Source organism: Girardinichthys multiradiatus, chromosome 3 (genome assembly GCF_021462225.1).
Source record: "Girardinichthys multiradiatus isolate DD_20200921_A chromosome 3, DD_fGirMul_XY1, whole genome shotgun sequence".
NCBI lineage: Eukaryota > Metazoa > Chordata > Actinopteri > Cyprinodontiformes > Goodeidae > Girardinichthys > Girardinichthys multiradiatus.
The window spans coordinates 47223138-47294396 of record NC_061796.1 but is presented as its reverse complement, the minus strand read 5'-3'; the positions used below and the strand labels follow the sequence as shown (position 1 = coordinate 47294396).

The 71259-nt window shown below is 42.3% G+C and overlaps 3 protein-coding genes and 1 long non-coding RNA gene across 6 annotated transcripts in view; 3 read left to right on the top strand and 1 right to left on the bottom strand.

The window, feature by feature from the left end:
• Nucleotides 1-3011: 3011 nt before the first annotated feature.
• mtx1a (metaxin 1a) lies at nucleotides 3012-16263 on the top strand. Of its 2 annotated transcripts, none has more exons than XM_047356577.1 (8): nucleotides 3012-3136; nucleotides 9121-9190; nucleotides 9276-9355; nucleotides 11322-11414; nucleotides 11494-11676; nucleotides 14490-14566; nucleotides 14902-15059; nucleotides 15840-16263. In XM_047356577.1, exons 1-8 carry the CDS (start codon nucleotides 3056-3058, stop codon nucleotides 16070-16072), a joined length of 975 nt encoding a protein of 324 aa, XP_047212533.1. In that variant the 5' UTR covers nucleotides 3012-3055; the 3' UTR covers nucleotides 16073-16263. The 2 variants fall into 2 exon arrangements, with proteins under 2 accessions (XP_047212533.1, XP_047212525.1); XM_047356569.1 differs by having other exon boundaries at nucleotides 15837-16263.
• A 6948-nt stretch (nucleotides 16264-23211) lies between these two features.
• On the top strand, nucleotides 23212-60422 carry thbs3a (thrombospondin 3a). The gene is made up of 23 exons (XM_047361416.1): nucleotides 23212-23591; nucleotides 27088-27294; nucleotides 32174-32427; nucleotides 33107-33209; nucleotides 33291-33317; nucleotides 33414-33496; nucleotides 33758-33809; nucleotides 33971-34119; nucleotides 34200-34337; nucleotides 36303-36377; nucleotides 38634-38786; nucleotides 39123-39233; nucleotides 39310-39417; nucleotides 39493-39652; nucleotides 41563-41681; nucleotides 41963-42015; nucleotides 42314-42495; nucleotides 42791-42969; nucleotides 49847-49895; nucleotides 49987-50183; nucleotides 53319-53491; nucleotides 59611-59750; nucleotides 59845-60422. Exons 1-23 carry the CDS (start codon nucleotides 23510-23512, stop codon nucleotides 59904-59906), a joined length of 2856 nt encoding a protein of 951 aa, XP_047217372.1. The 5' UTR covers nucleotides 23212-23509; the 3' UTR covers nucleotides 59907-60422.
• LOC124865907 lies at nucleotides 39913-40899 on the bottom strand. The gene is made up of 2 exons (XR_007037687.1): nucleotides 40582-40899; nucleotides 39913-40509 (listed from the first exon to the last, which is right to left on the bottom strand). It is a non-coding gene; the product is annotated as an uncharacterized LOC124865907 (long non-coding RNA).
• A 9004-nt stretch (nucleotides 60423-69426) lies between the features above and the next one.
• hjv (hemojuvelin BMP co-receptor) overlaps nucleotides 69427-71259 on the top strand; it is a 16145-nt gene continuing 14312 nt past the window's right edge. Inside the window, exon 1 of one of the 2 annotated variants that reach the window (XM_047361730.1) lies at nucleotides 69427-69579. Coding sequence is in view for 1 of the 2 variants with exons in the window: in XM_047361729.1 (XP_047217685.1) it covers nucleotides 69596-69605 (10 nt within the window). In the remaining variant the exon portion in view is untranslated. Of the gene's footprint in view, nucleotides 69606-71259 lie in introns of both variants that reach the window. The other variant, XM_047361729.1, reaches the window with a different exon arrangement.

The following is a 71259-nucleotide window of genomic DNA, read 5'->3' as shown; positions in this document are numbered from 1 at the left end:
AGCCGGTTTTATGTTTATGAGATCATTTTTTTCTTATGTTCTGCTTTAAAACATCAGTGTTTCTCATTTTTGACCACTTCTGCAGATTGCTTGAGGTTAACGTTTGGTTTCAAAACACATTTCTGAAACATGAGTGTTTCTGTTGAAACATTTAAACCACATCTTGCTAAATCACATCCAAGCAATGAATTGGGGAAAATGTGACCCTGACTGCAGACGAATGAGCCTGCTATCGCTGGGAGCGGAAGCCCCGGATGTTTTCTGAACAGCCCCGGACCTCTTGATAGACGAAATTTAGAAGTACTAAAAAGATGCACATTTTTTATTTAAAAACAATCAGATTTTTTCAATTGTGTTCCATATAATCACGTCCTGCTCCACCTAACCTGACAATGAGTTAAAAGGAGAAGACAACAAATATTTATGTGCGCCACAGCCAGAACAGCAGTTTACTCCAGGTCGACCTGCCTCCTTCATTACCTGAAAAGTTACACTGAGGGCCTCAAACAGGGCTCATTTCAGAGGAACTGCGGAGCCAACCGGAGAGTGGGAGCTTGGTGTGTGTGTTCAGGAACAGGTGGACACAGAGCGGTATAACCCAGGAGAAGATAGCGGTAAAACCTGAAAGCTGACTCGGAATGGGCTAATTGTAAGTTACAGATAATCTCTGATTCACCCAGCAAGACATGAGGTGGAGGTTCACTCTAATGAGCATCTTCAGGGTCATGATGAGGAACTTTCACCCGAGCTACCTGAGCAACCTTCTCTGTGAGCTTCTAGCCGGATTTGCTTCATAATGTGAAAATATCTGGTCCTTTACTTCAGTCAAAATAAAAGCATTTAATCCTAACGTAGCTGAACACATTTAAAGGTCCTTTACATCAACTCATTGATCTCATGGCTGCAGCCGGTCTTACAGTCCAGTTCTACATGTAGACAGATCCAGGTGTTGCTCAATAAACCAGGAAAATATCTCCTGGTTCCAGTAAGACGTGGTAGAAAGTAAACCTCCATCTTCTCTTTCATATCTTCTGTGCTGATTCTAAACTCTAAGCTCTGGGTTTAAAGATGCAGCAATAATGAAGAAATAAATCAAAGCAATTAATCACAGGTTGATTAGTTAACTATTTTATTTTTCTGAATTACACATGTAATATTATATTAAAAAAACTCATTAAACAAGGATACAGTTTTACTGAAGGTGATACATACATTCCATATGTATACAGTTATTAATAACTGTAATATTAGTACTGATAAGGTCCAGGATGAGGCTCTATGCTATATTTTAAACATCACAACTTAACATCCTTTCCTCTCAAAGTATTTAATAGTAAGAACTGCACTAATGTCTCAGTGCAGAACAACAGACTGTGTAGAAAAATGTTTCATTTATTGTTTTTGGCAGCCAAATTTCTTCAGAAGTGGAATGAAAGGCTGAAAAGATGTCGGTAAAAGAGAACAGGTTCAGAAAACAAGTAACAATTTTAATAAAAATGTTTCGAAAGCTCTTGGCATAATAAAATAAATGTCTGACTAAGATTTAGGAAAATCAACTTTATATCACTTTCCTTTTTTGAAATATAAGAATAAATACAATGGAGCCTCCGGAGTGGAACACTTTGATGAGAATGTAACGTTTAAAAAAGTAATTTATGTAGATGAGAAAAGAAGCACATTTATCTGGCCCATAGTAAACATCTCGGAGTTTAAGAAAACCTTTTGTCAGCAAAAATTCAGATTACGTTTTTTTCTAAATACCTCAAAAGGTGTCATTATTTGGTTCAGCAAAATGGTTTTTCATCAGGTCTAAACTCTGTTTCTCCTTGACCTTCATTCAGCTTCTAACAAAAATTAAAAGTAAATTTATTGCAAACCTTTTTTTTTGATTCACGATAATTTACATTCAGTCTAAAACCAGCGGAGACAGAGAACTGGTACAATATGTCCTATATTATTTTAATTTTAAATTACCTGTAAATTGTCTTATTGAAATCTAAGTATTTTGGATTTGGGTTAAAGCCCCTAATGTTTTGAGACCCTAAAAACGCGCTTGGCTGGGAGATATGTGCAGACGTCGGCGTACTTCTTGTTGTTTTCATATGCCATACCACTCAAAATGAGCTTTTGAAATTCAAATTTTTCAGGTTTAATTTGGGTTATTTTAAAATGTTTTAAAGATGGGCGAATTCAAGTTACATAAATGTTAAAAAAGCTCAACAAGCTGATAAAGAAGGCTGGTTCTGGAGACTCCTCTGGAGATCATTGTACAAAGAAGGTCAGTCTTCCATAGTGGGTCGTGGGGGAGCTGGTGCCTATCACCAGGAGTTTATGGTCAAGAGGCGTGGTCCACCCTGGACAGGTTGCCAGTCCATCGCAGGGCAACACACAAACAAAGCACACACTCATTCATACACCTAAGGGCAATTTAGAGAGACCAGTTAACCTAACAGGCATGTCTTTGGACTGTGGGAGGAAGCTAGAGTACCCAGTGAGAACTCACGCATGCACAGGGAGAACATGCAAACTCCATGCAGAAAGACCCCTGGACTGGAATCAAACCCAGAACCTTCTTGCTGCAAGGCAACAGTGCTACCAACTGCACCACCGTGCAGCCCAAAGAAGGATTCTTCATAAAATGAAGAACATTATGGAGAACCCTGAGCATCCTCTTCATCAGACTGTCCTACAACAACAGAGTGTCTTCAGTCAGAGGCTTCTTCAGATCTTCTGTAAGACGGAGGAGACAGGAGATCCTTCCTGCCCACAACCATCAGCATCTACAACGGCTCTTTGAGGAAACCTTCATAATATGAGCTACAACAACATTTAATTTACCTTTGGGATTAATAAAGTATTTTTGAATTGAACTGAATTCATTCACTTTATACATTATATATTTTTTATAACTGAATTGAATGATTTTTGATCTAGCACAGGTTTAATTTTTATTTTATTTTATTATTTTATTTTAATATTAACATTTATTGTGGTAGTCAGCGATGGTTAAGACCACTCCTTTTCCGGTGTTAAAGGTCATCTTCCGGTGAAAAAGATGGCGGCCCCCGATGAGCTGTTTTGCTGGGAAGGAGATTGGGGTTTACCGTCCGTCAGTACCGACTGTCTGGTGGTTCTGGTAAGTGTTCGGTCGTTGTTAGATGGCGTCGCTTCGTCGGCTGTCTGTTGGCGGTCTCTGTGTTTAAGAAAGGCGGGTTTTATTATCCCGAGGTACCGCTGAATGAGGGTCTGACGGTTAAACTGGTTAATCTAAACTGGTCCATCTAAACTAGTTTATCTAAACTAGTTAATCTAAACTGGTCCATCTAAACTAGTTTATCTAAACTAGTTTAGATTAACTAGTTTATCTAAACTAGTTAATCTAAACTGGTTAATCTGCTAAAACTGAAACAACTGAAACACAAAATACAGGTCCTTCTCTAAATATTAGCATATTGTGATAAAGTTCATTATTTTCCATAATGTCATGATGAAAATGTAACATTCATATATTTTAGATTCATTGCACACTAACTGAAATATTTCAGGTCTTTTATTGTCTTAATACGGATGATTTTGGCATACAGCTCATGAAAACCCAAAATTCATATCTCACAAAATTAGCATATTTCATCCGACCAATAAAAGAAAAGTGTTTTTAATACAAAAAACATCAACCTTCAAATAATCATGTACAGTTATGCACTCAATACTTGGTCGGGAATCCTTTTGCAGAAATGACTGCTTCAATGCAGCGTGGCATGGAGGCAATCAGCCTGTGGCACTGCTGAGGTCTTATGGAGGCCCAGGATGCTTCGATAGCGGCCTTTAGCTCATCCAGAGTGTTGGGTCTTGAGTCTCTCAACGTTCTCTTCACAATATCCCACAGATTCTCTATGGGGTTCAGGTCAGGAGAGTTGGCAGGCCAATTGAGCACAGTGATACCATGGTCAGTAAACCATTTACCAGTGGTTTTGGCACTGTGAGCAGGTGCCAGGTCGTGCTGAAAAATGAAATCTTCATCTCCATAAAGCTTTTCAGCAGATGGAAGCATGAAGTGCTCCAAAATCTCCTGATAGCTAGCTGCATTGACCCTGCTCTTGATAAAATACAGTGGACCAACACCAGCAGCTGACACGGCACCCCAGACCATCACTGACTGTGGGTACTTGACACTGGACTTCTGGCATTTTGGCATTTCCTTCTCCCCAGTCTTCCTCCAGACTCTGGCACCTTGATTTCTGAATGACATGCAGAATTTGCTTTCATCCAAAAAAAGTACTTTGGACCACTGAGCAACAGTCCAGTGCTGCTTCTCTGTAGCCCAGGTCAGGCGCTTCTGCCGCTGTTTCTGGTTCAAAAGTGGCTTGACCTGGGGAATGCGGCACCTGTAGCCCATTTCCTGCACACGCCTGTGCACGGTGGCTCTGGATGTTTCTACTCCAGACTCAGTCCACTGTTTCCGCAGGTCCCCCAAGGTCTGGAATCGGCCCTTCTCCACAATCTTCCTCAGGGTCCGGTCACCTCTTCTCGTTGTGCAGCGTTTTCTGCCACACTTTTTCCTTCCCACAGACTTCCCACTGAGGTGCCTTGATACAGCACTCTGGGAACAGCCTATTTGTTCAGAAATGTCTTTCTGTGTCTTACCCTCTTGCTTGAGGGTGTCAATAGTGGCCTTCTGGACAGCAGTCAGGTCGGCAGTCTTACCCATGATTGGGGTTTTGAGTGATGAACCAGGCTGGGAGTTTTAAAGGCCTCAGGAATCTTTTGCAGGTGTTTAGAGTTAACTCGTTGATTCAGATGATTAGGTTCATAGCTCGTTTAGAGACCCTTTTAATGATATGCTAATTTTGTGAGATAGGAATTTTGGGTTTTCATGAGCTGTATGCCAAAATCATCCGTATTAAGACAATAAAACACCTGAAATATTTCAGTTAGTGTGCAATGAATCTAAAATATATGAATGTTAAATTTTCATCATGACATTATGGAAAATAATGAACTTCATCACAATATGCTAATATTTTGAGAAGTACCTGTAATTTTCTGCTGCCCATCAATAACTTAAACATGCATAACTTTAATGAAACGAAAAAGAACTAGTCATTATAGGTTTAAAAAAGATTCTCAGATGATTGCCTTAATAAAAGAAAGGTGGAAAGTTTTCTGGCTTTTTGGGTCGAATGTTCTTTATTTTGTTGGCCTAGAAAAGTTTTTAGTTTATTTTCAGCAACATTAGAAAACATTCTTTGTTATTTATCAAAGTTTAATGGATCAGTGAGTCTGTTTTAGAATAAAAAGACCCTGAATGTTTGAGGCCCGCTTTACTATGATATTAAAATGGAAGCAATAAAGCATGGTTAATAAGCAACAATACTTTGTGTTATACATCAAATTTTCCATGTTTGAAGTTCTAAATTTGTCTTTGACAATCTCGTACTAAAAATGTTCAAGATATGTAAATCTTCATCAGCTCCTTTTGCTGGAGGGCCATATTTGTACCATTCTTGAGCTGCACTCAGGGGCCACTCAAAATTATTCCAAGTGCAGCAGATGGCCCCCAGGTTTATTCAACCAATCAATCACACAGTGACCCTTAACCCTTAAGCTGCTTCGATTTTCTGGTAGAAATAAAACTGCTGCAGCTCTTTATTGTTCATTTATGGTTGTCATTGCAACCAAAAATCTGACTTGGCAGATCAGATGCTTTAATTAGGCCGGGTTTGCTTGTAGCTCTGAAAACGATGGAAAAGATCAGCAAACATGTTAGATATTTATTTGCCATCATATCTTGTGGTACATCCATCAAACAAAACTAACCATAAAGATTTCATAAAAGCTGCTTCTCTTTATTCATAAAAGGAAAAGCTTCAAACTGAATCATGTATTCAAAAAAAATCATTTATGTAATAATCATAATTATGTTGCCTAGTATTTTAGGAACTAAAAGCTGCTAAAATATACCAGAGATGTTTCCAGATGTGGCCTGCACAGGGGTGGCACTGTTGCCTTGCAACAAGAAGGTCCTGGGTTCGAATCCCAGCCTGGGGGCTTTCTGCTTAGAGTTTACATGTTCTGCCTGTGTGTGAGTTCTCTCTGGGTACTCCGGCTCCACAGCCCAAAAATAGGACGGGTCAATTGTTTTCTCTAAAATTGCTCTTATGTATGACTGTGCATGGCTGTCTGTCCTGCATGTCTCTGTGTTTCCCTGCGATGGACTGGAGACCTGTCCAGGGTGGACCGCTCCTGTCTCCTGATGACCGCTGGAGAGAGGAACCAGGCCCCTCTCGACCTTTCAAGGACAAGCAGATGTAGACAATGGGTGGATGTTTCCAAATGTTGTGTAATTCTCCTGATTACCAGGAGATGGCAGCAAAGTCTCCTGAAAGCTGTTGGAGTTTTCTGTAGCTTAGATTTTTGTTTTCCTTTTTTGGTTCCAAATCCAGATAAACTTTTAGTTTCTAAATATTTTACACTCCAGTTCAGCATTAATCATACACATCTGCTTCTTTTATAAAAGCTGCTCTGCAGCGGTTGTGTCCAGTGTTTCTGAACCCTTAAACTGGTTTCTTTATCACTGCCATTAGCTACCAGTTGGAACAGGATCAGTCTGAAGTTATTGTGGGTCAGGGAACTGTTCCTGCTCCAGTTTAAACTCATCTTGTCCTCACCTGATTGTAATCCAGTAATAGGGGTGTGACTCTGGCTGTGTAGATGACTCTGCAGGTCTGTAAATGGATGCAGAAAAAACACCCAAAAAAATATTAACAGGCCTCTGATTATCCAGATTTTTCAAATTAACATCATCTTGTGGAGCTCGTATAATTGTAGGATCACAACGGTATGTTTGAGGCAGAACTTTCCTCCAGCTCCACAGTGTTTCAGAGCAGAGGTTCGTTCATGTCCTTCAACAAACTGCAGCACTTTCAAAGTATCTTCTTGCATCAGACTGAAAGATCAGATCTGTGGTGGTGTTGATGACTACCCAGAATACTTTGCTGAATGAGTTTCCATGACTGATGCTGCTCCTGTCAGGCTGTGGCTGCCTGCGGGCCACACTGAGGGCTGCAGCGCTCCTCTGAAGGATTAAACCTGATTCAAACATGTTTGTGTTGGACTGACATCGGTCAGCCGATTAGTGGTGCATGCTGGGTAATGATGGTGGTTGGAATACCGTAACACAGAGTCACAGGGTTGTTCCTGCACTGGTTTTACGTGTGTTTGACTTCAGCTCAAGGGTTCTGTAATGGTGCAGTCAAACAGAACAGGATTGGACAGGACAGGAGGCGGGGCTTCAGCCCGGCTGACAGGTGATATGATGAGGTGTGAGTTTCCTGTAAGCTTTTACTGGCAGTTTTACAGAGACGCCCACAGCTGGGCTGACGCTGTGATGACCGACACAGTCTGAGCAGTTAAACGTTACGTAACGAACACATTTCTGCCATAAAGGCGAGTTTTACGGCAGGTTTGCGTCAGGAGGAGATTTTCAGGAGGAGAAATAAGTTTCTCATGCAGAAACCTTTTTCTCCTAATGGATAACCTGCTTTTATTTTCCTGCAGCACCACACAGTGAAGTTTGCAACAAGACGTTAAATCAGTTTAATTAAACAAATTACTAACTTATTGTTCCGTACATCATTATCTTTTTACCACAAACTAAACAGAAGTTGGTAATTATGAGTCAACAGCTGAGATCAGATGCAGGAACTCTCTGTTGTCTGATCATTTACATCTCTGAAGATGTTACAGATTTCTGCAGATCCTGTCCTCCTAAAGGTGAGGGAAAGACAGACCATGTGATCAGTTTGTTCCTGTCCCTGTTCGTTTCTTTGACCCCCTCAGATCCAGCTGTGATGTCGGGAAAACAGCCGTGTGGAACAAATTCTTCACTTTCTCACACTCTGACTTCACTGCTGCACGTTTATGGGGAAATTCCTCCTCATATTTCCTGGTTGTAAAAGCTGAACAAGGCTCTTGACTCGGATCATTTTTATGATATTTTCTTCTTTTATTTCCAGAAGATCTGAGTCATCTTTAACTGTCTGAATCCTCCGCTGCTTTCTAACGACAAGCAGACATTTTCATCCTCTCGTACCGACCTCCAGAGGAACCAAACAGCCACACTGTGATGAATACAAACCGCTGAAGTAATGTGCAGCTAGCCTTAGTTTACCGTCTTCATGTGAGCAGGAACAATGAATCTGATTTAATCAACTGCAGATTCTGCAGCACTAGGAAGCTTTTCCAGATGTTGACATCAGTTCTTCAGTCAGTACAACCGAAACCCACAGGATCCTTTCTTCTCCTCTAGATCACTGATATTTACATAATGAAGGATTTTCTTTTGTCCTCACAGGCTCGTCTGTTTGTGAAGTGGAAGATCAAATCTGAAAATATAACTTCACATGAGCTTTCTGATGCTGCCTGAGCTTCTCTGTTGGACCAGGATGGATGTTTTTAATTGAACTGAAATGAAAACAAGTTTCCATCTTTTTTCAGCCCATAAATCTGAAAACAGGGCAGTCATTAACCCTCTGGGGGCTCTTTTAAAGATTTCCTTAGAAATATTATGTTTCAGCATATTTTTTTACAGTTTTTCACATGGTTTTCACAAAAATCCATGAGTTTACTCACCTTTTTAACTCCTTTAATTCCAGTTTCAGTGATGAAGAAAATCAGCTGAGCTAATTATCTGGGCTTAGGAGTTTCAGATTGACAGCAACATCAATCCTGATCAATTTTTGTTTTCTGTGCAAAATCATAAAATGTTCCATCCAATAAATGCAAACTGGTGGATTTACTGTGCAAGAAAAAAATCTTCACCTTTAGTGAAAATCTTGATGAAAACTTGAAGGACACCAACATCTGGGAATGAAATAAGTTGAGTTAGAAGTCAGATTGCAATGTTAGGTTGTTAACGATGATTTTTAATGGGAGTCAGCGGCCCAGAAAATGGTGAAAGGACACAAATCGCTTTGAGAAAATGTCCTCCAAAGTCCACAGCTGGGTCTAAGTTAATGTAATTTGCATGAAAACAATCTAAACTGGAGAAGCTTAAAAAATGTCCAGGGACCCAGGAGACTTGGAATAAAGATGGTTCACATTTGTGTTCATGTTCTTCAGGCATATGCTCAGTTTGCTGGAGCTCCACTGAAGCTTCGAAAGATCTGCAGCCCCTGGAGGAGTCCGAGCGGTGAGACGGATCATTATAACACCGTTTCACTCTGGATAGAACAATCCTAAACTTCACATTTTATTCCTTCTCATGGTTTCATCAGGTTCTCTTCCTGCTCTGAGGACCAATCAGACAAAAACTCTGTCCCGACCTTCTGACATCATCATCCACCTCAGAAAACAGGTAAGACTCTCCCCCCAACCAGAAAATAAATACATTTATCAGTAAACTGGAGGAGGCTGGCAACTTGTTTCCACATCCATGAACTTCTATTCTGTTCAGGCACATTTTCAGATTTTCAGTTTTCCTGAAGAGAATTCTAGAGAAACGGATTAATTCACAACAAACTTCCTCTGTCCTCTTGGTTTTGCTCACAGTCACTTATTTGCTTCTTTAATCTTGAGTCATAGTTTGCAGAGAGGTTGGAAATGAGCTAACAGTCTGTACAGCACTTTGGTCACCATTGCTTGTTTGACAAAGGTCAGAGGTCGTTTTTAAATGTTGTCCATGAATAAACTTGAACTTTATGAAGCCAAAGAAATAAAGGCTCTGCACATCAGCAATTAATCTACAATGAGGCATGGTAGTGGCAGCATCATGCTCTGGGGTTCCTTTTCTTCTGACGAACCTGTAACTTTGTTCCGTTTGTATGAAATCATGATGAGTTAACGACACCCAGTCAGTCCTGACCCAAAGCCTTCAGGTGTCTGAAGGAACGCTGAAGAAGAAGACGGATTGAATTTTTTAGCTGAAGAGGAAGAGTGACGTGGACAAGACGTGTCCAAGGCGTGAGATGCTGTGAAGAATTCCTGCAAAAGACGAGTTTCAGTTTAGGAGTGTGAATATTTATGCAGTCAGGTCCATTTTTCTAATTGTTGTTTTTCAGATGAATTATAAAGGATTAAAGTCATTAAAAGTGGTTCTGAGCCATCATTTTAATGGGGGTATGAAAAGTTCAATCTAAAGGCTGCGTCATGTTTCTGAGATGGGTTCTGATATTCATGTGTACACAGCCAGTTTTTGGTTTGGTGGACCATGGTTCAGACATAAATATACACTCGGTACCAAAGAACCATAATCAGTCCCCTCCAGAGCTCAGGAAACTCTGATCAGCTCCAGCAGAGGGACATCAGACTGGGCTCCAAGGGGAAAAAAACACCCAGAACTTCATCATCCGTGCTGTGACCCAGTACGCTGTGATACTGTGGGGGAGGTTCTGCAGGCGGCTGGAAAAACTCATCAAACAGCAGGAAGCTGCAGACAGAGACACATTCCAACAGAGTCGATCCTTCTCTCTAGCCTGGACCCAAACCATCACCCTAATGTGGACCCACATCTTCATCAGTTACAGCTTCTTCTGAGCTCCAACATCTCTGTCCTCCAACAGACCCAATATCACAGCGCTGGATGAGAAATAGTTCTGCTCCACTTCCTGACTCGGACCTCTAGACAGAACCTTTCATCTTAAGCTGTCTGAGCACCACTAACGCATGGAACTGCATCACCCAGGGCTATCTGCTTGAACCTCTGGCGTCCGCTGGGATCAGTAGCTAACCAGCAGCTGGAAGACATCACCCAGCATGCTCTGGGGCGAGCTTGCTGCGGTAGGTTGTTCAGAAACCACAGAAGCTGCAGCAGGAGCTCAGGAGCAAATTGTTGTCTTCACGCTCGGCTGCAGGGTTTAATTCACTGTAATTCCCATCTGTCACGTTTCTGCAGGTTATTTATCTTCATCTTAATGTTCTCCAGCCGTGGTTCTTGGGTTCTTCTGTGCTAATCTTTCTCTCCTGTTTGACTTTTTTGAGGCATTTTGCTCTTCAATTATCGAGTTGATAAATCTATGGTTTAGTTCCTCGTTTTTGCATTTTTATCGTGCTCCTGTGTCAGGTTCTTCTCATCCTTGGTGTCCAGCCATTAATCAGAGGTTCATGTAGGAATATTCCAGTTTCTCTGTTGGATCTCAGCTCATGGTGATGCAGAAACATGGAAACGGTTCCAGGGTCCAGAGTCGGCAGTCCTATCAACACTCCAGTAAAACATACACATGAAAGCTTCACATTGGAGCTGATCCTGAAACAGAAGAACCACAAACAGAACAGTTTTTCTTTAGTTTAAATGGTTCTGATCATCCCGGTTTGTGTTTTCTCAGAAATATAATGCTGACTATGATCTGTCAGCCAAAGAGGGAGCTGACAGCCTGGCCTTCATCTCTCTTTTGGAGGAGAAGCTCATACCGGCTCTGGTAAGATGGATCTTTCCCATCAAACTCCCAAGTTCTTTCCTGAACCTGCTCATCAACCTCTGGGTTGGACTTCCTGCAGATCTACACCTTTTGGATTGAGCCGAAGAACTACGTAGACGTGACTCGCCGCTGGTACGCCGAGCACATGATGTTCCCTCTGAACTTCTTCCTGCCCGGCCGAATGCAGAGCCGCCAGCTGGAAAAACTGCGCCTTCTAAGAGGAGATAAGAACCTGGAGGCAGGAGAAGAGCTGGAGAAGGAGGTGAGATGTTGCTTTGGAGCTCCTGTGGAGTTTTAGACAAATGGTGTTTCATTAATGCCGAGAAACCTCTGAGTTCCTCATCTGACAAATGGTTTAGAAACCAATAAAGTTTTAATGGTTTGTATTTCACTCAGTAAGTGTCACGTATCGTTGGGGATGGGTACCGATTTTGGTACTTTTATAGGTACCGCCAAATACCGTGGGTACTACTGAGTATCAATTCACGTGAAATCAAACGGTACCATGTTTCTGTACCTAAACGCATCATTGTGACACTGAGGGACGGAAGAGTGGGCGATTTTCAGTACTGAACATGAACACAGCATTGCACGCACAAGAGCGTGATGACGTCAGCAGCCGCTGGTACCGTCAACAAAGCATAGCTGATGGAAAGCGCTTGAAAGTACGACTCCACTTTTCAAAATGCGGTCCAGATTACGCTCGCTGCAATATTTGTTAGACCAGCGGCGGGAATACTTCTAATCTGAGGATTTATTCAGTAAAGTTTATATATTGAGATTTTATTATTAACAAATTCACATTTATTACCACATAAACGCACACAAAAGGACCGAAAACTGGTACTTCTATTTACCGGTAACGATTTCCAGGTACCGGTTATCGGTACCGTATTGGTTCAAATGTGAAAGGTACCCATCCCTACGTACTGTACAGTTTTCAGCTTGTATTGCTTATAGCAGCCAGCACTGGGAAACCACTGGGGTTTCATCACTGGTTTCCCATCCTGCACCTGGAACCCAGGTGGGTTCTGGGTGAAATCCCTCCAAGATCCATATGACACAGCGCCAGTCATGGTAAAAAGCAGGTAGAACCCTCTTTGAGTTCACTGAGGTTAGCAAGCAGATGTTTCTTCGTGTACTCTGAAGGTCTCACCACAACATTTTAGTCAAGTTTATGTCTGAACTTTGACTAGGCCAATGTAGCACCCTGGTTTATTTCTTTTTCAGCCGTTCTGTTGTAGGCCAGCTGCTATGTTTGGATCATTGTTCTGTTGGTGATCTGAGGTTCAGCTGTGGGACAGATGGACACATTTGACTCCACAGGAGATCATGGTCCACTCAATGACTGCCAGGTGCCCAGGTTCTGTAGCCGTGTCATCAATCCTCCACCACCGTGCTTGTTAGTTAGTCTGAGGTATTTGTTCTGATCTGCTGTGTTTGGTTCTGTCCATCATGGTCAAACATCTCTACGTTGGTCCTGTCGGTCCAGAGGACATTGTCCCAGACGTCCTGTCCTTTATTCAGATGCAGCTTTTTATATCCCAAGTCCTTTTGAAGGACCCTACCAAGCAGCCATACTGTTTCAGTGACCTGTCACCTTTAACCTACTGACTGAGGTCTATAGAGTCTGAGATGTTTTCCTCCTGGGAATAGTTTCCTTCTCTGCAGAAGGATGGACTTCAAATAGTTTGGAGATGACCTTCTGACCCTTCCCAGGTTGGTGCATTTGATCAGCAGCACCTGGCTGCTGCTTTCCTTATATTATTATTATTATTATTTATTATTATTGGTATTATTTATTATTATTATTATTATTATTATTATTATTATTTATTATCTATTATTATTGGTATTATTTATTATTATTATTATTATTTATTATTATTGTTATTATTATTTATTATTATTTATTATTATTGTTATTATTATTCATTATTATTTATTATTATTGGTATTATTTATTATTATTATTATTATTATTATTATTATTTATTATTATCTATTATTATTGGTATTATTTATTATTATTATTATTATTATTTATTATTATTGTTGGTATTATTATTTATTATTATTATTATTTATTATTATTATTATTATTATTGGTATTATTTATTATTATTATTATTATTTATTGTTATTATTATTATTATTATTTATTATTATTATTATTTATTATTATTTATTATTATCTATTATTATTGGTATTATTTATTATTATTATTATTATTATTATTATTATTTATTACATGTTTTCGTTGATCCTGCTGATTGATTCAGATTTTTAAAACTAGTCTCTAGTTGGTTCTTGTGTTTTAAATTATATTACTTTTCTGCCTAATTGATCATCATGTGTTCGTTGTGGCTCTCCAATGTTTAGCTGAGATCAGATCAAACAGGTCCTTCCTGGAGATGTTCTGGACCTCCTGTCCCTCAAACATGGAGCCAGATCTTGTTATATCTGCTTGCCTGTCAACATTTCCTGATTGCTTTTCCAGGTGAACTGGTTTCATCTTCTGGAAGTTCCTGGTTTTGGTGATTAATCAACATAATTTCGGAATAAGTTTCCTTGGATGGGTCCGTTCTTCTAGAAGTTCTGCAGTGGAAGGGTTATTGACTCTAACAGGCTGTTTGAACTCTCAGAAATGAATACATCTGAAAGATCTACTTCAGTCTTGGTTCTGTTTGACCTCCTGCAGTTTATCACCTGGTTCTGTAAATCTGAGTTCTGTGTTCATGATGAGAGGATGAATAAGGAGCAGGAGACGTTTCTCTGCAGGTGGATGGAGGTTCTGATGCTGAAAAATGTTTGTTGGAGGAAGGATTCAGTTTCATATTGGAACCGGTTCAGAACCGGCTGGTTGGGTTTGAGTGAAGCAACAGTTCCTGTCAATGTCTTGGTCCCTGCTCCCACAGTTTATCTTCATGTGTTTTGGGTCCTGGGTTTTATCAGAACTAATGTTTTGGAGGAAAAGGATGATGTTTGTTCTGGGTTCCTCAGAGATGCTCTTCAACTTTAACATCCTCGGCTTCTCCTCTGGATGAACTGGTGTTTGGATCTTTGTTTTCCAGCTGTACCAAGACGCTGCAGAGTGCATGAACCTCCTGTCTCAACGACTCGGCTCCCAGAAGTTCTTCTTTGGAGACTCGTAAGTTCTGACCTGTTAATCTCTCCTGGCAATGTTCTAAAGTTCTGGTCCAGGCCTCCAGATTTTCTTTTCAAGGACTGAGACCTTCTGGTGGGTTTGACCTTTAACCGAAGAGAGATTTAAAATGATAGTAAAGAATTTGCCAGTTCATCTGCTGGATGTTTGTTGTCCTTTTAAATGAAATGTGTTGAATTATTTAAGGGTAGCAGAAGCTGTCAGAGGAGCCAGACGTCCGGCTCAGAGGACAAGGAGACATCTTGTTGATGTTAACGTGAAAACTGCAGCCATGAAACAGTCAAATCTCTGTTTAAAGCTGCAGGACTTTTCCCCTGCAGGCCTTCTTCTCTGGACGCCTACGTGTTCGGACACTTGGCTCCCCTCCTGAAATGCAAACTTCCCAACGGGAAGCTTCAGCAGCACCTGAAGTCCCTGGACAACCTGACCGACTTCTGCTCCAACATCCTGCTGCTCTACTTCCCCAGAGACGGTCGAGGTGAGGACCATCTGGGTTTCACCGGCGTAAAGCTCACCAGAAATCAGCTTTGGACCTTAAAATCATTCATGTTGGTTATGACTTCCTCTGAACGGTGACTGTAAACAGAGGAGCTTCCTGTTTGTTTCTGTGTCTCAGTGAGGGAAGGAAACCAGGAAACATTCAGAAGAAACCAGGAAATAACCGAATCACTTTTAAAGTCAAATGTAACAATATTTCATCAGTTTCAGGGTTACAGATTTTACCTTCAGTCTGAGAAATATTCTGCTTTTAAAAATGAATAAAGTAATATAACAAAATAAATAATAATATTTAGTATAAATATAATCATATTAAGTACATGTATAATAGTTTAAAAAGTTATATCATTAAAAAGATACAAAATATATAATTATACAATTTAAAAGAAATCTTTAGAAAAATAAATTATAAAAATTAAATAAATCATTTAATATTACGTTTGTCTTTTTAAAAATAATTTATTGTTTTTGTAGATGAAATGTAGGCCTTTTTTTATTTGTGGTGTAAAAATTACACATTTATTTCTTTTAATGAAAATTATTAAGAACACCTTTTAATTATGGAAGGGAAACCAGAAGATTGTAGCAAAAATAATACTTAGAAATTATACAAATATAATAAATAATACAAACACTGAGTTCTGTTATATGAACAGAAAAAGTGATTTAAATATTGCTGGAAAACATTTTATTTCAATATAAAAGCTTTCATGTGAAACCTTAGCCGGTAGTTTTCCTCATTTATTTGTTTCTCCAGCAGAAAACTCCGGTGAGAAAGCGTCGCCGCAGCCGGACGCCGCAGACTACGACAACGTCCCCAACAAGCGCAGGAAGCAGTTTCTGTCAGCTGTGTTTGCGTTTGCCGCCATGCTGAGCTACGCCCTCCTGACTGGCATGGTGTCCATCCAACACGCCCACCAGGAGGCCCTGGAAGAGCCGCCGGACCCAGAACACATTGGGCCCCATGACCACGAAGAAGAAGGCGACGGCTGAGGACAAAAAATGAAGAACGTTACAGGACTGAAAAATATTCCAGAAAAATTCATCAGAGCGATTTTAGATATATCTCACCATGGGGAGGGGTGGAAATACAATGAATTTATCAGAACACTGATGAGCCTCTGAGTGGACAGGAACTGGGTTTAGCTTCTATACAGAAAATAAAAATATTCAACCTCGCTGCAGCTTCGTTTTAGCGTCTTTCGTGATTTTTGTTCTATTTCGTAAATTTTAATTTCATTAATAATAACCGGATGCACCAGCAGCTTCTGGAGAATAGCCTGAATTTAACAAGATCTGGTTTGAAAACCACTGATTTCAACAGCTGGTTAAAAGTTTTGCTCTCAAGTTTAACTTGGGTGTAAAATGAATCAACTGAGAAGTCGGCGCCAAAACAACACAAAGGTTGGTTGACAAAGGTACATTTAATTTACCTAAAGTTAATCAGTAGGATGAGTTGAAATTAAGTTTTTCAGTTCACTTGAATGAGTTATTTTTCATATTGGATGTATGTCTTTAATTGACATAATGCTTTTAAAAAGCCTTAAAATTCATCTGCAGAGATTTACAGAAATCCTGTAAAGAGATGAAGAGAAAAACGGACAGATGAACAGAACCAAGAAGCCATGACTCCAAACCTCTGAGGCATGAATGTTAAAGACGCTTCATCTGGAGCAGATCCGAAAGTGATCCAACAGGAAGGAAAACCATCCAATCAAAAAAAAAGTATTTTTATTTTCTAATTTCTAACTCCGTAAAGACAGAGGGAAACATTAGACATTCCTGCCCTGGAAGACAAAATATGTCTTAGGTTCTTTATCCAGGAATTTAGGTTTAAAACAAGTGATTTTCAGTCAGAAGTAATTTTTACTGCAGGCTGGATCAATAAAGTACAAGTCCTTCTCAAAATATTAGCATATTGTGATAAAGTTCATTATTTTCCATAATGTCATGATGAAAATTTAACATTCATATATTTTAGATTCATTGCACACTAACTGAAATATTTCAGGTCTTTTATTGTCTTAATACGGATGATTTTGGCATACAGCTCATGAAAACCCAAAATTCCTATCTCACAAAATTAGCATATCATTAAAAGGGTCTCTAAACGAGCTATGAACCTAATCATCTGAATCAATGAGTTAACTCTAAACACCTGCAAAAGATTCCTGAGGCCTTTAAAACTCCCAGCCTGGTTCATCACTCAAAACCCCAATCATGGGTAAGACTGCCGACCTGACTGCTGTCCAGAAGGCCACTATTGACACCCTCAAGCAAGAGGGTAAGACACAGAAAGAAATTTCTGAACCAATAGGCTGTTCCCAGAGTGCTGTATCAAGGCACCTCAGTGGGAAGTCTGTGGGAAGGAAAAAGTGTGGCAGAAAACGCTGCACAACGAGAAGAGGTGACCGGACCCTGAGGAAGATTGTGGAGAAGGGCCGATTCCAGACCTTGGGGGACCTGCGGAAACAGTGGACTGAGTCTGGAGTAGAAACATCCAGAGCCACCGTGCACAGGCGTGTGCAGGAAATGGGCTACAGGTGCCGCATTCCCCAGGTCAAGCCACTTTTGAACCAGAAACAGCGGCAGAAGCGCCTGACCTGGGCTACAGAGAAGCAGCACTGGACTGTTGCTCAGTGGTCCAAAGTACTTTTTTCGGATGAAAGCAAATTCTGCATGTCATTCAGGAAATCAAGGTGCCAGAGTCTGGAGGAAGACTGGGGAGAAGGAAATGCCAAAATGCCAGAAGTCCAGTGTCAAGTACCCACAGTCAGTGATGGTCTGGGGTGCCGTGTCAGCTGCTGGTGTTGGTCCACTGTGTTTTATCAAGGGCAGGGTCAATGCAGCTAGCTATCAGGAGATTTTGGAGCACTTCATGCTTCCATCTGCTGAAAAGCTTTATGGAGATGAAGATTTAATTTTTCAGCACGACCTGGCACCTGCTCACAGTGCCAAAACCACTGGTAAATGGTTTACTGACCATGGTATCACTGTGCTCAATTGGCCTGCCAACTCTCCTGACCTGAACCCCATAGAGAATCTGTGGGATATTGTGAAGAGAACGTTGAGAGACTCAAGACCCAACACTCTGGATGAGCTAAAGGCCGCTATCGAAGCATCCTGGGCCTCCATAAGACCTCAGCAGTGCCACAGGCTGATTGCCTCCATGCCACGCCGCATTGAAGCAGTCATTTCTGCAAAAGGATTCCCGACCAAGTATTGAGTGCATAACTGTACATGATTATTTGAAGGTTGACGTTTTTTGTATTAAAAACACTTTTCTTTTATTGGTCGGATGAAATATGCTAATTTTGTGAGATAGGAATTTTGGGTTTTCATGAGCTGTATGCCAAAATCATCCGTATTAAGACAATAAAAGACCTGAAATATTTCAGTTAGTGTGCAATGAATCTAAAATATATGAATGTTAAATTTTCATCATGACATTATGGAAAATAATTAACTTTATCACAATGTGCTAATATTTTGAGAAGGACCTGTATGTTCAGAACATGGAAATGTAGACTTTTGGCCTCAGTTTGCCCAGCCCTCTCCACCCATCCACCCTGACCGGGTCTGGACCTCCTGAGGGACATCCAGCTGTACATGACGGCACCACGTAGGAATCCTGGCCTGGTTCCTGTTAACGCCAGCGACCCTTGCTGCTCCGGGCCTTAACGAGCTGATCTGGAAACAATTTGTAGAGATGAATTCTTTTTTCTTTCTGCTCTGGATGAAAACACAGAGAAACCCGAGGAAAAAGCAGAACTGACACTGAACCAGTTCATTGAACCCGGTCCTGTTTATTGGGTCGGTTTTTCAGTTTCAACACCTCTTTGTTTCTGCAGGCTGACGAGGAAAACGAAGACAGACTCTTGGATTAACGGGTTTCATCCCTCCTCCTCTCACCTGCTGTTAAATACAGGTTTCTATGGCAACACTCCAGGACCAGAAACAAACAGTGGCAGAGTAAGAGGGGAGGCTGGAGGAGAAACTGTGGGTTTGTTTGGGCTGAAAACCAGCTCCAGTTTTCTGTGAGAAGACGCCTCAGATCTTACATCACAAGCAGCTAACAGGCTTCAGCAGCAGAGGTTTTCCTTACAGAAACTCGTGTTTCTAGATGGTTACATTTAAAGAGTCCCAGAATGTTCTCCAGATGGGAGTCTGAGGAAAACCTAACCACAAGGAATCTGGCCATTTTTTTTTTTATCATGTTAGTGTCTTCATGTTTGCATAGTGTAGTCTGACTCCTTATCAGTACAAGTTCTTTGAAACCTTTGTCTATCGAATTGATTTCATATCAACAAGAGATCTTCTTGTAGGACATTTAATTCCCATCTCTCTTCTCTTAAATCGAGCTCAGCTGTTTGGATGGAAAACCTAAACATATTTTGTCCTGATCTGTCCCAATGGAAGAAATTCCCATTGGTTGCATACAAGACATTACTTGGACTTCTGCCGGCCTATATCCTCACTGCAATCACACAAAGATTTGACTCAAACAATTTGCTGCTTCTTTCTGTCCCTTTAGATCGGACTGAATTGGGTAAGAAGGCTTTTGCTCAATCTGCTCCCTTCTCTCACAACTTGTTACAGAAAACTTAATTAATTGAATTAATCTCATTGAGTGCTTCTAAACTAAAAATGTGAGGTTAATTTCATCAGAATCAACTTTATTGCCAAGTTCGTACATACAAACAGGAAATAAAATGTAACTGTTATTCATAATTTCTTGTTTGGTTTGTTGGTTTTTTGTGTATTTTTTTGTGTTTTATTTGCTGTCTCTTAGTCAAGCCTCCCGTGAAAAACGGTGTTTAGTCTCAATGAGACTTTATCCTGGTTAAATAAAGGTTAAATAAAGCCATCTTTAGCTTACATTAGCTTATCAGACACTGCCTTTGTTATTTTGATTTAACTTTATTTTAGCTAATCCCGGTTTAAACTAACTTAATTTAGTTTGGCTTATTTTAGATAAACATTTTATCTAATTAGTCCATCTTTCCCTTGGCTTGCATTATGTTAGCTGAGTTAACTTTAACATAACTAAGTTCAGCATATCAACCAAGTTTAATTTAGCTTAGTTTATCTTTCCTTAGATTAGCTTCATTATAGTTTGTTTTAGTGTTATTTCTCATCTTAGTTAATGGTAATTTAGCTAAATTCATCTCTTTGTAGTTTAACTTTGCTTGCCTTAACTTAGTTTATCTGTGCTTGTCTTATTTAATATGGTATTATCTTTATTTCATTAGCTTGCTTTAGTCTTAGATTTGGTTCTCTTGTCATAGTTGACCATCAGTTCAGATTATTTTATTTGAGGTTTTTAGCATCAGTTTATCTCAGTCTTAGCTTAGGTAAGTTTATTATCGTAGTTTAATTTTTTCTTATCTTAGTTTTGCTCGTGTTATCGTTGAATTTGGCTAACAATTTAAAGCTGCTGCTGCTAAAACGTGTCTGCTCTATTAAGCCCATTAAGAACACATGCAGAGACCCTCTGAGAACCGGCTTTTGTTTCTGCTCTGCTGTTGCATGTTTACAGTATGCAACTCTGAATTCCTAACTGCTGACTCTAACAGCCAGTTAATATCAGACGTTTATCCTAAAACATCAGAGAAAGTGAACCTGAAGCCCCTGTAGCATCAGTTCAAAGGGTGTCGAGTCTAACAGGAGGAACAAAGGTCATTGGGTCAGCAGCTGAGCCTCTTTGGTTTGCTTTTATTCCCGTCTGCATCAAGACACAACAGACTCATTTTATTTTTATTGTGTCAATTAATTAATTAACTGATCCTGGTGAGTTTGTCATCCATACAGCGTTTCATAGTGAGATGCTGCAGGTTTTATTTATGTATTATATGTTCTATATATATATATATATACAGGGGTTGGACAATGAAACTGAAACACCTGGTTTTAGACCACAATAATTTATTAGTATGGTGTAGGGCCTCCTTTTGTGGCCAATACAGCATCAATTCATCTTGGGAATGACATATACAAGTCCTGCACAGTGGTCAGAGGGATTTTAAGCCATTCTTCTTGCAGGATAGTGGCCAGGTCACTACGTGATACTGGTGGAGGAAAATGTTTCCTGACTCGCTCCTCCAAAACACCCCAAAGTGGCTCAATAATATTTAGATCTGGTGACTGTGCAGGCCATGGGAGATGTTCAACTTCACTTTCATGTTCATCAAACCAATCTTTCACCAGTCTTGCTGTGTGTATTGGTGCATTGTCATCCTGATACACGGCACCGCCTTCAGGATACAATGTTTGTACCATTGGATGCACATGGTCCTCAAGAATGGTTCGGTAGTCCTTGGCAGTGACGCGCCCATCTAGCACAAGTATTGGGCCAAGGGAATGCCATAATATGGCAGCCCAAACCATCACTGATCCACCCCCATGCTTCACTCTGGGCATGCAACAGTCTGGGTGGTACGCTTCTTTGGGGCTTCTCCACACCGTAACTCTCCAGGATGTGGGGAAAACAGTAAAGGTGGACTCATCAGAGAACAATACATGTTTCACATTGTCCACAGCCCAAGATCTGCGCTCCTTGCACCATTGAAACCGACGTTTGGCATTGGCATGAGTGACCAAAGGTTTGGCTATAGCAGCCCGGCCGTGTATATTGACCCTGTGGAGCTCCTGACGGACAGTTCTGGTGGAAACAGGAGAGGTGAGGTGCACATTTAATTCTGCCGTGATTTTGGCAGCCGTGGTTTTATGTTTTTTGGATACAATCCGGGTTAGCACCTGAACATCCCTTTCAGACAGCTTCCTCTTGCATCCACAGTTAATCCTGTTGGATGTGGTTCGTCCTTCTTGGTGGTATGCTGACATTACTCTGGATACCGTGGCTCTTGATACATCACAAAGAGTTGCTGTCTTGGTCACAGATGCGCCAGCAAGACGTGCACCAACAATTTGTCCTCTTTTGAACTCTGGTATGTCACCCATAATGTTGTGTGCATTTCAATATTTTCAGAAAAACTGTGCTCTTACCCTGCTAATTGAACCTTCACACTCTGCTCTTACTGGTGCAATGTGCAATCAATGAAGACTGGCTACCAGGCTGGTCCAATTTAGCCATGAAACCTCCCACACTAAAATGACAGGTGTTTCAGCCTTTCTAAGAATGCTTTGTACTGTTTGAAACCTGTAATTAAAGAAACCAGAGGACACATATTATCTGATTTTAGTTTTTCTAAGGATAACTAAAATCCTAAATAGGGATGCACTGATATGAAACTTTGGGCCAATATCGATATCTGATATTAAAATTGATGATGTGATGGATAACATATATTTACCAAATATTATTTATGCCATATATATATATTTCTCAACCCTTTCAACATTTAAAAAAATGCCCACACCATTAACATTGCTCCTGTGTTTCAGTTAAACAGTCCACCATCACATGGCCAACCCTTTCTTCTTCATGTTCCTCCAGTCTGTTGCTTACTCTGCAGTATAGTAAAATAACATTACAATTTTGTTTACCCAAGTCAATAACACAAACAAATCGTGATTTTTTTTCCGACATCAGCCCTGCTATTAGGGACCAATTTGAGACACTAGATTATCTAAATACCTGCAGGACTTGGCTGAACTTTCAGGAACATTTTCAGATGTTATCCTGGAGATTTCCATAAGATGAAAATATCCAGACTGGTGTTGCTGATCAGACACATCAACTGATTAATCCAGTAAGAAGTCATTTTCTGCTGTTTGTTTCAACCCAGGTTGGATCCTGACTTTTTGTGCACTCAATCTTTCCAGAATTTCTTTTAGGATATTTTGCACCGATGGAGAAACAGGAAAACTTCTTCCTATCTTTGTCTGGAGAACATTGTTTCAGTGATTTTCTGACATAATTGCTGTCATCGAGGAGATATTCAGAACTTTATTGCTCCTCAAACAATGAGTCATGTTCTGTTTGGACCAGAACCGGGAAATAATCTGTTTTTATTAGCAGCGGTACATTATCCTCAGGTCCCATGGTCTCAGCAGCTTCAGAAATGACTACGGTTGATGAAACCGAACCCGAGTTGGTTCTGATCATCGTGTCTGGGATCAAACTGAATCCTTTATTTGTCTCGTGGACCTCCCTCTCTCTGGTCGCGCGCCTGCAGAGGGATCGCGCGCCAGATGCAGATTCCAGCTGTGAGCTCGTGAGGCCGAGCGTCAGTTTCTCCTCCGGTGGTTCGGTTCGGGTCTGTTCGGTTCAGCTCGAACTGGTGCGTCTTTTGGGGCTTTTTTCTCAGTTTGGGCCCAGTTTGTTCTCCCCGGAACCACCGCTACTTCTTCTGAACTGAAACTTCGCAGCCTCTCAAGTCCCGTTCACCGCTGCTTCAGGGTTCGGGTTCTGCTCTGCTCTGCTATATGAACCTTTCAAACTGAACCTGGTCTCCCACCGGTCCAATAATGGGTTGGAGTTTCCCGGTTCTGCTGACAGTTCTGTGCGGTCAGCTGTCGGCTGGAGTCCCGGACGGGGCGGACATTCAAGGTAACAGAACCGAGCTGTTGGGATTAAAGGAGGTCATTTTCTCTGTGAGGTTCTGGTCAGGCGCAGAACACAGCTGAAATAGACTAATTAACGGTTAATTAAGCATTATTAACTCCGTATTGATCACTGATGAGGGTTGAACTGTGAGGTTGGAGTAAAATCACTTAAAACATCAATAATAATAATAACACACATTTTCAACTTGATGCCTTCATGACATGAAGGGTTTCTGTCCCATGTAAAACTTTTTATATTAAAAACTGATAAACTGGCTCTAAAAATTCGGCATTTCTTAGTCCTTGAGTTGAGGTCGAGCTGAGATTTGATCTATTTGGTGTCATAAAAACAGAATCTGGGCTGAAGCTCTTTGCTTCCAGCGGAGCAAGGAACCAAACACCTGGAAGGAAAGAAACATCTGTAATGGAAAATATTCACTTTTTACAGTGTACAAAAGATCTTTTGTGATGCAATGCCTGCAAATACAACTTATGTAAAACATAGCGACAAGGAAGATTTGCTTTGCCAACCCTTTGGTGAAGAGGAGAAATCAGATACACCTTTGCCTATAATAGATTTTCTTTTTTTACTATAAATGTCTTAATTTTTTATTAAAGTCATATTGGGACTGCAATCCATTTACTAAATAATTATTTTGTAAATGATACGTTATGAGTTATAAATCATTGTGATGCTAACACTTACATACATGATCCTTGTTTAGCTGAGGTATCTAGCTGATTGCTGATTAAATAATTAAAATAATTAGCTGATTGATTAAATAAAAAGGGTCTCACAATAGAACCGTGAAGAACTCCACATTTGATCTTTATTGTATCAGATTTAGAAAACCCAATTATTTTTGTTTTTAACATGTTCTGTCATGGCGTTTCAGGCATACCATATAGAGCAGATGGTGGTCTACATGTGCCAGGGCAGTTTTGCTGTACAAAAAGGATCCAAACTGCATGATTACCTTTATTAATTACAGATTCAATCCAGTATCAAAGTAAAGAGGCCACACTGATGTTATTATAACCTGTGTTTATATGACCTTCACCCATTTGGAGTATTTGTGTGATGGTGCATGGGTGTGTGTATGTGTGCGTGGCTGAGCATAAATGTAGAAATAGGTGTGGTTGTGTTCAGTGGGTGTATTTTAATGCAAGTTTGTCACTTGAAGGTGTGCATTTGTAAGTGTGTTGAGAACGGAATGCCCACAATCCACAGTATCTAAAAGCAGCTAAAGACAGGTAGACCCAGATCTGGAAGGCTGCAGCAGTCCCAGGCAGCCAGACACCAGTGAGGCCGGTGTGCCAGTGAGCCAGTAAGGCACAGGAGCAGCAGCCTCCTGGCCAAAGAGGCGCAGAGTGAGACTCAGGGCACCGAGCTTCCCCTTGACCCAACCACAGCACTACCCCCAGATGGGCAGCCCAAGTCCAGGAACCGATCCCACCTGTGGCCCAGGGCCCACACCATTCCAACCCAACAAGATCACCCAGCACCCTGAACACACCGGGTAAGCAGCAGCTCACTGCAGCAGCCCGAAATGGAGTGGCACATTATATCATTTTAAGAAGGAGGATGCCTACCAAAGCCCAGCACCGCCTCCATCACCCTCAACCTGACCAACACACCTCTGGGAGCCAAAGGGTACCAGACGGGGGCCCACCACTTTGTGATGCGGCCCGAGCACCCACACAGACAACAAACAACATCATAACAAGGTAGGCAGCACCCTGGTGGACCCTCCTATGGCGCTGTCAGAAACCCCCAGGTCACCCATTCCCCAGTCCCTGCCACACTGGCACAGGTGCTGCAGCGGGAGCCAAAGGAACCACGCCGTGCCCCCCGAGCACAAACAGCCTCCCCCCCCAAACCAAAGCCCCCGCCCCCGATTGTGGGGTTTCTGATAAATTAAGATGTGTATGTCTTAGGTGTGTCGACCAGGGGCTGATCCTGGGGTTTATGGGACCTCGCGGCTTGCTGGCAGCAGAGTCTCCCCAACCCCAAAGCCCTAAGTGCCTCTAGTGAATTAAAATGTAGGTGTAGAACAGGGCCAAATATATCAGAGGGCACTACATGGTGCTCCCCCCATGCCCACAATGCCCCACTGTCCCACACCCCAAGAACCTACTGCTATGTGGTGCTGCATAAGTGAAGAGGGAGGAGGTGGGCACTAGGCAACGGCATGAATCCTGAATTGGGGGCCAGCTCCCACCATGCTTCCTTGCACCAAAAGGGTTTTATGTCTTGTTTTATGTTAAACACCATGTCATGACACCAGTCCTTTCATTTTCCTGAACACGTCAGACCTAACCCAAAAGTCCTCCATGCAGATTGCATTTCTGCACCTTCTTTCTGATCTTAAATGTAGTGGTTTGATACCAGCAGCTGCTGAGGTCCCTGCAGGTCCTGAGAGACCATATTAGGGTTTTAGGCTTTTTCTTTCACATACTCGTTCTACTTTACAATTCTGATAAAATGTTTCTCTTTTATGGCTTCAGTTTTTTATTTTTTTACACGTTTCTCTAGTTTTCTAAAGAACAACCCTACTTCCTAAACATTTCTTCTTCTGTAATTCTGTAAGTCAATTCATTATCACTTGAGACTTGGGACAAAAGTACTTCTTGAAAATTCACAGATCATCACCAAACCTGTTCTGGGATTGTTAGGAGAACTTCTTTTTGGGGATGTTTTGACCCTTTTGACCATTTTCACCTTTGCTGTGATGGATTTGCTTCTAAAATATGATAAAGAAGAATTGCAGTAAAAGTTTGTGTATGACTGGAGATCAGTGACGTTAACCTTTAAATTAACAGTTACAGGTTACATAAAGTTCATATAAAAGTGATTCTGATGTCCCAGTTCATGTGTAAACTGTTTGAAAGCCTCTGAAAGGATGACTTTATATTTCAAACCCAGGAACAGAACGCGTCTCCAGTAAAGCTCTGGAAACTGTGAGCAGCATTTCGCTGAATCTGCTGTTTTCTGTGTGTCAGACAATTAAGGTCCTATAATCAGGTCCATGTTTTCTGAACTAACCTCTGAAACCCAGGGAGCCTGGTCCCAGTCTGTCAAACAGGGATTATGTTACAGAAAATGTCCTGGAAAATGATTTCCTAAAGAGGAGGAAAGCGTGTCAAACCAGCAGCTGTGGGTTCAGATCCAGATGTTCTGGCTGTGTCCGCCTGAGGAGTCTCTCTGATCCGTTAGAAGGATTTTCCACTAGCTGTCAGCTCCAGATGTAACATTTAACGTGTTTGGAAATGATTCCAGCTGGACTGAGGGGCCGGAGTCCTGCTGTTCTTCAGGTATCAGGGCATGGATAGAAACCTGCTGCATCAGTTTAGCCTCAGAATAAAGTCTGGAAGCTGCCTAAGCCCTGATAACACATCGCCTGTAGTATCGAAAATATTGTAAATGACTGATTTATGTTTCCATCCCTGAATCCTGGAATCACTCCTGTGTTGGTCATGCATCCATCTCTTCCACGCAGTGATCGACGTGCTGAGTCTGCAGGACTCCAAGCAGAGCGTCGCAGCGGTGGAGAAATTGTCCGGAAGTCTGAGCGCGCTCAGTGACATCTACGTGGTGTCAACGTTCCGACTGCCGGTCAAGATGGGCGGGGTTCTGTTCGGACTCTACAGCAAGCAGGACAACAGGAAGTACCTGGAGGTCGCTGTCATGGGAAAGATCAGCAAAGGTTGGTGGACGTTTAATGTCTTAACATGTCTGCTGTAATCCAGGCATCGTTCTTGTTTTAAATATTGCAGAAAGTCTCTGTTTTCCACACACCCTAAATCTGTCAGGAGGGATGAAAAACTAAGATGTTGCTGCTGGTCTGTGAAGGTTCTCAGAACTTTAAAGATAATATTTTTCTTCTTTAATCAGCATCATATTTTTTCTAATGGAAAAACGTGATCCTGCAGGCTGAAACACATCTCTTGAACAGGTTAAACTATTAGGCTTTTCCACTCTGTGATCTTCCCAGTTCTTCTCATCACTTAGAACCCAGTCAGTTAATGAGGATACCAAGCTGAGCAGAGTTTATATTTTGTCCTATTTCTCTTGCAAACACCTCTTAGCAAGCTCTAGCAGAACAGTGTTGGAGATGTTTAATCAGGGAAGAAGAAGATCACAGACCTCGAGCAGTAGGAGAATCAGACTGTCTACAAGAAGGGACAGAGCAGACTGTGCTTCTAGAGGAACCTTCAGTTCTTCAGTGTTTGCAGCAAGATGCTGCAGATCTTCTTTAAGTCTGTTGTGGAGAGTGTGATCTCGTTTGCCTTCATCTGCTGGGGTAGCAGCATCAGAACCAGGATACTTGAAAAAGCTCAACAAGTTGAAAAAGAAGACTGGCTCTGTTCTGGGGACTCCTCTGGAACCTCTGGAAATCATTGTGGAAAGAAGGATTCTTTATAAAAAAGTATTATTGAAGTGAGTTGAGCTGACCTGAATTAATGCTGGCTTCCTAGAACAACCCAAAGCACCGTTACATCACAACACCATGACAGAGATCAGAACAGGGCCTAAAGGAACCAGAGGCAGGAGGAGTTCCTTAAGAGGTTCTTTGATTTTATAGTTCTCTGTTTCCTCTTTTAAACATTTCACTAAACCCCATTCAGACAGATTTAAGAACCGTGGAAAGCTGGAGATCATAAGCTCTTAGTGAAGACATCACCGAGAGCTTCAGTCAGCACACTGTACCCTGGAGATGTACCAGACATGTCATCGACACTCTGTCTCCCGGGTCAGGTTTCAGCCTGACAGCCGGACACTGACCCAGTTTGGAGTTCTAACTCCTCTCCTTCAGTCTGGTCTCATAAACTGGTCTCTGTTGTTCTGGACAGGATCCTGGTTCTGGTTCTGATGCAGAATGGCCACTTCAGCCTGCAGCATGATCATAAACTGCCAGCATGACATTTGACCTGTGGATGAGTTCATCCACAGGTTGGATGATCTTCAGTCATGTTCTGTTTATTAAAGTAATCAGGTTTGGGTTGACTGCAGCAGATCCGTTAAACCAGTACTGTCCAGTTTTACCCAAACTAAGTTCTTCTTGAGGCTGTGCTCTCCACCAAGTCCAAGGATTCAAGAATTTTTATTGTCATACCAGCTCACATTTACATGTTAAGGTACGAAATTCAGACTCCGGTTAAGAAGCCTAATACTTAAATAAAAAGAAAATTAAGTATGACAATAAATAGCAATCAGTAAAATATATGCAGTGAAGAGTAATACAAAAAAAGAAAAGAAATATACACAGTTAAATAGTGAAAGTGAAATTAAGTTTGCAAAGTACTAAATACACATGAGTGTATGAGATAGTCCTTAATACTGCACCTATAAGTTGGATCACATTCAGCTCTGTGTTGTTCTGGTGGTGAATAAATGTCAGACTGGTCCCTCGTTGATGGTTCACATTCCTCTAAGATAAACCACAAAAATATTTTTTTTTAATTCTGAATAATTACAAAACAAGCTGAAGATGTCCGCTGAACCCTTTAAATGTGAAGCGGACCTTCCACTGAAAGCTCAGTTCTGCAGAAACTCTGTAACCTTGATTATTTGCTCATTAGGGGCACCTGGCAGCAGAACTCTCCTCGATGTTTTTGTGTTAAAAGCAGAAAGAAATGAGCAGCGTGGGAGTTAAAAGAACTTCTTGGTACAACTTCTGGATCGGAGCATCTCGTTATCTGCTGCTCTGTGGAAGATATTAGGAAAATATCCAACTGTAACCAGAATGTTCTTCTCTCTTCACCTTCTTCACCCTCATCATGGTGTCCCAACCTCCATACATGAGCTTTAGGCTTTGTAGTCTCTAAAAGCATGAAGATCTTTGAGACTCCATCCATCTGGTCAGTTATATTATTTCATTATTGGCATTCAAGGTGTAAATGAAAGGTCCTCTAAACATTAGATCCTACCTAGTATTGGATCCTGACAGTAGGTGGCGACGTTGATCCTGCAATGATCACTTTCTATATTTTGCATCGCTTGTGTGGACTGACTAAAAGTGGCCCAAGGAGGGAAAACTGGACAAATCCAGACATAGTTAGGATTTCTGATGAAGACTCTCATTTATTAGAAGGGTTGCAAAACTCCCAGAACCTCAGTTTGTTCTGTATTTCAGTATTCCCTGATTCCCCTCTGCTGGCAGCATTGATCCACACCTCAGTCAGGCTTGTTCCCAGTCTTACAACCACCATTTGTCTGAACTGAAACACTGACATGTTGTTGCGTCACACTGTGTGTTTACATCTTCATCAGTACTCTGATGCTGATCTAATCCTCCATGGAGGCAGACGTCTGCCATGTTAACAGCAGGTTCTGATTGTCCTGACCTGAAGAAGGTCTGAGTCACACTATGAAGACGTGTTTATGGCTAAATTAAACCTTAATATCATGAACTCCGATGATACTCGCTGGTGCACGTTATTGTTCCCTGCAACGCTGCTAAAATGGTTCAGTAGGAACATAACAATGGGTTTTAGGTGTTCTTCAGATCTTCATCCAGTCGGGCATCTGTGGGATGTTCTAGAAACATCTATCATCTATAAACATCTATAAACATCTATCTAGTTCATGTTGTCTTCCAGAATGTGAAGGATCAGCTGCAGACCAGATCCAACAGAACAGAGGTCCATTTGGGAGCAAGCGTTGTAATTTTCAGTTTAATAATCAAATCATTTGTCACTGGGTCATCTGTTGGTGAATAATTACTTAACTTATTATGTTGTGAACAGAAGAACGGATCTCTCCATTTCAGGTTTTGAAATTTTGAGAGGACTTTTTCTTCATGTGGAGAGTGTCCACCATTCTGTGGATCACCAGCTTCCTGAAGGACCAGAAGCAGCAGGTGAGGCTGGAGAGCATCTTCTCCCACACAAGAACCATCAGCACCGGCGCCCCTCAGGGATGTGTTCTCTCCCCACTCCTCTTCTTCCTCTACACAAATGACTGCAACTCATTGGACCCATCTGTGAAACTCCTGAAGTTTGCAGATGACACCATTGTTATTGGACTGATCCAGGACAGTGATGAGTCTGCATAGAGAGAGGAAGTGGATCAGCTGGTCCACTGGTGCGCTCAGAACCACCTGTAGCTTAAACCGCTCAACACTGTGGAGATAATGGTGGACATCTGGAGAGCACAACCCCACACTGCCTCCCCTTACCATCCTTAACAACACTGTATCTGCTGTGGACCACTTCTGGTTCCTGGACTTGAGTTGGTCCTCACCCATAGACACTGGTCAGAAGAAGATCCAGCACAGACTGTACTTCCTGCTGCAAACCAAGACGTACAACTGCTGGTCATCTTCTCCACTGCCATCATTCAGTCTGTCCTGTCTTCGTCCATCTCAGTGGGGTTTGGCTCATCCACCAAACAGGACCGGTCCAGACTGCAACAAACCATCAGGTCTGCAGAGAGAATAATCAGGGATGACCTTCCCTCCATCCATGACTTATACAGGTCTAGGGTCAGGAGAAGGGCAGATAGCATCTCTGCAGAACCCACACATCCTGGTCACGAACTGTTCAGAGTTTTACCTCCAGGTGGCGCTACAGAGCACTGTTAGCAGAAACCAGCTGTCACAGATACCTCTTTTCCACCAACGCTGTTCTGAGCTCGTTCTGGTTCCCGAACGTGTTTTCACCTAAACAAAGAGGCTCCAGAGCGCCTACTACGGTTCAACCCTGGCAACCCAGGATACTTGATTTTTCTGCACGAACTGTGACATCACCTGTGGTGCTGTTCAAAGCTGGAGATGATAGAAATGACAGGTATAGCAGCGCATTATCCTTTTCCGTATAACCCGTAGTGTTTGGATGTTCTTTTATTGCATTAATGGTACATCTGTAATCACAGAAGAGATGCGAGCAGGTCATCAAGCTCCTTTATCTACTACTACTACGCTTACACATTACACAACATGGAAGGAAAGAGCATGCTGCTGATGATGGAGTCTTAGTTCCCGAAGCTGGTGGAAACACGCTTCGGTTCACAACAGCTTTTTGTTGGAAAAGCGCCTAGAACACAGCTTCTTCTTCCAGGCTGTCTCTGATGAACACAATGAGCACCTTCCAGCCGCAGTAGTCCGTTACTCTGCTGGAAACAGAATAAGCAAAGAAAAATGGCTGGAGATACACATTAATGTACACACTGTTCCTTTCATCCTTTATTTCCTCTAAACTTTCTATATTTATCCTTAATGTCTGAATGCTGTGAAAGTCAAGTTCCTCGTTTGTTCACACTTTCCTGGCCGTGTGTGATGTTTTCCTGGTCAGTTGTCCTTCCTCCTGCTGGAGCTGCCAACAGTCCACTCCTTCAGACTGTTTATCCTTTCAACATTTTCCATGCAGTCTGTTCTTGAATCCAGATTCCAAATGAAGTGTTGTCCCGTTCCTCTTTTTTCCTACAAAAATCAACCTCAGATAGAAGAAATTAGAGCTGCAACACTTTTTTTAGCGTCTGAAAATTATTTTCTTCGCTGATCTACAGAAATATTATGCATATGATTTTTGGGTAACAAGGTAAACATTTGACGGTTAACTTACGAGTCTCCTCCTGTTACTCAGTCCTGGTCCGGTACATCAAAGCTGACGGGAAGGTCCACACTGTGAACCTGCAGAACTCCAACCTGGCTGACGGGCGGACTCACTCCATCATCGTGAGACTTGGTGGCCTTCAGCGCAGCAACATGCACGTGGAACTGTACGCCGACTGCCGATTGGCAGACTCCAGCCAAGGCGTGCCTTCATTGGTTCCTCTGCCCAGAGAGGCAGAGATGGTGGAGATTCGACACGGACAGAAATCGTACGCCCGACTTCAGGTTAGAGAGAATCACTTATTCACCTATAGAGAGATAAAAACCCCAAAGCCTGTAAAATGCATTAACTTTAAGTTATTTAACAAAAATTTGAACATCTGTTCCTTAGGACAAATGGTCTTCTTAGCTGTCAACATAAAAAGGATTTTACTTTGAAGGATGCAGCTGTGGAGCGGATTTAAAATAAAACTGATATCCCTCTCAGAGGTCAAGTTCAGTTCCTCCTGGAGGATCCCACGGTGTTCCCAGGCCAGAAGGGACATATAGTTTAGTCCAGGGGTGCCCAATCCCACTCCTCCAGGGCTACTATCCTTAAACATTTAGATGCATCCCTTCTCCAACATTCCTGAATTGAATGAATCCCTCATTATCAGGCCTCTACAGAGCTGACGAGGGTGATTGAGGTGTGTTGGAGCAAGAATGCATCCAAACGTTGCAGGACAGAAGATCTCCAGAGCTGGACCTGGGCTGCCCAAGTTTAGTCCCCTTAGAGTGTCTTCCCCAGGGTCTCCTACAAGTGGGAGCGCAGTAAACCTCAGGTGCCCAAGAGGCATCAGCGGTTTTCTTTCTGTCATTGAGGAATGTTAGAGTAAAATATTCCTCTTTGATTGATTCATATTCTGGATGTTCAGCAGCAGCGTGAATCTCTGCGTTTGTTCGTCTCATCTTCCCTCTCTGTCAGGGCGCAGTAGAGTCCCTCCGCCTGGCTCTAGGGGGCAGCGTTGCTAAAGCAGGAGCTCTGACTGACTGTCCGTTCCAAGGAGACTCGTCAGCCTACAACTCAGGTGAGCTCACCTTGATCTCGGTGAAGTTCAGCTGTTCTGCAGTTCTGACTCGGATCAATAATAAGTTTTTTATTTTTTCAGTGAGCGGAGATGTCCAGTCCATCCTGGGTGAGGTTTCTGACAATTTCATCTGCTCTGATCAGTAACAACCTTTTTCTCTGGTCTCTGATTGGACATCATGTTTGTGACATAATTTTCTGTCAGGTGAACACACCAAGGCTCTGATTGGTCAGCTCATCATCTTCAACCAGGTCCTGGGAGAGCTGCGGCAGGACATCAGAGAGCAGGTGAGACAGAGAGACAGGTGAGGTAGGACATCAGAGGACAAGAGTGACAGGAAATCGGAAAGCAGAATAGCCACAGGAAAGCTGAGACAGAACGTCCAGACTTCAGAGCTCAGGTGAGACTAGACCTTAGAAGGGAGAGGCAGGGGACTGGTTAGTCAGAGGAAAGGTGAGCCATTGAGACAAGTGAAATTGAGTCAGTGGGCATGTGAGACAGCATGATGAGAGTGATCTTAGGAGCTAACAGTGTGTCTTTGTCCTCAGGTAAAGGAGATGTCTCTGATCAGGAACACCATCCTGGAGTGTCAGGTTTGTGGTGAGTCAGCAGCTCTGTGGACGTCTCCAAATGACCTGTCTCAGATCTGAGGACCTGACTGACTGACGTTGTCTATTTACGCTCTCTGTCTGTCCCTCTGTCTGTGTTTATCCCTTTGTCTCTGCCTCTGTCTGACCATCTGTCTGTCTTTCTATCTGTAGGTTTCCATGAACCACGGTCTCGCTGCTCTCCAAATCCATGCTATAAAGGAGTCTCCTGCATGGACAGCCTGCAGTACCCTGGATACACTTGTGGACCGTGTCCACCTGGAACCACGGGCAACGGGACACACTGCAAGGACATCGATGAGGTAACAACAGGACACCATCAAACACTCAGCAGATGATGTTAGATGTTGAATGTGGACTCCTTCCTGTTTCTCCTCCTCAGTGTGAGCTGCAGCCTTGTTATTCTCCTGGAGCCTGCGTGAATACCATGGGGGGTTTCAGCTGCAAGCCGTGTCCTCCAGGCCTGTGGGGGGCGCCACTGGCTGGAACTGGACTGGACTACGCTAAGACACACAAACAGGTCTCTCACATGAAAACTACCAAGGTGCTGTTGAACGATATTTCTATCTTCAGCGATTCTGAATGCAGCTATTTGCACAAACAGCTGGTCGTGTTCAAACAATCAGCAAGAAGATCTCTTGCTCCTTTACAAACTGGTTTAAGAGGAGACTTGATGGTCAAACAGGAGTCACTGGTGCTAAGGTAGAGGTAGAACCAGAACTGGACCCACTTTATTGGTGTTAAGCCACTTAGACTTAAACTTTCTGAACTGAATCCATTCCTCTCCTGAACTAGTTCCCGTTCCTTCATCAGTTATCATACAAATTATATTACTCAGTATTTGCAGTCTGCTCTCTGCCTCTTATGTTCATGTTTTAGTACACTTTTTTATATTAACTTTAATAACTCAGCAGCAAAACTCCCAGTAAAGCTGATCTCTACATACTTTCCCAAAACAGATCAAATCTGACTGAAATTGGCCCTTTAAGATGCAGCAAAATAAGGTTGGTGTTCGTCTTTGATTAAATAAGCTCAGAGTAAATCCTCCTCTCTCATAGATTAATCCGAAGCCATAATCACCTTGGCTGATTAAACAGAAAGATTGCAGTGACATCCACAAAACCCACAGTTGTACCCACGACCTGCCTGCAGCAGGCTCCAACAGGGAACGATCAGAACTTGGCTGTGTATTGTGTCGGTCTTTGGTGGCTTGGGAATGCGTCTTCAGGGTATGGTTCAGTAATAAGTTACTCCAAAGGCAGATCAGTTTGCACTCAGTTGTCACTGAGCTGAAATATGTCAAGTTTGTCTTAAAAGAATCTCAGACCCCGTTCACACGACAGTAGTGCCTGATGAAAATGGGAAGGTTCAGTTGCATTCCAGAGTGTAATGGTTTAAATACGACTGAAAACAGTAGAAATTAATGTGCACTTGAACACCATGGCTGCGGACCAATTTAAACCACAGAAGAAGAAGAGATCAACAATAACAATGGTGGGTTGCAGGGTACTTACTGGTGCTGCTGACTCTTGAATCTAACAACGGTTCTTCAACAAAGTGCTCATTTTCTGTCGTTTTGTAGGCAAAAAGTGTTTGCACATGTTTTTGAGTTTCAAAGAATATACCCCCTACTAGTGGTGTGGTGGGGGAATTACACCATATTCACAAATCTACCGTTGCCGTGTGAACAGATTGAAATTAAATTGTAATGTAGACGTGTTAACAGGCACGGAACAAAAATCCAGTTTTCAATGGATCGTTGTCATGTAAACCGGTCCTCAGTTTATCGCAGCACTCAGGTAAAAGCAGCATCTTTAACTGATGAACATGCTCCTTTTACCATGTATGTGCACAATATGTGCTCCTCCATTATGAAGTGACTGCAAGCACTGATCCAATGGAGATGATTCTGTCCCATGAATGTTTGTTGAGGCATCTTTACCAAATACAGTCTGACTGCTCCTGTCAAGAAATATTAGCACAGGGCTGGGAACGTTAACAGAATGAGGTGCCCGTCGTCCCAGTCTTAGTGTGAGTGTGTTGGTGAGCTGCAGCTGGAAACCATTAAAGCCTCTGAAGCAGCACAGAAAGCTTCCAGCTGTGGAAAAACTGGTTTGTGTGTCAGTCATCATTTCCCTGCTGACAGAAAGTCATTAACCTGGTGGGACTGTGAAAATTAGCCCTGTTCTCCAAGGAAAGGACAGGATTTTAATTTGATTGTTGCTCTTCAGGTTTCCCAACAATCTTCCAAAATTAAGGCAGATTGAATTTCCATCTTTTGTTTTTTTTGTGGGGTTCTAATCTAACATTGAACTGATGCAGGATAGTGTTCTTTATTGGCAGGGAAGTAAACATTATCATCTTGTTTATTAAATGTTGCTGTAAGCTGGACCTTGAGGTTCCTTCATCTGTTCGGCTGAAGAGAAACCCGTTAAGGTTTCCTGGATCCTTTGAAATACTGGCTTGATTTGTGCGTGTTTTTCAGCAATGTGTGGACATTGATGAGTGTGTGGATCTTACGGACGCCTGTGCATCAAACTCTGTCTGCATCAACACTGTGGTGAGTTCACCTCTGATTTTACCTGGGGATGTTTCACATAAAAACATGAAGCTCTAATGATAACCTTCATTGTTTGGAATGCTATGGTTAATTTTTTTTTTACAATTTTATTCATAATTACTGATCCATCTACATCTAAACATCTAAAGTGGTCTAATGAGCTGTTCCCTTGGAGGTCTTTCAGTTTCAGCCCCGTACCTGAACATTTTTAGAGGTTTTTGTTTGTTCAGCTTCTTCATCTCTGACCTCTGAACCATTCAGCCAGAAAAATGCTCCTGACGTTAGAAACTCTCTTTACTATAGGTCAAATTATCAGGCAGCATAGGATAAATGTTCACTGTTACGCTGATGATACTCAGCTTTACTTATCCATAAATCCTGATGAACCCAACCAGTTAGATAGACTACAAGCAGGTCTTGAAGATATAAAAACTTGGATGACTTTAAATGTTTTGCTTCTAAATTCAGACAAGACTGAAGTTGTCGTCTTTGGACCAGAGTCTTTAAAAAAGAAACTGCTTAGTCAATCACTTAACCTGGATGGCATTAAATTGACCTCCAGTAATAAAGTAAAGAACCTTGGTGTTAACTTTGACTAGGACATGTCATTTAAATCCCATATTAAACAGGTTTCTAGGATTTTCTTCTTTCACCTCCGGAACATTGCCAAAATTAGAAATATCCTGTCCAGGAGTGACGCTGAAAAACTAGTCCATGCATTTGTTACTTCAAGGCTGGACTATTGTAATTCTTTACTATCAGGATGTCCACAAAATGCAGTTAAAAGCCTTCAGCTGATTCAAAATGCTGCAGCAAGAGTTCTGATGAAAATTAAAAAGAGAGATCATATTTCTCCTATTTTAGCTTCCCTTCATTGGCTCCCTGTTAAATCCAGAATAGAATTTAAAATTCTCCTCCTCACATATAAAGCCCTTAATGATCTAGCTCCATCATACATCAGAGATCTGATTGGTCCATATGTTCCTAACAGAGCACTTTGTTCTCAGACTGCAGGTTTACTGGTGGTTCCTAGAGTCTCTAGAAGTAGAATGGGAGGCAGATCCTTTAGTTCAGGCTCCTCTCCTGTGGAACCAGCTCCCAGTTTTAGTCCATGAGGCAGACACCCTGTCTACTTTTAAGGCTAGGCTTAAAACTTTCCTTTTTGATAAAGCTTATAGTTAGAGTGGCTTAGGTTATCCTGAGCTATCTCTGTAGTTATGCTGTTATAGGCCTAGGCTGCTGGAGGACATAATGGCCACTTTCACTGTCTTCGCTACATTCTCACACTACTCTCCAATTTTGCATTATTTGCTGTTATTTCAGCTTTTAACTTTGTTCTCTCTTTTCTCTTCCTAGAAGCTACACCTGGCCTGACTCTGTGTCTACCTGTGACACCTTTCTGGAGAGGGGCATCGTCCAAGCTTCTGCTGACAACAACTTAATGCTCAACTTCTACAGATGATCCACATGATCCTGTCTTTCAGTGTTTAACCCTTTCTCTCCCCTAGACATGGTGATTGACTGAGCTTCTACTGTAACTAACTCTATGTGCTCTCTTTCAGACTCTAACCTTGAAAACTGGCTCAGAGTTCATCTGTTCTTTCTTTCTAGATGAAACAACTAAAGGAGCTACAACCATTAACATTTACTTTTCCTTCCCATAGAAAGTATTCCTGGATCAGTGCTTCTTTGTTCTCTTTGTGTCTCTGCTCTGTTCTCTCAAACCTCCAGTCGGTCGTGGCAGATGGCCGCTCACACTGAGCCTGGTTCTGGTTCTGCTGGAGGTTTCTTCCTGTTAAAAGGGAGTTTTTCCTCTCCACTGTCGCTACATGCATGCTCAGTATGAGTGAATGCTGCAAAGTCAACACCAGTGACTGTCCACTGTCTCTACATGCTCATCCAGGAGGAGTGAATGCTGCAAGTCACTGACTGGATGCAATCTGCTGGGTTTCCTTAGATAGAAAAACTTATTATCCAATTTGAATAAATAACTGAATCTGACTGAACTGTTCAATGGTTAGAATTAATTGGAATGTATGAACCTGACTTTTATGAAGTTTCTTGAGACAACATGTGTTGTGAAATGGTGCTATATAAATAAACTGAATTGAATTGAAATTGAAACTGATCCAGTGTTGATAAATTCTAAAAAGATGGTTTTGTAGCCTGATCTGGAGTCAACAGAGGCTGGGAGACAGCTCCCCCTGGTGGACATTAAGCCTGAACATCACAGCTGATATGTTCTGTCTCTTTCAGGGTTCTTACAAATGCGGAGGCTGTAAACCTGGTTTCTTTGGCAACCAAACATCAGGCTGCTTCCCCAGGAACTCATGTGCTGCGTTGACCTTTAACCCTTGTGACACCAACGCCCACTGCACCATGGAGAGGAATGGAGAGGTTTCCTGCAGGGTGAGGACTTCAGTCACATGATAGACCTAAATAATTACACACATAGAAGTTCAACATTTCTATGGGAAGAAACTTGTGCCATTAGAAACTGAAATTCAGTCAGAGCAAATCAAATTCAGTTTCTGATGGCACAAGTTTCTTCCCATACATTTTTCTTTTGTTTTTGGGCTTTTTTTTTAGTCAGGAATCTGATCTGGGAGGTTGGTTAATGTGTATGAAGTTCATCTGAAGCTAGAGATACCAGATAAACATTAAATGACTATTTGTACAGAAAAATTGAATTTAATGTTTTCCATTTTTTCCTCTGTTATATATGCGTTATAAATGTGTTTCCAGTGTAACGTGGGCTGGGCCGGGAATGGACACACGTGTGGGATGGACACGGACATTGACGGTTATCCCGACCGCTCTCTGCCCTGCATGGACAACGACAAACACTGCAAACAGGTCAGATGGCATGTTTCCAGCAGTCAATCCTCACACCCTGATGATATATTTATGACACGCTGTACACCTCCATCAGGACAACTGTGTGTTCACCCCAAACTCGGGTCAGGAGGATGCGGACAACGACGGGATCGGAGACCAGTGCGACGAGGACGCAGACGGAGATGGCATCAAGAACGTGGAGGTTGGAGATCATTAGATGCAGATGTTGTTTTAGCTGTAACAGCTGCGATCACATGACCTGCTGTTTGCGGCTCAGGACAACTGCCGTTTGGTCCCAAACAAAGACCAGCAGAACTCGGACAGCGACTCTTTTGGAGACTCGTGTGATAACTGTCCCACCGTCCCCAACAGTGACCAGAAGGACACGGACAACAACGGACAGGGAGATGCCTGCGACCAGGACATAGATGGAGATGGTGAGGAAAAATAAGCACCTCTTTCTTCTCCTAAACACCTTTCTGAGAGACACCAGAGGAGAACTTACAGAGAACATATCAGAGTGTACTTTGAACTGATGGAGGATGTTGGTGTGAGTCTGCAGACTAGTATCTCTGACAGAAACACAGATAAAAAAAAAAAAGAAATGATAAATCACCTCTTTCAAAAGAGAAAAATAAATTAATCTGCTCTGCCCTCTGCTGGCAATCAGGGGGAAGAGCTGTTGGAAGGATTTGAGTTTATTTCCATCTTTTTATGAATTAGAAATACACTTAAATTTATTTGAGTAAAGCAATTAAACCTTCACTAAATTTGACAGTTTATCCAAAGCCAGTTTTTTTATCCTTTGTCCCTAGAAAAGTGTTGCAGAAGTTTGCTGTGCATTTCCACCCTTTGTCATTTTCGTCTTCTGCAGTTTTGGTCGTTTGGTAAACAAACAAAAGAACCACTGAACATTTCTCACCCACTTTGACAACTGATGATTTAACTACATTTTCTACTCACACCCATGGTTTATATGACTCCAATAAATAATCTAAACCATCAGGTGGTCTGTCTGGGTTATTCTGGTTGGAGCAGGGCTCACAACCTGTCACACAAAACAGGTCCAAACTGGGTCAGAACCACAGTCAGTGGAAACAGGGTGACATGTAACATCTTTCTCTTTCAGTTAGTAAAAAGTCAGACAAACTTTCTACATGTTGCTGTCTCTGTGTCTCTATCACGACCAGAGACAGAGAACCCAAATTCAGCCAAACAAAGTGATAAGTTAAAAGGTTTATTCAGAAACTCAGGATCAGAGAGCAGGAGAACAGCAGTCAGCTTCCAGGAACCACTGAGAGCAGAAAGACTAGTTAGTGGCTGAATAAAACTCAGGACTTGCAAAGAGTTAGATAAAGCCACCAACCTTCTCAGTCTGGGGATGAGGCACAGAATCCAGAAGAGGAAGTGATCCAGACAGTTAATGAGGAAGCGTCCAACAGACTGAAGTCGGATTGCCGACTGGTCCATATCCTCCGAGGAATCAGCTGAAGCAGGAACACAGAGAGCTGTGATTGTCCTCTTGACAATAATTCCTGGTGGACTAGAGAGCCAGGCGGGCTCAGGCTGAATAAACCAGTGGTTAGGCTGAGGCGTAAATCCAGGGACAGAAACAGAGACAAAATCCAGAAATCCAATCCATCAGACAAGGGGCAGGCAAGAAGGCAAAATCCGTGAGGCAAGGCAAGGTCAGAGAACAAGATCAGTCAGGAAGGAACGCTGGACAACTACTCACAAATGTTTTTGAAAATCTGGCACCGTCTGCCTGTCAGATGGCTGTGTATAACTGCAGCTCCACAGGTGTGTGGCACGACGGTGATTGCGCAGCAGCAGACAGGTGAAGGAGATGAGTTGATTGCATGAGTGAGAGCAGAGTAGTCAGACGGGCCAGAATCATAACAGTCTCATCCTCACATCCAGGAAACCAGAAACAAACAACACATTAAGTTTGATGGGATCACTGTGACATACACATCTGCATTTGTAGCAACATTTTCCATTACCACAGACAAACATCCATGGTGGTGGTGGTGGTGGGAGGGGTGGGGGTTGTGCTGCGGCGGCGTGGCAGGGTCCTCTTTTACCTCTGCCTCTGTGCCGGCTGTGGGTCGTAGGGACTAAGCTGGGCTCTGGTTTGCATCCCTCCCTCCTTGGGGGCTCGGGCAGGTCTTCTATGCTTCACTGACGACCTGCCTCTGGGGGGCGTATGACTGCCCTGGGGTCAGGCAACCAGTTTCTATATGGTATTCCTGAAATGCCGAGACAGGACAGGTGGAGAAAAAAAAAGTTTAGGTTTAAAAACCTCCATTCACATGTTGAACCAGGATGTGTGTGTCTGTGTGTTCAGGTATTCCCAACGTTCTGGATAACTGTCCCAAGGTTCCCAACCCAATGCAGACGGATAGAGACAGAGACGGAGTCGGAGACGCCTGTGACAGTTGTCCTGAGCTCAGCAACCCTATGCAGGTACCTCAGCAGAGGCTGCTACTGATCCTTTAATAGGAACTTTCACCTGACAGATTTAGGGTGCTCTAAATGGTTAGATTTTGATTTTTTCTTTAAATGAACCTGAAGCAAAAATCAAGCATGTTTATTGTTGTTAAACATTAAGGTATTTTTATGCTTCTTATTTGTGTAAAGAAGCTACTGTAGGACTGTAGCTGCTGCTCCCAAATTATTCTACATCATTATTAATGAGTCCTGCTCTGAGATCAGATGTTTCTTCATGGGCATCTCCTCTTCTTCAGACGGACGTGGACAATGACCTGGTGGGAGACGTCTGTGACACCAACCAGGACACGTATGTCTAACAAACACATATGATCAATAATGATATTTAGCTTCAGTACAACGCATCAGATGGTCCCAGCAGGTCCAGTAATTACTATGGAAAGGATTTTATTGAGGTCAGAAACATCAACACCTTCCTCTGCTGCTGTCCAGTCACTGTGGCTCCATGAAACCATAACAGAAACCCTAAAATACTTCAGCTGTAATGCTGGTTCAGCTGGTTTTACTGAGAGTGATAAAAACAGTGAAAACTGCATATAACCACAGTGAGAGCTGGTCTTCTTCTTCTTCTTCTTATATCCCTGCAGGGACGGAGATGGTCACCAGGACACCAGAGACAACTGTCCTGACATTCCCAACAGTTCCCAGCTGGACTCCGACAACGACGGCCTCGGAGACGACTGCGACCACGACGACGACAACGACGGTGTCAACGACGACTACGACAACTGCAGACTGATCATCAACCCGAACCAGAAAGACTCAGATGGTAACGAGCAGAATCAGAAACCCGATCAGACTCCGCTGAGCAGAGACAGACTCTGGGTTTTATCAAATCTTTCTCTCTATGGGACATTTAGTTTGGACCCTAAAATGAGCCCTTTGGCACATGTTAGTTTATTTTCCAAAAAGTGTTTTAAAAAGAGAGATTCCATCCCTGGCTGGTTTCTGTTGGTATTCTCCATCTTAACTTAATTACACCATGAAGACTCAGCTTCTTCGTGTAAACCCTGACCTGACCTGGACTCTTTCTGGACCCCTGTCTGTCTTGTCTTTGTCCTCAGCTAATGGAGTCGGAGATGTCTGTGAGAACGACTTCGACAACGATGCCGTGATGGATCTAATTGACGTGTGTCCAGAGAGCGCCGAGGTCACTCTGACGGACTTCCGAGCCTTTCAGACGGTGATCCTGGATCCTGAAGGCGAGGCTCAGATCGACCCCAACTGGGTGGTTCTGAATCAGGTAACTGATTAAAGTCAAGTCAACTTTATTTATTTAGTGCTTTTTAGCAACAAGGCACTCAAGGCGCTGAACATAAGGAAAACATTACAATGATACAGAAAATCAAACAACAGAGGTAGCAGAGGAAAATTGGACTGAAAACCTAACTAATAATGTTTAGATGGCCTAGTCAAAGGCCACTCTAAACAAATGAGTTTTTAATCTTGATTTAAAGCAATTTAGGGTTTTGGCGAGTTTATAGTCTTCTGGGAGTTTATTCCAGATTAGTGGAGCATAAGAACTAAAAGCTGCTTCTCCATGTTTGGTTCTGGTTCTGGTTCTGCAGAGTAGATTTGAGCCAGAAGACCTGAGAGGTCTGGGTGGTTGATCCACTGACAACAAGTCTGTAATGTATTTTGATGCTAAGCCATTCAGTGATTTATAGACTAACAGAAGTATTTTAAAGTCTATTCTCTGAGCTACAGGGAACCAGTGTAGGGACTTTAGAACCGGGCCGATGTGCTCCACTTTCTTAGTTCTAGTGAGGACGCGGGCAGCAGCGTTCTGGATCAACTGCAGCTGTCTGATCCACTTTTTAGGCAGACCTGTGAAGACACCATTGCAGTAATCAATTCTACTAAAGATGAACGCATGAATTAGTTTTTCAAGGTCCTGCTGAGACATTAGTCCTTTAATCCTGGAGATGTTCTTTAGGTGATAGAAGGTTGACCTTGTTACTGTCTTTATGTTCCTCTGAAGGTTCAGGTCTGAGTCCATCACTACACCCAGGTTTCCAGCCTGACTGGTGGTTTCTAGCTGTTTTAACTGAAGCTGTGTGCTAACTTTTAAACGCTCTTCCTTTGGTTCAAAGATTATTTCTTCAGTTTTGTTTTGATTCAGCTGAAGATAATTTAGGCCCATCCATGCATTGATTTCTTCTAAGCATTTACCCAGCGCTTTAATGGGTTCATTGTCACCTGGTGACATCGTAACGTATAGCTGTGTGTCGTCTGCATAGTTATGATAACTTACGTTGTTGTTTATTAAAATCTGAGTTAGGGGGAGCATGTAGATATTGAATAGGAGGGGCCCTAAGATGGACCCTTGGGGAACGCCACGTGTGATTTTTGTGCTCTCTGATGTAAGGTTACCTACTAAAGTCCCTGTCCTTCAAGTAGGATTTAAACCAATCGAGTGCTGTACCAGAAAGGCCGACCCAGTTTTCCAGGCGCTCTAATAAAATGGAGTGATCAACAGTGTCGAATGCTGCACTAAGGTCCAATAATACCAGCACTGTGGTTCTTCCACAGTCTGCATTTATACGGATGTCATTGAACACCTTGACAAGAGCAGTCTCTGTACTGTGGTGAGCAGGAAGCCTGACTGGAAGACATCGAAGCGGTTGGTCGTTGTTAGGAAGTTGTTTAACTGCTGAAACGCAGCTTTTTCAATAATCTTACTGATGAAGAGGAGGTTTGATATAGGCCTGTAGTTCTGTAGTAGCAGCTTGTCCAAGTTGCTCTTTTTCAATAGAGGTTTGATAATTGCTGTTTTCAGAGCCTGGAGGAAAACACCTGACAAAAGGGACGTGTTTATTATTTGTGTTAAATCAGATGTTATTACAGGCAAAACTTTCTTAAGGAAAGCTGTGGGTAAAAGATCGAGACAGCAGGAAGAAGAGCTTAGTTGCTGTACGATTTCTTCTAAGTTTTTGTAGTTTATTTGGTGAAATTGGGAAATTTTGTCAAAATCAGTTCTAGTTGGAGACAACATTGGTCCTGGAGTTGATGTGGATGTTCTGACTGCCTCTCTGATCTTTTGGGTTTTTTCAGAGAAGAATTTAACAAATTCATTGCAGGCCCTGGTAGAGTGGAGTTCAGATGCTACAGTTACAGGAGGGTTTGTTAACCTGTCGACCGTGGCAAATAATGGACCAGCATTGTTAATGTTTTTACTGATGATCTCAGAAAATAAAGATTCTCTTGCATTTTTCAGTTGTAGGTTATATCTGTATAATCTCTCTTTATAGATAATATAGTGAACCTGGAGTCCAGTCTTTCTCCACCTGCGTTCAGCTTTTCAACACTCCTTTTATTCACTTCTGACTGGTGGAGCACTTCTCCATGGAGACATTTTCTTCCCAGAAACAACTTTCACTTTAATTGGAGCAATTGAATCAATGATGTCTGAGATTTTAGAATGAAAGTTTTCTACCAGCTCATCTACAGTGTTACAGGGCAAAGTGGAGGTAGAAGAGTAAATCTGGTTAAAGGTTTCAGCAGCACCGTCCTTAAAGATGCGTTTTCTTATCATGTCTCTTTGGCAAACTGAGTCATTGCAGATGATGCTTTCAAAAATAACAGAAAAGTGGTCAGATAGAACAACATCAGTTACAGACACCTTGGAAATGTTTAGACCCTTAGTGATGATCAAGTCCAAAATATGTCCCTGTTTGTGCGTTTGCTGTTTAACATGTTGAGTTAAACCAACATTTCTAAGAGTGTCACATAGATCTATTGGACTTCTGTCTTCAGGATTGTCCATGTGAATGTTGAAGTCTCCCACAATAATTAAACAGTCATAATCAACACATATCACAGATAAAAGCTCATTAAAATCACTGAAAAAGTTTGTTTTGGACTTAGGAGACCTGTAAATATTCAAGAACATTGTTCGGACCGGGCTCTTTACCTGGAGAGCCAAATATTCAAAAGAGTCAAATTTGCCCAGAAATACTTTTTTACACTCTAATAAATCTTTAAACAAAGTGGCTCCTCCACCTTTTCTTTGCTGTCTGCTCTCACAAAGAAAATTGTAGTTTGGAGGCGTCGTCTCCATCAGAATGGGAGCTTCATTAAATTCATGTAACCATGTTTCTGTTAAAAACAGAACATCAAGATCGTGGTCAGTAATGAAGTCATTGATTAAAAATGATTTTCATGACAAAGATCTAATGTTCAGTAAAGCCAGTTTATATGATTTAGTTGCTGATATTAACTCTGTGTCTGGTTGTACCTGACAGTTTATGGCTTTTGTTGATTGTTTATTACTGTCTCTTATCCTTTAGGACTTGTTTCAAACATTAACTTAGGGCAGAACTGGTGGTGAGGGGAAGCTGTGAGGTGTGTTTACAATAGAAAATGTACTCATTAAACGTTGTTCTACTTTATTTTTACTTTATTCATGATCGGTGGACCAGAAGAATAAACTCTGAAATACAGTCCAGGTAAAAAGAAGCTCTGCCCCCTTTAGGTATTACGGATTTACACGTGAGAATCTAATCACATAGAACAGCTGTGTTTGGAAAACTAGAACCTCCTCCAGCATCCTGTAGAACCTCCTCCTGCAGCCTGTAGAACCTCCTCCAGCATCCTGTAGAACCTCCTCCAGCATCCTGTAGAACCTCCTCCAGCATCCTGTAGAACCTCCTCCCGCAGCCTGTAGAACCTCCTCCTGCAGCCTGTAGAACCTCCTCCCGCAGCCTGTAGAACCTCCTCCTGCAGCCTGTAGAACCTCCTCCAGCAGCCTGTAGAACCTCCTCCCGCAGCCTGTAGAACCTCCTCCAGCAGCCTGTAGAACCTCCTCCTGCAGCCTGTAGAACCTCCTCCCGCAGCCTGTAGAACCTCCTCCTGCAGCCTGTAGAACCTCCTCCTGCAGCCTGTAGAACCTCCTCCTGCAGCCTGTAGAACCTCCTCCAGCAGCCTGTAGAACCTCCTCCTGCAGGCTGTAGAACCTCCTCCCGCAGCCTGTAGAACCTCCTCCAGCAGCCTGTAGAACCTCCTCCTGCAGCCTGTAGAACCTCCTCCAGCAGCCTGTAGAACCTCCTCCAGCAGCCTGTAGAACCTCCTCCCGCAGCCTGTAGAACCTCCTCCAGCAGCCTGTAGAACCTCCTCCTGCAGCCTGTAGAACCTCCTCCTGCAGCCTGTAGAACCTCCTCCAGCAGCCTGTAGAACCTCCTCCTGCAGCCTGTAGAACCTCCTCCTGCAGCCTGTAGAACCTCCTCCTGCAGCCTGTAGAACCTCCTCCAGCAGCCTGTAGAACCTCCTCCTGCAGCCTGTAGAACCTCCTCCAGCAGCCTGTAGAACCTCCTCCTGCAGCCTTTAGAACCTCCTCCTGCAGCCTGTAGAACCTCCTCCAGCAGCCTGTAGAACCTCCTCCTGCAGCCTGTAGAACCTCCTCCAGCAGCCTGTAGAACCTCCTCCTGCAGCCTGTAGAACCTCCTCCTGCAGCCAGTAGAACCTCCTCCTGCAGCCTGTAGAACCTCCTCCAGCAGCCTGTAGAACCTCCTCCAGCAGCCTGTAGAACCTCCTCCTGCAGCCTGTAGAACCTCCTCCAGCAGCCTGTAGAACCTCCTCCTGCAGCCTGTAGAACCTCCTCCTGCAGCCTGTAGAACCTCCTCCTGCAGCCCGTAGAACCTCCTCCAGCAGCCTGTAGAACCTCCTCCTGCAGCCTGTAGAACCTCCTCCTGCAGCCTGTAGAACCTCCTCCAGCAGCCTGTAGAACCTCCTCCTGCAGCCTGTAGAACCTCCTCCTGCAGCCTGTAGAACCTCCTCCTGCAGCCTGTAGAACCTCCTCCAGCAGCCTGTAGAACCTCCTCCTGCAGCCTGTAGAACCTCCTCCAGCAGCCTGTAGAACCTCCTCCTGCAGCCTGTAGAACCTCCTCCTGCAGCCTGTAGAACCTCCTCCAGCAGCCTGTAGAACCTCCTCCTGCAGCCTGTAGAACCTCCTCCAGCAGCCTGTAGAACCTCCTCCTGCAGCCTGTAGAACCTCCTCCTGCAGCCAGTAGAACCTCCTCCTGCAGCCTGTAGAACCTCCTCCAGCAGTCTGTAGAACCTCCTCCTGCAGCCTGTAGAACCTCCTCCTGCAGCCTGTAGAACCTCCTCCAGCAGCCTGTAGAACCTCCTCCTGCAGCCAGTAGAACCTCCTCCAGCAGCCTGTAGAACCTCCTCCTGCAGCCTGTAGAACCTCCTCCTGCAGCCAGTAGAACCTCCTCCTGCAGCCTGTAGAACCTCCTCCAGCAGCCTGTAGAACCTCCTCCTGCAGCCTGTAGAACCTCCTCCAGCAGCCTGTAGAACCTCCTCCTGCAGCCAGTAGAACCTCCTCCTGCAGCCTGTAGAACCTCCTCCAGCAGCCTGTAGAACCTCCTCCAGCAGCCTGTAGAACCTCCTCCTGCAGCCTGTAGAACCTCCTCCAGCAGCCTGTAGAACCTCCTCCTGCAGCCTGTAGAACCTCCTCCTGCAGCCTGTAGAACCTCCTCCAGCAGCCTGTAGAACCTCCTCCTGCAGCCTGTAGAACCTCCTCCTGCAGCCTGTAGAACCTCCTCCAGCAGCCTGTAGAACCTCCTCCTGCAGCCTGTAGAACCTCCGCCAGCAGCTTGTAGAACCTCCTCCAGCAGCCTGTAGAACCTCCTCCTGCAGCCTGTAGAACCTCCTCCAGCAGCCTGTAACTCTAGCGGGTTTTCTGTCTGTATCTCACATGATTGTGGAGAAGTTTTGTTCCAATCTTCTTTCCATTGTTGCTTCTGTTTATTGAGGTTTTTGCACAGCTCTCTGAAGGTCCCACCACAGCATTTCAACCAGGTTGAGGTCTGGACTTTGACTAGGCCATTGCAACACCTTGATTTTTTTTCCGACCATTCTGTTGCAGCTGCTGTGTTTGTGATCATTGTTCTGTTGAGGACCCAGTTTGGACCAAGCTTCAGCTGTTGGACAGATGGACCCATCTTTGACTCTAGAATACGTTGGTGAACAGAGGAGATCATGGTCCACTCAGTGACTGCAAGACGACCAGATCCTGCAGCTGCAGAACAAGCCCTTATCATCTAACTTCCACTACCGTGCTTGATAGTTTGTCTGAGGTGTTTGCGCTGACCTGCGGGGTTTGTTTCCTCCTAACATGGTCCTGTCCATTATGGTCAAACATCTACTTTGGTCTCATTTCTCCAGAGGACATTTTTCCAGAAGTCTTCCTTCATCCAGATGCAGCTTTATAGCTATATAAGTTATGCTGGCATCTTGGTGTTAGAGAGAAGAGGCTTTCTCCTTCAACCCTTCCAAACAGCCATACTGGTTTAGTGTTATGACCTTTGGCCTGCTAATGAGGCCTGTAGAGTCTAGAATGGAGCTCTTGGGTTTTTGGCCATTTCTCTTCGCGCTCTGACATTGGGCTGAATGTGCTAGGATTTCCAGGCTGGCAGCTGTCTGAGATGTTTTCCTCTTGGGAAAAATCTTCCTCTCTGTAGGATGATGGACTGAAGATAGACTTCTCAAGTTGATGGTGCAGCAACAGCTGCTGCTTTGAGGTCCTTCCTGATGTCTTCCCATCTTGGCATTGTGTAAATACAAACCTGGATGCTTCAGAGCAGCAAGCTGACAATTCTCCTGCTTCTATAGAGTTCCTGACACTGATGATGATCATCACCTGGCTGCAGGATTCCCTGGTTGAAATCAGCAAGGATGTAGTCAGTTTTTAAACAAACCTTTTCCAATTTGCCTTTGTCTTAGTTTAGTCAGCGATAATTTGTGATCTGCTGTGTCTGTTTAAGGTTGGATTTAAATCAGAAGCTTGTAAAGTCCAGATCATTGTTATGATATCCTGATGGTTGAACCTCCAAGGAGGAACCTTCTGTAACAATGACCGGAAGCATCAGGAAATCAATGGAGGGTTTCTAGAATATGGAAAAAGGAAACAATTTTAGTGTTAGTAGAAAATGTCTTCAGTCTTCTATGTTAGATCAGGATCAGATGTTTTCTCATTGGTTCATGTCACTTTGAACCTGAAGGTTTCTGTTTTCTGGACTGTTTAATACAGAAAAGGACATTTGATTGAAAAAAGGCAGAATAATAATCAAGAATTGTACTAATCAGCCTTTTCCTGCGTTTTCTGTCATCCCTGTCAGGGGATGGAGATTGTGCAGACGATGAACAGTGATCCTGGTTTAGCTGTTGGTATGTTTCCCTTCAATCAGTTTAAAAACATCAGAGCCGTTCTCTGGTTCTGATCCATCAGCGAACTGCCTCCTGCTCTGTGTTTCTGCAGGCTACACAGCGTTTAATGGGGTCGACTTCGAAGGAACGTTCCACGTCAACACAGTGACAGACGACGACTACGCCGGCTTCATCTTTGGATACCAGGATTCCTCCAGCTTCTACGTGGTGATGTGGAAGCAGACGGAGCAGGCGTACTGGCAGTCCGTCCCCTTCAGAGCCACGGCCCAGCCCGCCCTGCAGCTCAAGGTTTCTGTCGGCTACACTTAAGCGAACTAAGCTGCTGCCTAGGGACCCGAAACTGTCAGGGGTCTCCCATAAACGCTTGAATTTTAACACAGAGATTAAACATTTTTATTAGTTTTTTCTTGAGAAGGAGAATATTAATATATTTGATTTGACAGATTAAATTACATATTTTTAATTATTAATTATTTAAAATTGAAACTTCAGATTTAAAGGAATTGAAAAGTTTATTTTAAAAAGTGCTAAGCCTAATTTTGATTGTTGTTACCATAGTTACAGTCTGATGCTGTGGGTTTATTCTTTTATTTGCGTTTCAGCTCAGTTTGTCTCAGCAAGTAATAGCCAACTAACCAAGATTACTTAAGCTTGGCTCCCTCTCCCACGCTGTTCTGGTTCTGATGGTCTTAACAGGAAGAGGGGACCTAAGTCAAATTCAGCCCTGATTGTAGCTCATCAGTCAGTCATTCAAACCCCCAGTCAGTCGGAGCAGATGGCCAATCACACTGACCCAGATTCTGGTTCTGCTGGAGGTTTCTTCCTGTTAAAGGGGAGCTTTCCTCTCAGCTGTCGCTACATGATCATCCAGGAGGAGTAAATGCTGCAAGTCAGTGACTCGATGCAATCTGCTGGTTCTTTTATTTTACCAATATGAAAAATAAACAGAATTTTAATGTATTTTTAATAACTAGGATCATATAAGGGTGTATGTAATAGACTGATGTATTTCATTTTTAAGTATCCTGAGACAATGAATTGATGCTGTATAAATAAAATGAGTAGCAACAGTCAAGCTTCAGCTCGAGAAACATCACAGCTTCCTGTAGACATCAGAATCAGAATTCTTTATTTGTCATTGCTCAACAACGATTGCTTTGTGCAACAAAATTTTCAAAAACAAAAACAGAACAAAACAGTGCAGGCAAGTAGTGCAAATTAAAGAATATAATATTAAAAAGTTTACAAGTTATAAAGTTATAAAAAAGTTATAAAAAAGGGCTGTACAGATGGAAAATATATATACAAGAATATTTGTAGGTTGTTCAAGTATTGCACATGAGGTAGCATATTGCACTTAGTGTTAAAAGAAATTGCATGGAATATATTTACTGTTTATGTCGTTATTGATAGTAACAGTTGTTACAGAGTACATGAGGCGTTCAGGGCAACAACAGCTTTCGGAAAGAAGCTGTTTTTCAGTCTGTTTGTTTTTGTCCTTATTGTCCTGAATCCCCAGAGGGGAGCAGTTGAAAAAGATGGTGACCAGGGTGTGAGGAGTCCCTGATGATGCTGCGGGCTCTCCTCAGGCAGCGGGTGGAGTAAATTTCCTCCAGGGAGGGGAGAGGGCAGCCAATCAGTCTCTGGGAGGTGTTGAGGACCTGTTGGAGCTGCTTCCTCTCTGCTGCAGTGTAGCTGGAGAACCACAGCGAGATGCCGCAGCTCGGCACCGACTCCACAGAGCAGCGTTAGAAGGACAGCAGCAGCTCTGGTCGCAGGTTGTTCTTCCTGAGAGTCCTCAGGAAGTACAGTCTTTGCTGCGCCTTCTTCAGGATCGCCGTAGAGTTAGTAGTCCATGTCAGATCCTTGCTGATGTGGGTGCCCAGGAACCTGAAGTCCGGCACCATCTCCACCCCTTCCCCGTTGATGGTGATGGGCTGTGTGTCCTGTTTACACCTCCGAAAGTCAATGATGAGCTCCTTTGACTTGGAGTTGTTCAGAGTCAGGTTATTGTCCATGCACCATGCTGACAGATGCTCCACCTCTGCCCTGTAAGCCGTCTCATCCTCTCCTGAGATGAGCCCCACCACCGTGCTGTCGTCCGCGAACTTGATGATGGTGTTGCTCGGGTGGGTGGGGGTGCAGTCGTGGGTGTAGAGGGTGTAGGGCAGGGGGCTCAGCACACAGCCCTGTGGAGAGCCCGTGCTGGTCCTCAGTGGAGAGGACAGGTGGTGTCCTACTCTCACCCTCTGGGAGCGGTCTGTCAAAAAGTCCATAATCCAACTACAGGTGCTGTTGGGGAGACCCAGGTGTCCCAGTTTGCTCACCAGCCGGCTCGGGACGATGGTGTTGAACGCCGAGCTGAAGTCCAGGAAGAGCAGCCTCGTGTAGCTCCCTTGCTGCCACGTGGGTCAGTGTGGTGTGCAGAGCGGTGGTGATGGCATCCTCCGTGGACCGGTTAGCCCTGTAGGCAAACTGGTGGAGGTCGAGTGTGGGGGGCAGGTGTGAAGTGATATGACCCTGTACCAGTTTCTCGAAGCACTTCATAACGATGGGCGTGAGTGCTACTGGCCAGTAGTCATTCAGGCTGGTGATGTTAGTCTGTTTAGGCAGAGGGACGATGGTGAAGGACTTCAGGCAAGGTGGGATGGAGCACTGGGAGAGGGACTGGTTAAAGATGGCGGTGAAGCAGCGTTACGTGGGTTCACTGCCCTCAAGACTCTCCTCACCTCCTGTGTCTTCACAGTGAAGGTCTGGTTGTCGAGGGGTGTAGACTGCATTGTGGACCCCGCTGGTGGTTCAACCTTGAAGTGGGCGAAGAAGTGGTTAAGCTCCTCCGCCAGTGAAGCATCCCCAGAGATCACGGTGGTGTTGCTGGATCTGTAGTTGGTCAGGTGCTGGAGTCCCTGCCACACCTGTCTGCTGTTATTGCTGCTGAAGTCCGCCTCAATCCTCTGCCTGTAGTCAACCTTGACCTCTCTGATGCCTCTCTTCAGCGAACACGAGCACAACTATAATGCTCCTTGTCTCCAGACCTGAAGGCGCTGTTTATGTCCCACAGCCGTGCCTTGACATCCTTGTTCATCCAAGGTTTCTGGTCGGGAAACACACGGATGCACTTCTCCACCGTGACAGTGTTGACACAGTGGTGGATGTAGCCAAGGACCACTGAGGTAAACACCTCCAGGACCACAGGATGTGGTAGAACCCGACACAGGTGGTGCTAAAAGCTCTTTCTCAGGACCTAAAAGGTTTAGATGTTTCTTTAAAAGGCTGTTTGAGGTTTCATGCACACAACTAAACCCACAACTCCACACCTTCTCCAGAACTCACATTTGTACCTCTGGTTCTCTGTTCTCTCCTGTTTTAATCCAGAGTTTATCAGAAAATAGCAGATAGAACATTTCACCTTCTGTCCTGCAGGCAGTGAAGTCCCGAACCGGACCGGGTGAGTTTCTGAGGAATGCTCTGTGGCACACTGGAGACACACCTGGAGAGGTGAAGCTGCTCTGGAAGGACCCCCGAAACACCGGCTGGAAGGACAAAACCTCGTACCGCTGGCAGCTGAGCCACCGGCCGCAGGTGGGGTACATCAGGTGAGATTACACTGAGACAACAGCCACCTTCTTTTACCGACTAAATACTTTTATTAAATCATCTTATAGTGCAGAAATTCAGACATACAACAAAAAACAGCTCAAACAACAAAGAGCTATCAAGATGCCTGAAACAGTTCTGTGGAAAAGTATTTGCACCCTTAGAGATTTCTTCTGTTTCTGCTTTTTTGTCCCACTTAAATGTTTCAGATCATCAAACAAATGTTAATATCAAACAAACATAATTTGAGAAAAAATGAAAGGGAGTTTTTAAAAATTTATTTTTTTAATTAAGGAATAAAAGATAAAACCAACACGAGCCTCTGTAAAAAACATACAGGTCCTTCTCAAAATATTAGCATATTGTGATAAAGTTCATTATTTTCCATAATGTCATGATGAAAATTTAACATTCATGTATTTTAGATTCATTGCACACTAACTGAAATATTTCAGGTCTTTTATTGTCTTAATACGGATGATTTTGGCATACAGCTCATGAAAACCCAAAATTCCTATCTCACAAAATTAGCATATCATTAAAAGGGTCTCTAAACGAGCTATGAACCTAATCATCTGAATCAACGAGTTAACTCTAAACACCTGCAAAAGATTCCTGAGGCCTTTAAAACTCCCAGCCTGGTTCATCACTCAAAACCCCAATCATGGGTAAGACTGCCGACCTGACTGCTGTCCAGAAGGCCACTATTGACACCCTCAAGCAAGAGGGTAAGACACAGAAAGAAATTTCTAAACGAATAGGCTGTTCCCAGAGTGCTGTATCAAGGCACCTCAGTGGGAAGTCTGTGGGAAGGAAAAAGTGTGGCAGAAAACGCTGCACAACGAGAAGAGGTGACCGGACCCTGAGGAAGATTGTGGAGAAGGGCCGATTCCAGACCTTGGGGGACCTGCGGAAGCAGTGGACTGAGTCTGGAGTAGAAACATCCAGAGCCACCGTGTACAGGCGTGTGCAGGAAATGGGCTACAGGTGCCGCATTCCCCAGGTCAAGCCACTTTTGAACCAGAAACAGCGGCAGAAGCGCCTGACCTGGGCTACAGAGAAGCAGCACTGGACTGTTGCTCAGTGGTCCAAAGTACTTTTTTCGGATGAAAGCAAATTCTGCATGTCATTCAGAAATCAAGGTGCCAGAGTCTGGAGGAAGACTGGGGAGAAGGAAATGCCAAAATGCCAGAAGTCCAGTGTCAAGTACCCACAGTCAGTGATGGTCTGGGGTGCCGTGTCAGCTGCTGGTGTTGGTCCACTGTGTTTTATCAAGGGCAGGGTCAATGCAGCTAGCTATCAGGAGATTTTGGAGCACTTCATGCTTCCATCTGCTGAAAAGCTTTATGGAGATGAAGATTTCATTTTTCAGCACGACCTGGCACCTGTTCACAGTGCCAAAACCACTGGTAAATGGTTTACTGACCATGGTATCACTGTGATCAATTGGCCTGCCAACTCTCCTAACCTGAACCCCATAGAGAATCTGTGGGATATTGTGAAGAGAACGTTGAGAGACTCAAGACCCAACACTCTGGATGAGCTAAAGGCCGCTATCGAAGCTTCCTGGGCCTCCATAAGACCTCAGCAGTGCCACAGGCTGATTGCCTCCATGCCACGCCGCATTGAAGCAGTCATTTCTGCAAAAGGATTCCCGACCAAGTATTGAGTGCATAACTGTACATGATTATTTGAAGGTTGACGTTTTTTGTATTAAAAACACTTTTCTTTTATTGGTCGGATGAAATATGCTAATTTTGTGAGATAGGAATTTTGGGTTTTCATGAGCTGTATGCCAAAATCATCCGTATTAAGACAATAAAAGACCTGAAATATTTCAGTTAGTGTGCAATGAATCTAAAATATATGAATGTTAAATTTTCATCATGACATTATGGAAAATAATGAACTTTATCACAATATGCTAATATTTTGAGAAGGACCTGTATATTCCCTCCTCAAAATGATGAATAAATTGTAATTAACCACATTTTTATTCAGCTGAGTCTAGTCACACCCAGATCTGATCACTGCCAGACCCATAGAATCAAGAAGTTCCTTAAATAGAACCTGTCTACCGACGTGAAGTAGGCTACAGGTCCTCATGCCCTGCTCTGAACAAATTCAAGATCATCAAAGAAAAACTTAATTTCTATGGCTTTGGGTCTTGAGAGAACCACAGTGAGAACCATTATCCACACACAGAGAAAATAGTGCAGAACGTTCCCAGGAGAAGCTGATCTACCAAAATTACTCCAGTAAAAGTATCTACAACCCATCCAGGAGGCCACAGAAGAACCCAAAACAACATCTAAAGCTCTGCAGGCCTGACTGCCTCAGTTAAGGTCAGAGGTCATGATTCAATAAGAACGAGAGACTGGGCAAAAATTGCCTCCTTGGGGGAGTTCCTAGGCCAGAACCACTGCTAACCCAAACGAACACAAAGACCTGTCTCACATTTACCAAAAATATTTGGGAAAATAATCTGACTGAAGAGACAACAGTGGACCACATTGGAAGGTGTTTCTCCCGATACATATGGAGAAAACAGCATTTTAGAGAAACAATGGTGGCGTGATGGCCTGGGCCTGCTTTGCTGCTTCCTAGATGATCTGCCGTAATTGATAGATTCATAAATTCTGCAGAGATCCTCTAGCAGAAAACACTGAGGTAGTGTCTGGCCCTAAGTTTGTGATCTTAACCTCAAGCTAACTTTGGTTCTGCATAGGTTCAGCTCCGAATGGTTAAAAAGAACACCAGCCTAGGTGACAGTCTGGACTTAAGTCCAATTGAGATGCTGCAGCACGACCTTAAACAGGCCGTTCATGTTGGAAAACCCTTCAATGTGTCTAAGCAGAGTGGGTCCAAATTCCTCCACAGTGATTCAAAAGACTCATTACCATTTATGGAGATTTAATATGTAACCATATGTACATATGAAATGTCTAGATACTGCAGATTATCTTGTATCTTGATTATATTGTATCAGGTATTACAGGTACCGCAGTGCTCTGTAGTAGTCAGTGTAGAACTGTACTACAGTAGTCTAGAGTAAAGCAGTAATTTATCAAACTCTCTCAGCCTGCAGATGTCTCTTACACTTGTCTGTCGTCCGTTATTCGTCTCTTTTCTCCTTTTTCTTTTTACTGCATTCTTTCCCCTCTGAACCTTTTTTGTGGCCCCGGGGCCCCCCAGCTCTCCATTGTACTTGTCTCCATGACGACCAAAGCCCTGGCAGGAATCCGCCTCGGCAGCCGTTCATATGCAGATCAGACGCAGAGACAGAGAGAAACACTGGAAGAGTTTATGAGAGAAAAACCTCAGGTCCCAATCTCAACATCCACATCTGAGATCATTTCGTCCCTGCAGGATTTTCTCTGAACTCTGGCACCTGATTCAGGCTTAAAGTGTTTGAGTTGGTGGTCCAGAAACTACTAAATGTACAAGTCTGTCAGGAGGAAATTTAAGAGGGGAGAGAGGGTCTTTGGAATAGCTCAAAAGCTATGATTGGTTTAGATTTAAGTGTTTTTACTCCACTGTTTCTTCAGTTTTTGTTTAATTTTATATTAAATGTATCTGTTTGAACATGTTAAATCTGAGTTATTTCCACACTTGGCTTTGTGTTCACTTAAACTTTTTCTTGTGTTCAGGTTTTTTTTGTAAAATCTTCACCTCTGTCTTGATCAGATGGATCTACTCCTCCTCTTTGTTTCATTTCTCATTAGTCAGTAGTTTAGTTTTTTACTCCAGACATCATCATGTTTCTCTTCAGCTTCCAGTCCCTCTTTCTGCCTGGTTCCATACTTCATTCCTCCCAGTATGAATTACGGCCTTAATTAGTCCTCAGTTGTCGAACTGAATTCAAATATGGGTCCATGTTCTTCACCGTGTTCTGAAAACACAATTTAAAGCAATGTTAACACTTTATTTATTTGAAAATGTTGATGTTACTACATCACATTTTGTATCACTTTGACTGCCAGGGACCTTTGGAAGGGTCATGTTTGAGACCATAATTCTTAGCACCATCATTCCAGAGATCTTCCAGAGATCCAGACTATCACAACTCAGTGAGTTGCCATCTGTCATTGGATCTCCAGCTCCCTGACAAACACAGCAGATGAGGATAGATGAGGTAATTTCTGACCCTCATCAGCACTGGCGTCCCTCAGGGCTGGGACCTTGTCCTACTGGTTTTCTGTCTTAACACTGGACTGGACTTCCACACACCCAGCAGTTTAACTCCTAAATCTTGAGACGACATCATGGTCATCTGGCTCATCCAGGACGATGATGATCTGCATATTAAATGGAGGTTTGGTTGCTGGTTCTTTGGTGCAGCCAGTATAACCTGAAGTTGAGGTCACTCAAGACTGTGGAGATAAGGTTGGACTTGAGGAGACCTCATACAACACTGATGCCACCAAGCAGGTCAGGTGAATAGAAAGATTGTTGTTGTCATGGCCACTCTCTGCACCGCAGTCTGGTTTAATGGCCTAATAAACCACCTGCTTTTATTTTTATTTTTCCAAAGCTATGTGGCAAATTAGCTCTTCCTCCTCATCTGATGGTGCCATGGGAAATGTAGGAATTTGTCATTTCTCATTTATGTCAATCCACCAGCCAAAGCTAAACTTTGTGTGTGTTTGCACGATTGGCCAGTAAAGCTAATTCTGATTTTGAGATGCTGCCACAACAAAGTTGCTCCGGAAATCTCTGACTCTTTCTCTCCGTGTTGTACTGGGAATGATTTGGGTTCGGGTTTGGTGTTTAGATGTAAAATATCTGCTGCAGTTCCCTCCAAATTAAAGCACAGGAGGTTACAGTAAATAATGTGAGGGTTCTCTTGTACTGGTACGCTCACTGGTTTCAAGTATAATTTAGGTAGTAGCTATTGTGTTGGGCAAAGAGGAAATTTGTATTATATGTTTGATTGGTAGATAAATGGTCTTCCAGTATACAGCTGATATAATGCAGGTCAAAGGGCAGGTTTAACATGTAGAAAGTGGACATAAATGACTCGGGTATTAAATGGTAAAAAGATTGAACTTATATAGCGCCTTTTCAGTCATACTGCAAGGCGTTTTATACTAGAGCCACATTCACCCAATCGCACTCATTAACCCTCACACATTCATACACCGATACGCAAATCGGTAGGCAACTTGAGGTTAAGTGCCTTGCCCAAGGGCACATCGACATATGGCAGAGGAAGCTGGAATCGAACCCACAACTCTCTGATTGCAAGACAACTACTCTTCCTACTGAGTCACAGTCGCCTACTGAGCCTATTACATGTTTATTTTACAACAGATCTGTAAAAATGTTAATATCTGGACCAATTCTCTACCTATCAAATGATGTTTACTGACAGTGCCCAGATAAACATCTTTGAATGCAAGTTTAGTTCTCTTCTGTTTGAGTAAAGTAGTTTGTTTGTGGCATATTGCACTTAGCTCTTTACTGCCCCTCTGTGGTCATCCTAATGCTACAAGTTGCAAGTTGTGGATAAAGACGTCAGGAGAATCCTCCTTAAAGCTAGCAATAATTTTAATACTTTATTTTGCTTTTTTGATGTGTTGCATGGATCTAAATGATGATGTTTGCTGTGACTCAGCACTATATTAATAAATTGAATTTAACTGAATAGTGTGTGTACATTGGGATCAGAGAACCATTGGGAACCATTACTTTTCCATGGGCAACTGAAATCTCAATGGTCTATTAGTGCCCCAAAATGGTCAGATAATTATTTCCCAAATTCATAGGAAATTAGGTTACTTTCAGTTTCGAGCATTCAGCATGCTGAGGTAAGTGAATCTTGATCAGTTCAGACAGCATAGCGTAGCATGAGATTAAGTAACAATATTATAGGGTAATTACTATTGGAGTAGCAGTTGTGTAAATGCTGTAGCAGTAGCGGACATGTGCGACACACTTGGTGAAAGCTGTGGTGCTCATGAGGCTAAATTTTTCAACGTGCACTGAGGGTGAACTTGTGGAAAAATCTGAATATCAATGTATTTCCTTCTAATTATGGTGTTGTATATTTAGTGCCTTGTTTGTCTTGTTTATGTGTATCTATTGACTTGAGACTGATGGTCTGTTTTGTTTTTAGGGTGAAGCTGTTTGAGGGGAGGGACATGGTGGCGGACTCCGGTGTCGTCATCGACACGACGATGAGAGGAGGCCGACTTGGAGTTTTCTGCTTCTCGCAGGAAAACATCATCTGGTCCAACCTGCGCTACAGATGTAACGGTAAAACTCACTCAGACTGCAACTTGCTCTGTTCTTTAGAAACTTTTTGTCTCTGTTCTTCTACATTTTTCTAATGAATTTTTTCCTGTTCCAGACACGGTGTCTGAAGACTTTGCAGCTCATCGTCAACAGGTTCTCATGCACATTCAGGTCTGAGCGCAGCAGACGGACTGTACACACACACACACACACACACACACACATACAGATACAGTGAATAAACCCCTCAGAGAGCCGAGCTTCTGTGGATCCATGCTACCTGTAGTCTGACTGGGAGTTGAGCTGTTTAAAGGGACTGATGGGAAGCTTGATTTGGCTGTTTCCATGAAGCAACCAGGATCTGCTCACAAAACATGAGAAGAGATGTTCCTACCATGTTTGCTTCTGTCCTGGTTTATGAGCCGGTTTGGTGGGAACCTAACAAACATCAGCTTGTTCTCCATTAACGGACTCTAAATAAAAACATGCTGTGCACGGTGCCGCTCCAGAATTTGTTTGGCTCATTATGAGTTTCAGGACCAGGGTGGTCCATATGTCAGTAGCTTGTTGGTCTGATATAAAATGTAACATTGCATTTAATTTATCAGTTTTTTTATTTTGGAATTCAACAAGAGCGCAGCATGTGTCACTTAAACTTTTACATTTTTAATTAAAGTATTTTTCAAAAATAAACTATGCCTGCACTATGTAAGGAAAACATGCAATTTATGATATGAAACGATAACCACGTTTTGCTCACTGCTCTCTTTAGTTTTAGTTATCACGATGTTGCCACAAGTCAGTTTGAGTTTTAGAATCTCTCCCTCCAAGGTCTGTATCAGTTGTCAAAGTCCAATTAACTGAGCAGGTATCTTATTGACATGCAGAGGGTGAATGCATCACACTGTTAATATCTCAACGTACCAAATATTGCGCCTTAGCAGTCCTTTGCTGCTTTAATGTTGGATGTATTGATATTGCAATGACTGTGATAAAATATATAGTGCCTCACCAGATTAAACACAACCATTAGTTCTGGACCTTCCTACTAGAACCGCAGACCGTGTAGAGTATGGACCCTCCTAGCTGCAGGCACAAACTGGGTGTTTTATGGATGCAGATTGTTGTCAAGTTACCATCATACAAATCTGCTACCCTAAACCTTGTACATTACCCTGACACTACAGGGCGCAGTACCATCCATTTGGTTAAATTACTCTTGCTGACACTGAGGTGGTCGTTCCTCCTACGTATGGCTTTCATGGGCGTTGCTTCTACAGACAGAAAAGCAATAGAGGTCCACTACAGCCTCCGTACGTCGTCTTTAGCAGGTTAATCTGTTAACTTTCAGTTGGACAACAAAAATACTCCACATTCAAACTCGTTAATCCACAGCTTCAGTGAGATAAAGGCGATGGGTCAGTAGCAGAAGAAACTCCATATTATCCAGATTATCTCAGATTTCCTCATAGAAATCCCACTTAAAGTAAAGACATTCCAAACTTAAATTTATCCAGAATGTCTTCCACTACGTGAAAAAAGCTCTGGGCCTCAAATAGAAAAATAACTATTTCCTACTGAAACATTAAAAAAAACTGTGCATACAAAACCAGCCGAATGAAACGGTTCTGAACTGAGTCCATGATTTAATCCCAGACTCCTGGATGTGACCACTTTCAATATGAAAATAAAGGTAAACATGTAAATGAGACGTTGGTAGTAATAAGTGAATCTTTATGGGCAATCAGACTCTCACCTGTAATTGTTACATACCACTAACGCTAATTACACCCAATATAGTTGTAAATCATGCAGACATGCTGGGAAAACGAAGGCATTTCCAATTTTAATTGGGTTTATTGGTCTAGTGGCTGTAGACACAGAGACACTTAGGAGGCTGGTGGCAAAACAGGAAGTCGCTCACTTAAGCCTCTGACCTGGAGGAGGGTTGGTCAGTAACAAGTCTCTGAGTGTTAAACCAGGCGCAGCTTCGAGCACAGCACCAACAGAAACCTACAGCTGCTGATGGGCCAACGTTCTTGGTACTGCCCCATCTGCAGTATCTTCAAATAACAACAATAAACTCAAATAGAAAATATTGATGAAGCCATTCTTGTTAAATTTATTTTCTGCAACAGTTGAATGAGCATCCTTTAATATCCACGTATGTAAGTGCAAACTAGGGGTATATTAACCCACCGCCATTTGTCTCGGGTCTCGTTTTCACGTCATTGACAGTTTATCCTTCATGTCCTGTAGGTATCGCTAATGGGTCTTTAGCTGTAAAAGTGTAGGGGCGCCAGCCATACAGGGACCGTTTCCACAGGCAGTCCATCACTGATGCATCTGAGCTTTGGAGCAGGAAAAGCCCCTACTCCATGTTTCTGTGTTCACACTGTTTGCACATGAGGCAATAAAACTTAACTGATTATGTTTTCCCACATCAGTTACACTGTAAAACATGTGTAATAACTTCAAGCACCAAGACCAGAGTAAACTTCACAGACTTTGTTTCGGTGATTGAGATTATTTTTATCAAGCATCCTAACCTAAACAGAATGAAACCCTCTCTGGTCCTGCAGACAGCTAAAAGGTGGAAATCTGTGATTTTCCTTTTTAAATCTTTTCCTCTGAGTTTAGAGCGATTTTCCTGATGCATCAGAATGTCAAACAAGCTAATATTCTGCATAACAACAGTAAATATGTGTTTAAAATGGGAGATGACTGAAACATGATGCTGGGAATATTCAACCAATCAGAAACCATTTGAAGGTTCAGGGTAATAGCTGCAGAACAGGACATTTGACCCTTATGTAGGACCAATCCTGCCATAATTAGGAATACATATAAAACTAATTAAATGAATAAAATAATTACTGGGCCAAAAGGTAGCTAGAAATATAAATTAGTGTGCTATAAATGCAACAAAATAATAGAAAGAATAGATTAATACAATTATTGATCAATTACTCAGAGATAAATATATATTTCTATTTTAACTGTTGTAATTTATCTCGTTATTAAGCTTATTTTTTATTTAATACACAAATTTTCAAATCATATACTTTTTCTAAAGTGTTTTCCCTGTTTATTTAGTATAAGGGAATTTTTTGCTGTTTTATTTTTCCTAACTCTTTTTTTCTTTCATATTTATTACCACTCAAATAAATTATAAACATGCTTTTACCTCAAAAATAAATAATTTTTCAGGGTCATGTTGAGGAGGAAAAGACAATCCAGTGACCTAAGAATGTAAGAAAGAAAGACAGACAGAAATGAGCTCAGGGAAATCTGTTGGGTAAGAAAATAATACAGAGATGTATTAGAGGAGAAAATACATCAGTGCTTAAGAAATAAAGGGACAGAAATGAAAAATATTTTTGAGGGAAAAAACACGTTTTAAATATATTTTGGTGGTAATAAATATGAAAGAAATAAACTGTCTAGAAAAAATAAAACTTTATTTTAAGTAAAGGAAAATTACTGAGATGAAAAACGTATGATTGAAAATTATGGGTTTAAATAAAAAATAAGCTTAATAGCAAAAAGATAAATTACAATGGTTAGAGATTAAAATATAAATATATATTTACATCTGAATAATTGATCAATTATCGAATGAAGGACCAGGGGACGGCCCAGGACACGCTGGAGGGACTATGTCTCTCGGCTGGCCAGGGAAAGCCTTGGGCTGCCCTCAGAGGAGCTGGAGGAGGTGTCTGGGCAGAGGGACGTCTGGGTGTCTCTACCGAGTCTGCTGCCCCTGCGACCCGGTACGACGAGTACAAATAAATCTCTTCTTTCTATTATTTCGTTGCATTTATTGGTGCACTAATTTATATTTCTAGCTACTTTTTGGGCCAGTAATTATTTTATTGAGTTATTTATTTATTACTGTATGTTTCTGGAGCGGAAATTAAGCTGGTCGAACGGTACCACCAAATATCCGCCTGGTTTGTGCATAAAGGTTCCTGCAATGAAATTGGTGAATTTAGTGGCAGACTGAACTTTAATTTTACATCAGTGCATTGATAAAGTCACCTTTCAACAAATATAGGCTCCAGGTTTCACAGATTTCCTAAAACCAAAGAAGAAGAAAAAACTACAGAAAGATGAGGGAACACAGAGATGCTTCTGGAGAAGCTAATTAACCATCGGCACAAAATATTTGACTGGAATCAAAGTGACCTCCATGTTTCATGTGGTTTTAGATGTTCATCTCTATTTAATAAACAGTTCAGTTTTCAATTCAATTCAGTTTTATTTATATAGCGCCAATTCACAACACATGTTGAACAGTTCAGTCAGATTCAGTTATTTATTCAAATTAGATAAAAAGTTTTTCTATCTAAGGAAACCCAGCAGATTGCATCCAGTCAGTGACTTGCAGCATTCCCTCCTCCTGGATGAGCATGTAGAGACAGTGGACAGTCACTGGTGTTGACTTTGCAGCAATCCCTCATACTGAGCATGCATGTAGAGACAGTGGAGAGGAAAAACGTCCTTTTAACAGGAACAAACCTCCAGCAGAACCAGAACCAGGCTCAGTGTGAGCGGCCATCTGCCACGACCGACTGAGGGTTTGAGAGAACAGAGCAGAGACACAAAGAGAACAAAGAAGCACTGATCCAGGAGTACTTTCTATGGGAAGGAAAAGTAAATGTTAATGGATGTAGCTCCTTTAGTCGTTTCACCTAGAAAGAAAGAACAGATAAACTCTGAGCCAGTTTTCAAGGTTAGAGTCTGAAAGAGAGCACATAGAGTTAGTTACAGTAGAAGCTCAGTCAGTAGCCATGTCTAGGAGAGAGAAAGGGTTAAACACTAAAAGACAGGATCATGTGGATCATCTGTAGAAGGTGAGCATTAAGTTGTTGCCAGCAGAAGCTCGGACGATGCCCCTCTTCAGAAAGGTTTCACAGGTAGACACAGAGCCAGGCCAGGTGTAGCTTCTAGGAAGAGAAAAGAGAGAACATAAAGTTAAAAGCTGAAATAACAACAAAAAATACTAAATTGGAGAGTAGTGTGAGAATGTAGCGAAGAGGGTGAAAGTGGTCTTTATGTCCTCCAGCAGCCTAAGCCTATAGCAGCATAACTACAGAGATAGTTTCAGTTCAGATTATTTAGTTAAGCGGCGCTTATTTACAACAATGTCGTCTCAAGGAACCTCACAAAGGGTCCCACTGATGGTCATTGTTCTACTAAAAACCACAATGATTGGGATACCTCTCTCTGTCAGACTGATTATAACCATTGGAAAAGAGAAGGCAATGACAGCTTCATGTTTTTAGGATTTATTCTCAGACACTGACTTGTTTTCATTTTACAGCAGAAGAAAGGGGTTATTTGTTTCAGCTGTCCCTGCAGCGCCCCCTGTTGCTACAGGTTGTTGAAATGGTGTAAGCAGCTCTAAGAGTTATGCACAAAATCACACTGCTCCTTTTGTCGCTGAGCTTCTGTAATGCCCAAGAATTACTTCCCTGTTTACTTCAAAATAAGAGCCTCAAATGAAGATACAGACACCAGGACCAAAGTTTTAATACAGCAAGATCTCATTCCTTATGGTTATTTATAGATTTTAGCAATATTTCTAATAAATGTTGTAAACTGCTTTTTGTCTTTTGTTTTTAAAAATCTCAAGCTGATTTAAAAATCTGAAATCGGTGTAGAATAAATCACTCCATGTTTGACTGGTTGCAGTTTTCAAGTTTCCCTTAATTTGAGGTTATCTGAATGCCGAAAAAAATATAAAAAATGTTTTTATCATAAACAGAATAAAGATCTCGTAACTTTAGTTGAAAAATAGTTTTGATCAAAGATTTTTTATTTTTTTTGAGTTTTCATCTGGAGACGATAAGATTCACTCCAGATTCTTTAAAAATCTGTGAATTTAACATTGTATGTGAAGCTGCAAAGCAGACACCAACTTCAGCCTTATCTGCCAGGCCCTGTGTTAGCATTACAGCGCTAACACAGAGGGGTCGGCCTACTCCTCATTGGCTGGCCCTGCAAACATCCATCCATTGGCAGCACAGAGACACAGGAAAGACAACCAGGCACACACACTATTACAGACCTGTTAACTCCAAAGTCGGGCTTTTGGACTCTGGGAGGAAGCCGGAGAACCTGGAGAGAACCTATGCATGCATGTGGTGAACAGGCAAACTCCATGCAGAAAGACCCCCGGCTAGGATTTGAACCTAAAACTTTCTTGCTGCAAGGCAACAGAGTTACCAACTGTGCACAACATGCAAACATACAATAGAAAGCTGCAGCTGGCAGAGAATTGTTGTACCGCCCTGGGCAGTGAGCTGAATTACTCATACTAAAAACTGCAAAAGCAGAAATGCCAAAAACTATCTGAGTTTACAAACCAACTTTCAACATTTAAACTGACAGCGTGGTGGTGAGAGAGTTTAAGAAGTCAGAAGAAGCAAGTTTAAGCAAAATATGTGAGTGCTTTGAAATTTCAGACACACAGGTAGAAAAACTGGATTTTCAACCCTAAATGTGTTTCTGAATAAATTCTACAGAGATTCTGACATAAACGTGATTTTTTTCCCACAAACCCTCAGTGAATTTTGCCGTCCCTCCTCTCCTTCAGCTGCGGGACTTTGTGTCTCTTGTTCATCTGGAGGTGAGCATGGGGTCGTGACCCCTGGGCCGGGGAGGCCGGGACGAGTGCAATATTGGAGGTAGGGGACATGACAACATTGCACCGCATCCCGAACCTGCCCGCCCCCGGGAGGAAACAAACCGAGCAACCTAAAACACAGTTCACAGCAAATTACAGTTGAACTTTAACCTCGGACCAACCTTACCAGAACCAGAACCTCAGCCTAAACTGAACATAAACATAAATCTAAATCTATGGTACCAGTACCAAGACATCCCACTGTGGCTCAGTGGGAACACCAGTCATCAGAAAGTCGTGGGTTTGATTCCAGCTGCCACCTGTAGATGTGCCCCTGAGCAAGGAACTTCCTCTCAAGTTGCCTACTGATCTGCGTATCGTGTATGAATATGTGCATGTTTGTGATTGGGTGAATGTGGCTCTAGTGTAAAGCCCCCTGATTGGTCAGTATGACTGGAAAGGAGCTCCATAGGTTCGGTTCATTTACCTTTTGAAGCTCAGCTGAGGCCTTCAGCCCTGCAGACCTTAATTACTTCCTCAGAACATTAGCAGGTTCTGCAGACCTGACTTTCAGATCAGGTGTGATGATGCTAACCAACCATCCTCCTCTAACCAACCTTCAGACATAATGAGTTAGGGTTATGGTCTCCAGAAAGTGCCTGTTTAAAAATGCTCTGCTCTGCTGATGCTGCTGGAGATCTTTACTGCAAACAGATTTAACAAATTAAACCAAGAAGCTGGAACAAAATAAAGCTGCTTTAAGGCCTCTTACGCTCCAAGAGGCATGATGTAAACCTCTGGCTAATTAATATAACTGCAGGGGTGCAGAATGAATCATGTCAGCAATAAACCAACATCTTAATTCTGCTTTTAGCTCAAGCTCCATTTATTTTGTCGATGATTTTTAAAAACCTGCATAATAATTAAATGAGTTCATCAGATGAATCAGCGGTGAGTCTCCTGCCGCATTCTGGTTTTATTTCAACATAAGAAACATGAACAACACACTGAATCTGTTGTTTTTCAGCTTTACATTAGATTATAGATATATTTTTACAAACTGAAACCTTGTTTAGTTTTGGTGTCAAAGTTTTCTTGTTGCGATGGTTCTCCACTGATTCACGACTAAACTAACCATGCAGAAACATTTGCAGTTGTGGTTAACAAAATGAACCAGTTCAGCATTAAATCAATGAAACATTTCAGTCTGTGAATCACTCTAATTAGAGTTATGAGGATTTAATTTGAAAAATGCAGCTAAAATCTGATTTTGACATTTAATTAGTTTAAACATAGTAAAATTAAAACCCTCAACCGTCCTGCTACACATGTACAAATATTTTAGATATTAATTGTTACTGTTGCTGAGCAGCAGATGAACAGATAACCATGAAGCAGCTGAAATAGATAACTGCTGATAAAAGATTCTTTAAAAATGTTTTACCGTTTAATATTTTAATAAATTAGCTTTAATTTAATGACTGTTAATATTATTACTAAACATTATGAGTTTTAAACCTGAACGTCTTTCTATTTAGACCGACTGACCTGAAACGTGTCAGATTTGGTCTGGATCAGAACAGTTTAAAGCTGAACATTTTCTTCTGCTTCAGATTTATTTCATCAGGCTGCAGCAACAGAAATTTCAAACATAAATTGAATCGAACCCTCACCTCCAGCAGCTCATCTCTTCGTCCTGCAGTTTCTGCTCTGTGGAGGGTCTCAGTCCATCGGTCCTGGTTTTATCTCTCTCCGCCTCCTCCCACCTCCAAACACCAACAAAGACCCTGCGAGCTGCTCAGTGAGGCGTGGAGGGGCCCCACTTTAAGGGAAATTAACCTTTTAAACTCTGCAGGACCGTCCAGCGCTCCAATTCTGCAAAGTCTGCGCTAAAGAAACAAAAAACAAAGGTCACCTGAAACTGGCTCACCTGCAGAGGAACAGCACATCCTAGCTGCAGGTGGAGCTGTGAGGGCGCCACCTTCAGGAGAAACATCACCTGATATCACTCCAAACAGCTGCAGGTGGTGAGAGAGCAGTGTTTCATTGCTGCCCCCTGCTGCCTGTTCTCGGATACTACAGGACAGACACTTTCCATCTTCTCTCTCATTAATAATTAATTATTGTTTATCAGGGTTTAAAAGGTTCAAACCAGCATATTATGAAACATCCAAGCTGACCAAAAGCTTATTTTCTTTGCAGGCTAAATAAATACTGAATAAAACAGTAAAAACACATTCCCAACAACATGCTGCATGTAAACATAAATATATAAAGATATAAACGAACAGAAACACCACTGCAGATGGAAAAGTAAAAATATACCACTACTGCTACAGATTATAATAATAATATTACAAAAAAACTCAATATCAATAATGCAAACTATTCAGGAGTATAGAAACTGGGTTAAAAGCCAATTTAATTTGTATTATTTCAAATTCCATATTTGATTTAATTTGTCTGGTATAAAAACTGATTATTCCAATCTTTGATTCCTAAATTATTAACCTGTCACATTGTCCTTAAAAAACTCTCTATACCTTCCAGAAACATTGGCCACATTTCCCTTTTCCATAAAAACGAACAGAGCTGGTATCTGCTCCAGCTCCACTGTTAGTTCCAAGAAGTTCAAGTCTGATTCCAACAGGAAGCTGCATGGATGTGTTTTTTGGACTTGTTGGTTTTCTGCAGAAAACAGACATGTTCTCTTAGATGTTTTTGAATTTTAGTTTCATTTCATCTGCAGCAGGAAAACCACGAAGCTTCTTTGAACATTTCAGATGATTTTATATTTTTAAACGTTTTAAAGAAGCCTGTGAGAATTATTAGAAAGAAAAACAGTTTGTTTAGAAATGAAATCAAAGTTTTCTGCTCGAGTTAAACAGCAAAAGAACATCAGGTTTTAAACAGCTTCCTGGAGGTCTGAAATAAAAATAAACTGCTGCAGAGAGAGAGAGAGAGTGTGTGTGTGTGTGTGTGTGTGTGTGTGTGTGAGGACAGTTGTCTTGCAGCAGGTGGTTGTTGAGGATTTATTTAGAAACCCCCGAAGCTCCCAGTCAGCTGTTAACACAGCACGAGGCTCAGGCCAGAACCGGACTGGGAACTCACGGGCCAACAGACCCCACCACAAAACCCACGGTGAATCTCCTGGAGTTTTTGGGTGTCCTCCAGACTGACGGGACACATGGACGGACTCTGATCCAGGACCAGCTGGAGGTAAAATAAACACAGTATGTTTGGAGGTGAGAACTTCCTGTGGGTCAGATTCAGGAGGAACACGTTGAGGTTCTGTCATGCATGCAGCTCGCAACTCAGATGTCTGTCACTCTTATTAGTTCTCATTTAACAGGAGTTTCTCCTGTTGAGACTAACAGCTGCTGAAAAAGATCTTTAGCTTGGTTCTTATTCCCCTTAATTGGTTAAAATCAGATTTCTGCTGCAGGCAACCAGAGCGTTATTACATCTCTACATACAGACTTACAAAAATGATCAACATTTGAAACTGACTGCTGAACAAATTATTTTGTATGTCTGCAAACTAACGATGTTCCTGTTTATCTTAGACTCAGTAATATTCACACTTGAAGTGATTTTTTAGTTTGTGTTGTGAGTAACTGATGGAAAAAGTAAAATTTATGTCAGACATGTATAAACTGACACATCATCCATAGTTTTTATGATAATGCAAAAATATTCAATAAAATGCAAGCATCAGATTATTAAAAGAGATTAAACAGTTAAACCACACGTTTGTATTCAGAATAGTATTAAAATGTAACTCAGACAGAAGACAAGTTTACTTGTTTTAGGTCCATACAGGAATTACATTACAAACAATATTAGCATAAAAAAACAATATTAGCTAACTTTAGGCATGTCATAAAATGAAGAAACAATAAAACAGATAAAAAGCTAAAACAATTATCAAGATTTGCTCATAAAACAGTCTTTAATTTTTATAAGGCAGCCACGGTAAAGAAAATGTTTTGTCCTGATTTAAAGGAACCAACTGTTTCTGCACCTCTCAGGTTTTCAGGCAGTTTTTCCAGAAACTGAATCTTGCCTCACCTTTAGTTCTGGTTCTGGAAACACTGAGTGAGCAGGTGTTTGTTGGATTATCCTTCATCTCCCTATGTCTCAAACATTTCTTTCATACAGGCTTAGTCTGTTTGCAAACATTTAGAAAATTTCAGCCCTCATTTGGTCAGATTTTCCTCACAACCAATCAGGTCTCGTTTTACGCGATCAGTAAACACGATCTTGATCCTCAGGGTTCCTGTAGATCTTTGGCTGATCCTAACATTTATTTTAACTTCAGCCCTTGAACTTGACCACAGCAGGTGAAAAAATGAGTAAAGAAAACTATCTCCAGCTGAGGAACGTATCTTAAAGTCTAATAAACAGGAAAAAACCAGCAGAGACTCGAGAGACGCTGGGATGTCTTTCAGATTTTTTCTTTATTTAACCAAAGAAAACACATGATTTCTTTGCACCAGACTGGTACTAACAAACAGCCTAAATATCCAGTTTTGATTCATTATACTGTGACCATACAGATATTTTAAAAAAAAGTGCTTTAGACTGAATTGTGCATCTTTCACAGTCTAAAGCTTCACTTCTGGTTTTACAACATGCAAACTTTTTCAGAAGGATCAAAAGATGTAATAAAAAATAGTTTTCTGTAGAGCTGGTTTGCTTGTAAAAGCCTGCATTAATATCAAGATTAAGATCATTTCCTGATAAATTAATAAACCATTTCCTGTTTTAATTATAAAGTAGATCTGATGAAGGATCCTCGGGTCAAATGTAATTCTGTCCCTCCTTCAGTCATCTGTTTGATGGTCCAACCAATAACAGCACAGGATCACTGTAAGCCCCACCTCCTGCAGGATGATG

What these genes read in the sequence shown, in the direction of transcription:
- mtx1a (XM_047356569.1), top strand. Translation starts at nt 3,056, where the DNA reads ATGGCGGCCCCCGATGAGCTGTTTTGCTGGGAAGGAGATTGGGGTTTA. An exon ending in CCCCTGGAGGAGTCCGAGCG is followed by an intron (nt 9,191 to 9,275) that starts GTGAGACGGATC and finishes TGGTTTCATCAG; the next exon opens with GTTCTCTTCCTGCTCTGAGG. An exon ending in GAGAAGAGCTGGAGAAGGAG is followed by an intron (nt 11,677 to 14,489) that starts GTGAGATGTTGC and finishes TTTGTTTTCCAG; the next exon opens with CTGTACCAAGACGCTGCAGA.
- thbs3a (XM_047361416.1), top strand. Translation starts at nt 23,510, where the DNA reads ATGGGTTGGAGTTTCCCGGTTCTGCTGACAGTTCTGTGCGGTCAGCTG. An exon ending in CTCGTCAGCCTACAACTCAG is followed by an intron (nt 33,210 to 33,290) that starts GTGAGCTCACCT and finishes TTATTTTTTCAG; the next exon opens with TGAGCGGAGATGTCCAGTCC. An exon ending in ACTGGGTGGTTCTGAATCAG is followed by an intron (nt 42,970 to 49,846) that starts GTAACTGATTAA and finishes CATCCCTGTCAG; the next exon opens with GGGATGGAGATTGTGCAGAC.